This window comes from Nelumbo nucifera, chromosome 7 (genome assembly GCF_055504915.1).
Source record: "Nelumbo nucifera cultivar China Antique chromosome 7, China Antique-T2T, whole genome shotgun sequence".
NCBI lineage: Eukaryota > Viridiplantae > Streptophyta > Magnoliopsida > Proteales > Nelumbonaceae > Nelumbo > Nelumbo nucifera.
In genome coordinates, this window is record NC_142655.1 from 58,019,250 (window position 1) to 58,091,338 (window position 72,089).

At 37.2% G+C, this 72,089-nt stretch overlaps 4 protein-coding genes across 5 annotated transcripts in view; 3 read left to right on the forward strand and 1 right to left on the reverse strand.

Annotated features, from left to right (window-relative positions):
- Nucleotides 1-10,059: 10,059 nt before the first annotated feature.
- On the forward strand, nucleotides 10,060-36,804 carry POLH (Y-family DNA polymerase H). 2 transcript variants are annotated; one of them, XM_010262414.3, is made up of 14 exons: nucleotides 10,060-10,268; nucleotides 21,765-21,885; nucleotides 21,974-22,085; nucleotides 22,190-22,357; nucleotides 22,518-22,679; nucleotides 22,784-22,887; nucleotides 23,029-23,148; nucleotides 23,380-23,503; nucleotides 27,585-27,698; nucleotides 27,845-28,060; nucleotides 34,774-34,885; nucleotides 34,986-35,113; nucleotides 35,968-36,076; nucleotides 36,184-36,804. In XM_010262414.3, the coding sequence occupies exons 1-14, from the start codon at nucleotides 10,193-10,195 to the stop codon at nucleotides 36,462-36,464; spliced, it is 1,947 nt and encodes a 648-aa protein (XP_010260716.1). In that variant the 5' UTR covers nucleotides 10,060-10,192; the 3' UTR covers nucleotides 36,465-36,804. The 2 variants fall into 2 exon arrangements, with proteins under 2 accessions (XP_010260716.1, XP_019053685.1); XM_019198140.2 differs by lacking the exon at nucleotides 10,060-10,268 and having other exon boundaries at nucleotides 21,957-22,085.
- A 2,768-nt stretch (nucleotides 36,805-39,572) lies between these two features.
- LOC104599743 (uncharacterized) lies at nucleotides 39,573-42,061 on the forward strand. Its single transcript, XM_010262416.3, has 3 exons — nucleotides 39,573-39,848; nucleotides 39,929-40,828; nucleotides 41,638-42,061. The coding sequence occupies exons 1-3, from the start codon at nucleotides 39,767-39,769 to the stop codon at nucleotides 41,667-41,669; spliced, it is 1,014 nt and encodes a 337-aa protein (XP_010260718.1). The 5' UTR covers nucleotides 39,573-39,766; the 3' UTR covers nucleotides 41,670-42,061.
- Nucleotides 42,062-55,713: 13,652 nt separating this feature from the next.
- On the forward strand, nucleotides 55,714-56,836 carry LOC104599744 (Bifunctional inhibitor/lipid-transfer protein/seed storage 2S albumin superfamily protein). The gene has a single exon (XM_010262417.3). It carries the CDS (start codon nucleotides 55,814-55,816, stop codon nucleotides 56,597-56,599), a length of 786 nt encoding a protein of 261 aa, XP_010260719.1. The 5' UTR covers nucleotides 55,714-55,813; the 3' UTR covers nucleotides 56,600-56,836.
- A 13,766-nt stretch (nucleotides 56,837-70,602) lies between these two features.
- Nucleotides 70,603-72,089, reverse strand: part of LOC104599745 (Tetratricopeptide repeat (TPR)-like superfamily protein) — a 2,765-nt gene continuing 1,278 nt past the window's right edge. Inside the window, exons 1-2 of the mRNA XM_010262418.3 lie at nucleotides 71,068-72,089; nucleotides 70,603-70,966 (exon numbers count right to left, since the gene is read on the reverse strand). The exon at nucleotides 71,068-72,089 is cut by the window's right edge and continues 1,278 nt beyond it. Coding sequence (XP_010260720.1) covers nucleotides 71,754-72,089 — 336 coding nt within the window. The 3' untranslated portion in view covers nucleotides 70,603-70,966; nucleotides 71,068-71,753. The remainder of the gene's footprint in view (nucleotides 70,967-71,067) is intronic.

The following is a 72,089-nucleotide window of genomic DNA, read 5'->3' on the forward strand; positions in this document are numbered from 1 at the left end:
GCTACAACCATCATCACTACGACCACCACTAGTGTCATTTCAACCACCACCTATGTCTCCACCTCCACTACCACTCCCTCATTATCATCTATATCTTCCTAGTTTCACTACTACTACTACTACTACTACAACTACTACTACTACCTCTTCGACATCCAATACAACACTAGTCCGTCAAATAGAGCATGGCTCTTGTCGTACCGTTCGTGCTCGTCGGAACCCTACACAGTCTTCTCTCGGTGGAAAGAGTGAGATTATCACTCCTCCTTATCCATGGGCAACCTCCCATCGAGCTACTGTTTACAGTCTTGATAAACTGCTTTCCATGGGCATCTACACCATATCTGGAGAAGTAAAATGCAAGAGATGCGATCGCCAGTACGAGATGGAATTCGACCTTGGAAGCAAATTCATGGAAGTTGCAGCTTTCATTGCTGCAAAGAAGAGTACTATGCATGATCGAGCCCCAACAGATTGGATGAATCCCATACTCCCCACATGCCAGTATTGCGAACAAGTCAACAGTGCTAAGCCCATTATAGATGTCAAGAAAAAGAAAATCAATTGGCTTTTCCTTCTCCTCGGACAGATGCTTGGCTGTTGCAGCCTTGAACAACTCAAGTACTTCTGCAAGCACACTAAGAACCATCGCACGGGAGCGAAAGATCGGGTCCTTTATCTAACTTATCTTGGCCTCTGTAAACAACTCGATGATGCGGGTCCCTTTGATCGTTGAAATCTGTGTTTAGGGAGCTAATAATTTATTTATGTTTGGATTTAATTATTGTCATTTTTAGTAATACAAGTGTTAATTAATAGATAGTACATAGTAGTAGGTGCCTTTCTACCGTGCGTGTTATGTTTGTTTTTGATATTAACTAGTTTGGTTATAAATTTGCATGTGGTGTGGCTCCTTTTAAAAACTAATTAAGGTGATGTTTGGTATCCATGCTGATTCTTCTTAATTATTCATTTTCCAAAAATTGGTGATTTTTGAAATTAATGTTTATTTTTTCAAAAAATCGATCGGTAAATTAATTGTGTTATTTGGTATAGTTTCTAGCTTCCAATATAAGCCAATTTTTGAAAATTCATCTTTTAGTCTGTTTGGTATGGATTTTTTTTTTTTGCATTAAAGTTATTATTCAATGCCATGTTGGATGTTATGTCATCCTCAAAAATTCAGAATCAGCTAGAAATCAGGAAATCATCAAAAAAAAAAAAGTGATCCCCGGAAAAGGGCTGATTTAAAGAATCCATTTTTGGCCAATTTCTTGAGAAAATCACCAAAATTGGCCAACCAAATAGAAATTTCAAGAAATCAGCATTGATGCCAAACATCATCTGAAATATGCCCTGGAAAAATCCTTAAACCTCCCTTGAGGTTTTAAACAAATACTAAAACATTTTCTCAGATTTATCCTAATTCTATAATATCTCCCATTGAATGATTCTGCAATTAATTTTGACAAAAAAAGGAGAAACATCAAAAATTTTGTTATGAAATTCTGGATGTTTGAACCTAATACTAAAAATGTCTTGAGTAACCTAGTTCTTGATGTATGGGAAAAGGATGTTAGGGCTTATAGGGTTTAAAACTTATTTTTTATGGGGCTACACAACCCAAGTGTAGGGGTGACAATTTTCCCCATCCCCATTGAGTACCCGGCCTCCCCAACCAAGTGGGAATGGGGATGGTGACTGCCTTAGTAGGGACAGGATGGGATGGGATTAATAGGAATACCCAATCAAGGATGGGGACAGGGGTAGGGAGTGGAGTTCATGCCCCACCCCGACCCTGATTAATTATATTTACTAAATATATGTGTATAAATATTATATTAAATATATAATATTATTTATGTTATTTATAAAATTATTTATATTATATATATATATATCAAAATATATTTAAAATATTATTATCATTTCATTTTTTTTCCTTTACTTAATAAATACCCTTCTGAGCACAAACTTTAATTTAAAAAATCAGGGATTCAAGTTCCTAATGGAGAACCTGTCTCTGTCAAGGACCAAGGATGTAGGCTAAATTTTTCCTAATGGGATTGGGGTCGAAGATATGGATTAATTTAAAACTTTGGGTTAGGGATGGAGAGTAGATCCTTGCCAATTGCCATTCCTACCTGGGGAGTCATCCCCCAAACCAATAAATATAGTTCCAATAATTATGGCAACTATAAATGTCCAATAACTGTGCAAATTATTAAAATTTCCAATTATTTATTTGAATAATTGGAAGTTTTATAATTTAACTTTAACTAAATTAAATTACCAAAATCAATACTTTTTAGTAATTAAATTACCAAATTACTAACTATTGCTCAAAAATTATAGTAAATATCAAAATTACTGAAAATTGTAAAAATAAATTTATATTTATTGAAATTAATTTTTCACTAAAAAATTATTGAAATTTTTTAACTATTATCTGATAATATCATTAAATATTAATAAATTGACCAAAATTACTGAAAATATCAACAACTAATTATTGCTAAAGAATTACTAATAATATCAAAATTAATGAAAATGTAATATATATATATATATATATTGAAATAAACTTTCCAATGAAAAATTACTGATAATTTTTAATTATTAAATTTGTATTTATTATTATTTTAATTAATTAATCACTTTTCAGTTATTATTGATTTCAATAATTAATTTTCAAAAATTCCTGAAATTAAACTACCAAAATCAGTAATTTTTAGTAATTAAATTTTCCAATTTACCAAAATTATGGAAAATTATAGTTTAGATGTTGAGATTTACTATATAATATTCAATAATATCAATAATTATTAAAAGTATCAAAATATTTCACAAATTAATTTAACCATATGTTTGGTTTTTAAATGGTTTACTGGGCATGTAAGATAGAAATAATAACAACAACAACAACAACAACAACAACAACAATAGTAATGGTAATGATAAAATGCAGGATTTTAACATTTTCATTAAAAATAATTGCTAAGAATAGCATAGAATCGATCATATAACAAAAGGGAAAATAAGAAAAAAATAGTTTTGAACTCACCATTGAAGAATCGCTGCTAGCTAATTGTGTTTGCTTTTTTTCCCAAACTAGGATGTGGGAGAAACTGGTGGAAAATGGGTTCGAACCTACCACATTAGAGTCACAGCCTAAAAACAATGAGAAATGAAATAATTGGGGGGAGGGGAAGATTTGACTTACAAGAACTGTGAAATCCTCCTTGGTTGCTTGCTACCTCCACTTGGCTTCATCACTATTGCCTTTGATTTCTATCATCTTCTTTATAGAGAGTTATAACATGGATGTTTCAATTTTTGGGGACAGTATTGTCCCACCAAAAAATAAGCACTTAAAATTAACTGACTCAGGGTTGTTTAATTTTTAAGCACTTATTTTCAAAATATGTATTTATTATGGGCTTTTTTTTTGCCAAACACGAGTAAGTATTTATTTTCCACTTACTGTGTGGTTCCATCACTTATCTTAAGTACTTATTTGAATAAGCGTTTATTTTAAGTGATACCAAACAGGGGACATAATCGATTTGAGTTTCAACTTCTCTCTCCATCTACATCTCTTAGTTCCTTTGGTAACAAAGCACCTTTAAGGATTGCAAAACAATATAAAAAACCATGATTATTTGATCACATGTTAGAATGGATGAGTTTCAAATGTTTAGATGATTCAAACTATAGGGTAATGAAACCATCAATGCTTTCTTCTCTCCTATTTCCTCATTTCCATCCCGTTTCATCCCTTGTCCATTTCTATCTAAACTCTAAACCATCAAAAAAGAAAAATGAAGAAAACCATGCTACCTTTCTTTCATTCTACAAGAAAATAGATACTCTATTTGACATGGAAAAAAAGGAAAAAAAATGAAGAAGGACAAAATTTAAACACTTGCAGATAGAGCTATAGAAAAAAAAAAGGAAGAAGAAGATTGAAGCCAAATAGTGAAACAGAGGTGTTACAAATAATGAAATTACAAAAACTTTGAACCATAAACTTTGATTGACAACCCAATGGATACCCTTAACCCAATCCACCCTTATCCTTTCCCTTGACCCAAATGGGTTATTCAACTCATATTCAAATGGGTGGATTGGGTGGGCCAAAATTTCCAACCCTAATTCACATAAGTGTACAAACCTGACTATTTGAGCGATAAGCCCATAGTCCATTAGTCTTAGTAAAAAGGAAAGTTAAAAGTTGGCCTTGTTCAGTGGTACTTTATACTTTATACTTTTAAGAGTACCAAAGTACAAAGTACATGGTAAAAAATGTTGATAGTTTTATTTTAAAAACTTTTTGGATGAAATTTCAAAAACATGTTTTTGAAAATAAAATAAATGTTGGTATTTGAATATAACAAAATGTTTTATACATGTAAATACCACGTGAAATCATATATGGATGACACATGGCAAATAAATGCATGTAAATAACATGTGAATGCCATGTAACATCATATATGAGTGTCACATGGCATCCACATGTCATTGACCCCCATATTCATATGCCATGTGGCAGCAAACATGGATGCATATACTTGTCATTAATTATGTTTAGATGCCATATGACATCTAAATGTTGGGTCAATAACATGTGGATGCCACGTGGCATCTGTATGATGTCACATGGCACACACATGTCACTAAATATACTAATGTGTTTATGCTTCCACGTGGCATTCATGTATGCTTCAATCAAGGTTCAAAGTATCGAAAACGTAAGATATATCAATAAAACAATTTTAAGAGACGTATCGAAATACTCTTTAAATAAGCATGGATACAAACAAAAAATTAAGATACATTAGGAAATTCAAATAAATCATAAAAAATATAGTAATAACAATAAATATAAGTTTTATATAACTATAATGGAGTTATTTAAACATAAAAAATCATATTTTAATGGTTTATATACATTGTGACATATTGAAACACATTTAATAACCATTGAAAAATGATTGAAGAATTAAAATTTTAATGTATTAATTTTCATAAAATCAACATAGTTTGTATTATTTTTTGTTAATATATAAAATTTAATAATCAATTTAAGAATTTATTACCAACATTCTTTAAGAAGATAATATTTATTCAAGAATAAAAGTGCATAAATTTATGACAAGCAACTATAATATAGTACAATGGTAGACTTATGATTATTACAAACAAATGACTAAGGCGAATAAAGAGGGGGAATAATTATAGGGGTTATAGATAGTAATTATAAGAGCCCTTAGAGAGAAGGGAGTAATTATAGGGGTTATAAATAGCAATTAGAGGAATTATTAGGGAGGGGGGAATAATAATTTGGAATTTATTGACTGATACATATATAGTATTGACCTGTATCGAGTTTGTATCAGTCAATACAAGTCCGAAATGACCTGATACGGACATGTATCAAATCGATACAAATAGAAATGAACAAAACTATTGATTTCATTGTGTTCCATGTATAAACTCCTACAGAAACAATACATATCAGTCGATACGGGCTGACGTTATGAGGTGTATAAGTATTACATTTGTGGTTGATGCACATGTTTTAGAAAGTATAAAGTATGTCAGAGGGTTATAAAATATGAAATATCAAAAGGTGACTTCATACTTTTCGTGTTTTTTATATTTTTACTATGTGTTTTTTTAAAGTAGAAGATACGCCAAACAAATGCAATCTTGTACTTATTGTACTTTCATACTTTTAAAAGTATAAAAAATTATTTTGAAAATATAACCAAACAAGTAGAGCTACGTGCATTGTATCAAGCTCTAATCTAATAGTTTGGGCTCAAATTTGACTAGGCTTGATTTGAGTTTGATTCTAACTGAGCTTGAGTTGAGTTTGAACATTGGGGTAAGTTCGATTAGTTATTCGAGCTCGAGCTCAACCAATAAAAAGTTTGGCTCAAAAGCTCGCGAGCTTGGCTCGATTAACACATACATACATACATACATATTATAATATGTTTATATTCTATATATAAAAATATATTTTTATATTTTATCATTTATATTATAAAAATATATTTTTATGTTTTATATAATATAATATAATAATATACTATATATTATTAAAAATACCATATATATAATATACAAATATATTTATTTTCGAGCTTTCGAGCCGAACTCAAGCTCATTGAATATTTAATCGAATCGAGTTCAAGCTGAAAAATATAACTTGTGTCAAACTCGAGCATGAACTCGAACCTAGTAGTATTCTAGTCGACTTGAGCCAAGACATGCCAAAGTTCGGCTCGACTCGACTTGATTGAACCCTTGCAAATAAGGCCTGGATAAGGTAGTGGAAATAAATACTTCTCAAAATGAGACATTTGATGTCATTTTACAATAAGTAATTGAATTTATTCAAAGCATCTCTCAAAGGAAGGTCGTAGATTATAGCTTAGACCAATAATGTTTGTTTTGGAGGTAGGGGTACTATGGGCATATTTTTTAAATTGAAATTGGTCTCTTCGGTTTCTATATTGTCCCAAATCAAAACCAAACTAAATCAATCGGTTGATTGACCAGTTTGGTACTTATGGCTCTGTTTGGAAATTATGCAAATGGAGAGTAAATCTTAGTTCAGGGAAAATATGTATTTTGGTTCAGTTTTGTTGGTGTTTGGCAAAAATGCAGCTATGCATTGACAAATGAAACAAAACACATTTTCTAATGCATGTTTACATCTGAAATGAGATGTAAATGTACATCAATAAAAAAGGGAAAATTCCCGATAGGTACCTTGTACTTTAGGTCGAGTGCCAATTTAGTACTTGAACTTTAAAAGTTGACAATCTAGTACCCAAACTTTCATTTTGCGACGATTTAGTACCCGATGTTAATTCACCATCAGTCAGAAGACAAAAAAGACCTAATTACCCATCAACTATTTCGAGCAGTGCATGAATTCCCAATTGAAATTACGAAAATGACCCATCAACTATTCACTTGACAAGGTTTCGGTTATTTTGCGCACAGTTCGATTATTTTGAGGAAAGTGATGGATTCCTGATCATCACCAAATGCGTCCGGTAATGATAAGTTTTCCTTGCCCCATTGAAAGTTATAAAGACAATCATCAATTCCAAGTAAGAAGAGGAGATCGTTCTATTTTGTTCCTGAAGTTGGTAAAAGAAGAAGAAGAAAAAGGTCCATGTGTAGGCATGCTCAGACCCTCTTTCCTCATTTACAATTGATGATGATCTTGATCAGCAACCAAGGTGATTGAGTCACCACATGCACCCGAGATGCTTTAGTCGATGTCCTTTCCCAAATAGCCTTTCAACTGCACGTAGTCCACTCTTCAAACTAGTTCTACTAGCCTTGTACATAGACATTCAGAGGTTCTATGACAAAGGTAGGAGTTTCTTAATTCTCCACTGTCGCAGTTAGATATTCTCGAAACTCTTGGACCGATTGGCTTCTACGTGTTTCCAAAGACTGATCATGATCAGAGACCATATCAACGACTTTCTTTTTCTGATCATATTGCTTACCTAGATCATTATTCTTGTGATGGATGATTCCATAGAGCACCCAATGTTCGAATTGTGACAATTGGGCATTATTGACGAGGCTGTATTCATGCATGATCCAGCTCGTCTTGGTTGCATCTTTGCTAATTTTTTTCTCACCATTGAACTGATAGAACACAAGCGTCTTCATTTGCCCCACCAACATTCCATTCTCAAATTTCCTCATCCGCTGTGGTTGCCTTCCAAAACCCTCCTCATTCTCGTGGGTTCTTAACCACCCAATTTGGCCATGATTCATTCTCCGACTTCTTTGACCTATACATGAAGTAATAGTGTTCTTTGATCTCCCCGCCACCACCATCTATGCATAGAAGAAACTGGGGTTCAATATCGTATACATCTTGAGTCGATGCTCAAAAACTTTGATACTGCAACTAATGATGGTGATTCTACATCCATATACTTATATAGAGTGGAATTAGAAAATTTACATGTTATCCACTTCTTTTTTACAAACGTTGAAATGCGCCTTCCGAATTTGAAGAGTTTTGCATCCAAGTTGGACATGAAGACCAACTCCCAAGCATACACACTAGTTAAGCAATTTAATCGTAAGGAGTTGGGACACTTGCTTCGAGTTTGGATAGATGCCGAGCAATCTTCTCAAGCCGCACATTCGGACTGCACTATGGAAAATGTTCCAAAAACACAATGAGATATGAATGTGAGGAGCGCTCTGTGAGGATATCCCAATTCCTAAAATCACTCCTTTCTTACTCGAAGATGATAAGATACAACATTTGCCATTATGTCATTAATTCTAGTTCCAGTTAATAATTGGGTCAGGACTAAGTTTTGTTATTTCCAACCAATTCCAACTCAAGGCTGCATTTGTTTGCAATGCAAACGCAAATATGTACACTACATATTTACCCATTTTTCAGTTCATGAATACAAACATGATTCACATTTTAAACCGTTTTTGCATTCATCCTATTTGTTTGAAATCGGTGCAAAGGTGTGGGCCCATCATTAAATGCTCCAACCATCTTATACTCCAATGCCTCAACTTTGGTCAAAAAGTTAATTATCAAATGAACACAAAATTGTATCCAAAAAATATGTATAATGCTATCTTTTTAGAGTACAAAAGTGTCAGAAAATGCATTTTTGCTTTGATAATCATTACTTTTTTACATTTCAAACAAACGCTCGCAAATGCGAACCAGGGTGCATAAATACGCCAATACCGGTTCAGCGTTTGTATCGCAAACAAACAGACCAAGAGCCAAGCTCGTAAACGAATAACTAATTTGAGCTCCCCTCAAAGTTGGAATTCAATTATGAATTGGTTCCAGCAACAGTATTCGCTTGACAAGATTTCGGTTATTTTGTGCACATTTTTCGGTAAAGCATTTTGCGCACAGTTCTGATCTGAAAATGGTTCATATCAGAACCACCTTTCGGTTCAAATTCCACCAAAACATTTTTAGATCAAAACTGTGTGTGGTTCTGAAGCTAAACCTTGGTCCCACCATCTCTGATGCCTCTGGCAAGATGGCTATAGATGAACTCTGTGTGCGGTTCTAGAGTGGAGCCCGTATGAAAACTCCATCAGAACCGTGTGCGGTTCTGGAGTGGAGTCCGTATGAAAACTCCATCAGAACTGTGCGCGGTTATAGAAAACTCCATCAGAATTGTGCACAGTTATAGAGATGTTGGGGGAGTTGGGGCAAACAAATGTTAGGGGTGAAGCTTACCTCCTTTCTTTGCCATTCCTCTCTTCTGCCATTTCTTCAACCGTGTTTGAAGAGAAAGGGATGCAATGGGTGTGCTTGGAATAAAGAGGAAGGTCGGAGTTGAGTGACGTCTGCTCTTCTCTCTTGTTCGTTCAACCTAGATTGAAGTCTAAAGGGGGAGTTGAGTGAAGTCCCCTCTCCTCTCTCATTCGTTCAACCCAGATTGAACACAAAAGGGGATTAGGGAAATAGGAAGGGAAAAGGGTAAAATGGTTCGTATTTCTTTTTATAAAGTTTAGTTTTGGTATTTTGAAAATATTAACCCGCACCTGATATCACATGATTCTTCTAACGGACAGTGAGTTACGCAAGGTACTAAATCGTGCAAAATGAAAGTTTGGGTATTAGATTGTCGCGTTTTAAAGTTCAGGTACTAAATTGGAACGTGGTCTAAAGTACATGGTACCTATGGAGAATTTTCCCATTAAAAAGAAGTAAATTTGCATTCAATGTGAGCTTTGTTATAAAAGGCATATATTTGATTGGAATTCGTATTTGTATCCATTAGTTAAAAGTCTGTTTGGTAAGAAGATAAATTTGCTAAGGCAAAACTAACCCAACTTTGCATTTGTATGAACCCTTTTACACTTGCATATTTGCATTCACACTCTATTTGCATGTTGAAAATTATATAGAATATATCGGTCGGTTCGGTAACCGGATTTTTCAATTCGATTTAATCGATCCGGTTCGCTTTTCCGGTTTATCGATTTTTGATGAACACCCTGTCTAGACTCTGGAGTCTGGAGGGAAAAACGAAAAAGAGGGAGGAAAGCTGTAGGTGCCGGTTGGCGGAAAAAAAGGGAAGGCTAATAAGTGCCAAAGCGTAGTAGCGAAAAGAGAAAAAAAGTGCCAAAGGGGAGATCAGAGACGATGCCCGTTGCTCGACCTGAACCATCCGCTGCTCGCATAATCGCCCATGTTGACATGGACTGTTTCTACGTTCAAGGTCTTTTGTCTTCCAATATCCACATCATCATCGATAGTTATCTCTATGTGATTTTTGTTTATCTTTTATCTTTCTACAAATCTTTTATTTTTATTTTTTTGATTCTAATGGCGAAGGAAGAAGATACCCATTTGAATTACTATTTTGGTAGCTTCAAACTGTTTTTGATTTTGTACTCTCCTTTTCTTTCTCTTGGTGTGTTTTTGGAGAATTGACAGTTCTAGCTAATAACTGTAAGGGTCATGTGTTGTCGTCCTTATTCTCACCTTAGTTGAAGGCATGGTCCTAAGTGCCCATTTGAATTCCTGTCTTACACTGTAAGATATATAGTGGTTGGGTTTCTTTTCTGTTAGTGTCAGTTTATTTGCTGGATTTTTTGGACAGTGGTCGACATAATAGAAGAATACAAAAAACGAATTTCACTTCTAAGCAGAATTAAGACTGATTTCTACTAGATTGTAATGCATAGTGCTGAATTTCAGTAAGGAATTTAGAAAAGAGTTCTGTTAGTGTTGAACTGTTCTTTTTTTTGTCCCCTTGATTAATGCAAGTTTAGGAAATGAAGCACGTAGACTGATTAGAATCACCATTTTTCCGTGTTAACCTTATTTCTATTGCCTTGAATCAATACACCTGTGAGCACTGGTTGCTGTCAGGGCAGTTTTTCTGTGTATAGTTCTAGCTAGAGATGCATTACAGTGCAATGCCCTACATTCTACTACTCAATTGAACTTCTCTGAAGGCCTATCATCTTTCTCCCTGCCAAGGTGAATGAAGGAATAAATGTTTCAATATGATTCTTAGTTTCCAACCAAAGAGCAACTCGAGTTAACCAAAAAAAAGTAGTTCAATCATGTAGAGTTTGACCAATCTACTGTTTGTTTTTTTTTTTCTTCTTCATGGGGCTAAACAACCGAAGGGGTAGCCCATATACCCCCAACCCTGGTGGCAACAGGATTTGATCCCAAGTCTCTGCTACAACTTACCGACCAAAATTCTTGTTTTGGTTCAATGTGTTATTGTTTTCCAACCAATTTTTTCTTTTCTTTTTTTTCTTTTTTGATAAGTGATATTGATTGTGTTGGTTCAGGAGGGTGAGAGGCCCTCAACTATATATAAGAAGAGTGTAAGCCTTTGTAAAACAAAACTCAACAAAAAATTCAGAAGATGATGGACCACCAGTGATTGGAAAAGGAGATAGTAGGCACTCTCACAAAAGACTTCCAACCAAAACTTTTGAGATTCTGGTTATTTTATTCAGCACTAAGATCTGAATTCAATGCATATCAGATACTTCAAAAAAATTGAGTTGAACTTCTAAATTTCATTGTCATTTGCACCTTTGCTTGTTTGGTATAAATTAACATGTATCATTTTGATTTTATCTAATGTGGTGTTTCTTTTTTATTTTTTCTGAAATTTCTGCCCTTTTCTACAAGTAAATGAAGTTGTTAACAAGTATTTTCTTTTTATCCATGTTTTTTCATCCCACTGAATCAGACACTCAGACTCCTTGACATACATGAGATTCCAACTCCAATATTTGTCTCTGCGCAATACCAGCCTAATGTTGAAACTTGAAAAAAGGTTGGGATCACTAATATGCAATGAAGAATTAGTAACTATGTTTAATGGCATTCTCCTATTCTTTGACCCAATTTCTCTCCACTGTTCACTAATGTCAAGGCTATGGTTACCAGAGAAGAAATAGGTGTATAAAGAACAATGACACCTTTTGATGTCAATAAAATTAAGATAGACTTTCTTAATCCCCCTGCAAGAAAATCTTGGGATAACTAGAAAAAGTCAGTTTGGCATGGAAGATTCCCCAGTGTTTTAGAAGGCATGCCAGGTTAATGCAAGGCTCATTTTGTGGGTTGTGCCTCACCTAACTCAAGTGCACCCATGACCCAACCTACAATGTTATTATTTTTGAATGAGTTAAGTCAGTTAACATTGAATTTAATGTTTTAGAGTTTAAGCAGTTTAAACCTGTTTAGGACAGACTTACATGGTTACAATTTTAACTTTTAATAATATAAGGATCTAACCAATTAAGTTTATAGGCTTTAGGGAGTATTTTTCCTTCAAAATTTAGATTACCTTATTCTTATGTGATAAGCCTTTTTTTTTTGATAAGTAAATGGCAAAAAATTTATTAAATGAAAAGAAATTACAGATATGGTTACAATGATAAGTCTTTTTAATTTGTTTTTTCCTTTCAGAAGTGGCACCTCTCATGTCTTACACCTTACACTTAAGGCTCAGTTTGAAAAGAGTACAAATACAGATGTGTACAGTACAAATACATATAAAATAATACAAAATACAAGGTTTTGCACTCTATGTATTTGTATTTGTACTCCTTCCAAACTGAGCCTAAAGGAATCCCTTGCTCTGCGGTTGTCTTCTCGATTTTTAAACACTTAAATCCACTCAACTGTGTTGTCTTTTAGTTTGCCTTTTTCCTTACTCTTAAGATTGTGCTTTGGAGGATGGGAACTAGAGGCACTAGATGATGGTTGTGAAATTGTTTGACCTTGTAATCTTTGGCATTAACAAGTTAACTTTGGTTTTCATGCAGTTGTTTGAGGTTCAATTATTTGAAAATAATTTATAAGCCTGGGATAAAATGGTTGTAAAAAGCTGTTAATGGCAGTACAAAATTACAAATATTGAAATTTGGAGGCAAATGTAATTCAACAGACTTGGAAACAGCTTCTCTGTGTATCTGCAGGGGGTAAGGCTGCATACATGTCCCTCCCCAGACTCCGCATTGGTGGGAGCCTTGTTCACTGGGCTTCCATAAATGTAGTTCAATGGACATTTTTGGTTGGTCCCAATACAGAATATACTTGTAAAGCATCTCGTTATACGGGACTTTTATACTTTTGATATTAATACATTATACTTGCTCTTTTCAAAAAATAAAAAAAATGTAGTTCAATGGAAATGCAGCTACTGACCTAAGTCTGCAGTTTCAGCAGGATGTTGATAGCTGTTCAGTACTGCATTGATTGGCATCTATTTGGTTAACATGTCTTTTGCATCACCTTTAAGACCAACATTCAGATTCTATGACTTGCCTCTCTACTTCCTACACCATCTTTGAGAGTTTCAAAAATAGGGGTGATTAATTCAGAGTTTAATGGACAACAGCAGTAATGGGTGATAAACTCAGTGTTCTCATCTTATCTAATTCAGTGTTCTCATCTTAGTGTTCTCATCTTATCTAATTCAGTGTACTCATCTTATCTAGCTAGATACAGTTCTATCTTATCTAGTAGGGAGTCTTATCTGTTCAGTGTTCTTATTCTAAATTCAGTAGTATAGATCAGTAGGGAGTCCTCCTAAAAGTGGGATTCTTATCTTCTTGTAATCTCTTATTTAAAGGAGCTAATGATATTCAATAGAGACATCAAAATTATCAGTCAAGACAGAGTAGAGGAGAGTTGGTGATCTCTTGAACAAATCATCATTAAGGCGCCAAGATAGGTTCCTCAAGAAAAGGGAGGAACAAGGGAAAACAGGAGGTTTTCCTCGTGGACCGACCCGTGACGAGATCCTACTCACGGGTCTGTAAAAATTTGGTATCAGAGCAAGGCGTCATGGGTGACATTGAGCAGTTGACGACTAGGGTTCATGAACTAGAGAACAAGCTCGTGGAAAACAGCACGGAGGTGCGCGAGATCAAGGAAGACGTTCGAGAATTAAGGCGCATGATGGAGCTCTATTTTTCTAGCAAGGAGAGGAATCCAGAAGGGGCTGTAACCACAAACGGCCGCCGTCCAGACACAGCAGAATCGTCCGGCGAGCGGCAGGTCGTCGCCCAGGGAGCCGCAATCGTTCTCAAATACAGCAGGTTGGAGTTCCCTTCCTATAACGGCACGGGAGATCCATTGGGATGTCTGTACAGATGTGAGCAGTTCTTCCGCAACCAACGGACAGAGGACAGAGATAAGGTAAGCTTAGCTGCATTCCACATGACGGAGGAGGCGCAGCTCTGGTTTTATAGAGTAGAGCAGGAGGAACCCGGGCTCAGTTGGACCCAATTCAAATCCTACTGCCTTCTCAGATTTGGGCCCCCATTAACAAGCAACCCATTAGGCAAACTAATCAACATCAAACAGACGGGAACGGTGGCTGAATATCAGCGTCAGTTTCAGACCCTCCTTGCAAGAGCATCATCGGTACGACCAGACCAGCAGGTCGACATGTTCACCGTGGGGTTAGCAGAAACTTTGAGGGTGGATGTGGAGATGCAAAATCCCCCCAATCTGGTTACTGCTATGAATTTGGCTCACGCTTTTGAACGCAAGCTGCAACTCAACCGCGGAAGTATCAGTATGGGGAGGCCTCAAACAACATGGGCACCCCCGAAACCACTCGGCATGGCCCCATCTTCTGCAGCCAGCCGGGAACAGAAACCACAGCCGAGCCACGATTCCAGATCGGCATCCAGTTTGGGAAGCAGCGTGGTGGCACTCCCTATTAAGCACTTGTCCAGGGCTGAGATGGCGGAACGCAGGGCGAGGGGACAATGTTTTAATTGTGATGAACTTTACTCAGTAGGGCACAAGTGCAAGAGACTTTTCTGCCTCCTGGTGGAACAAGAGGAAGATGAGGATGAACCCTCTTCATTGGAACCCGATCCAGGAGGGCAAAATCATTCCATCTATCCTAGATTCCTTTAACTGTGTTTCAAGACACCAATCCTGAATTCGAGCTTGAGGACAAGCTCTTAGTCCAGGAGGGGAGTAATGTTGTGGATGCTTTTACAGCTGCTAACAACAGTAGTAATGGGCGATTAATTCAGAGTTTAATGGACAACAACAGTAATGGGCGATTAACTCAGTGTTCTCATCTTATCTAATTCAGTGTTCTCATCTTAGTGTTCTCATCTTATCTAATTCAGTGTACTCATCTTATCTAGCTAGATACAGTTCTATCTTATCTAGTAGGGAGTCTTATCTTATCTAGTAGGGAGTCTTATCTGTTTAGTGTTCTTATCTAAATTCAGTAGTATAGATCAGTAGGGAGTCCTCCTAAAAGTGGGATTCTTATCTTCTTGTAATCTCCTATTTAAAGGAGCTAATGATATTCAATAGAGGCATCGAAATTCTCAGTCAAGACAGAGTAGAGGAGAGTTGGTGATCTCTTGAACAAATCACCATTAAGGCGCCAAGATAGGTTCCTCAAGAAAAGGGAGGAACAAGGGAAAACAGGAGGTTTTCCTCGTGGACTGATTCGTGACGAGATCCTATTCGCGGGACTGTAACAACTTGGGTGGGCTTAGGTTGGGCTTTTGACAAAATTTAAATGGGCCTGAGCCCAAAGCAGTGTAAAATGCTAATTTGGGTCAACCCCTATTCAAAAACATCAATCACTCGTTAACCACCTCTCTGCTTCATCACTATTCAAATGTCATGGACTTGAGTGGTTACCTCAATGTTCAAATTCCTAGCCTCTTGCTAGTCAACCACTCTAAGGATTCTTCAACCAACCTATTCTTGCTGGTGTTCTGTGTTGACCAGGAAATGATTCTTAAACCTCAAAAATGACCCCATACAAATTTCAAGAAAAGTTCCTTTTTATTGAAATAGTTTCTGTTTTTGATTCACTTAAAAATCTTCTAATGATGGGGCAGTTGATTGGGGAGCTTAGAAAGCTTGAGCAAGGTTGAAGATTGTTAGTGGTGTTAGTGAAGGGGTATTTCAGTCTTTGTACTTGTTGAGAATGCTGATGTGTACTGTTATATTAGTTCGAGTGCCTCTTACTTAAAGAAGGGCACTCAAGTCTTTTCCAATAAGTTAATAATATAATAACAGGTCTGGCCGAATCAAGGGATTAATTTTTTTCCCTAATTCGAACCAGCCTTTCTCTCTTCTCTCTTTTCTTCTTTCCTCTCCTACTTCTTGCTGTTTACTTTACTCTACAGTCAACGAACAAGACAGAATTCTATGGCAGGTCAAACTTCAACATGGTATCAGAGCTAGGTTCACCAAATCAGACTTGCTAGAATTCTGCCTTCTGCGCATTTGAATTAGGGTTTCACTTGGGGTTCTCAGTTGTGAGTTGGAGACTGGGAAAAGGGCTGAAAAGGAGTGATCGCCCTCTTCCCTAGGAAGTCTCTATGCCTCCGATTGTGTCGTTGGTGATTGGTTACTGTGGTTTCTAAGCCCTAGTTAGGGCTGGTACGTGTGGTGCAGTGGCGTCTCAGCCCTTCGTATGGTTGGCCTTCAGGCGATGAGGTAAAGTTTTTTTTGTTATGGAATACATGAGAGGTGTAGTACAGTTCGCATGATGGGTTTTCAGATTGCAGTATGCTAGGGTTTATTCTGGTTTGTGTGTGATTCGAATGGCAATAGTGTCTACTGAATGGTGAAGCTTCCTATAGTTGTGGATTAATGTTGGTGGTGTTACAAGTGTGGTTTTCAGCTTTTGATATCGCTGAAATCAGTGTGTAGACCTTGGTGAGTAGGGGTTGTGGTGTTGTAGTTTTCAGCATTTAATACTGCTGAAATCAGTGTACAGATTTCGGTGAGTAGGGTTTGTGGTGTTGCAGTTCTCAGCTGTTGAAATCAGTGTGCAGATTTCGGTGAAGTGTCTGTGTGTAGTGTGCAGTGTGTAGTGCTCCTAATTCAGTGCTCAGAATTAAGGGAGTTCGGCAATGGTAGATAACAGTGATAATAAACCTAGTGTCATGATATCTACTGACTACCTGAATGTCCAAATGACCTCCATTAAACTGAATGGAGAGAATTATGTCCCTTGGGCCAAGTCTGTAGAGGTTTTTCTGAAGGCGAAGAAGAAAGTGAAGCATATAAGAGAGGAGAAACCCCTCGCTAATTCTCAGGAGTATGAAGACTGGGAACAGGAAGATGCACAGATCATTACATGGTTGTGGAACAGTATGGAACCCAAAATCAGTGTGAACTTCATGTTTCTTGACACAGCCAAAGAGGTGTGGGATCATGCTAAGAAACTGTATTCAGGTCAGGATAATACCACTAGGGTATATCAACTGTATCAGGAATACTTCAATCTGCAACAGGGAAATCAGAGCCTTGAGGAGTACTATGCCAATGTGAGGAATATCCGTAATGAGTTAAATGTCTATCATCCTCTCACTTCAGATGTCAAAGTTCAACAGCAACAGCGAGAGCAGCTTGATGTGACACGGTTTCTGGTGGGGCTGAAGTCTGAGTATGAACCTGTACGAGCCCAGATACTAGGGGGATCTGCTCTTCCATCTTTAGAGGAGGTGTTTGCTCGTCTTCGGAGGGCTTCCATTGGATCTATGGACTCTAATGTCTCCGATAAATCAGCATTTGCAGTGTCAAGAGGCCGAGGTGGCAGAAGTGGGACTCGAGGAACCCAGCCTGGCAGGAGTGGTAGTGGTGGATCTACACATATCCGTGGTGGTGGTCGTACTGGAGGCAGAGATTCAGGGGGAGCTCGTGGTAGAGGACGTGGCTCGGGTCCACGGAAGTGTACTCACTGTGGTTTGGATGGACATACCATTAACTACTGCTATGACTTACATGGTCCTCCCTCGACGTGGGCCAACCACGCCATGACTAGTGACACCAGTTTCAGCTCTACACAGGAGAAACGGTCAGCTGACCCGATGCCTTCTACTCCCTCAGATGGTCCAGGCAAGGAGATGGTGAGTGTTCCTCGTGATGAGTATGAGAGGTTTGTTCAATCCAAGTCGCAGCAGAACACAGCTTCCTTTGCACACTCAGGTATGGCTTGTTTGGCATCCACACCCAACCCCTGGATTATTGACTTTGGAGCCTCCGATCACATGACGGGAACTCCAGGTGTGTTTTCATCTCTCACTCATTGCTCAACATCACAATCTGTTACCCTTGCTAATGGCTCCACGTCATCTATTTGTGGTGTTGGTAATGTTGACCTAGACCCTGTATCCCTATCCTCTGTTTTATATGTACCTAAGCTTCCATTTAATCTTATGTCTGTTAGTAAGCTGACCAAGTCCCTTAAGTGCTCCATCACTTTTTACCCTTCTATGTGTGTTTTTTAGGATCTCAAGACGGGGATGAAGATTGGTGGAGGGCATGAAGCCGGTGGACTGTATTATCTTGATGGTGGTGGACGAATGTCAACAGCTCTTCAGTCATCCATTTCTCCTCTTCAGTGGCACTGTAGATTTGGTCATCCTTCGCTGAAAGTGTTGTAGTCCTTAGTCCCTTCATTGAGTCAACTTTCTGTTTTAGATTGTGAGTCTTGTCAATTTGGGAAACACCATCGTGTTCCCTTTCGTTCTAGGGTCGATAACCGTGTGTCGAGTCTTTTTTCTTTAATTCATTCAGATGTTTGGGGTCCTTATAAAGTGATGTCATATAATGGATACCGATATTTTGTTATTTTTGTTGATGACTGTTCAAGAATGACGTGGCTCTATTTAATGAAAGAAAGAAGTGAATTATTTTCCATCTTCCAGAAATTTTATGCTGAGATCCGCAATCAATTTGGTGTTCACATCAAAATTTTCCGTTCTGATAATGGTTGTGAATGTCTTCATCTTTTCGAGAATACTTGGATCAACATGGCATTATACACCAAACTTCATGTACCTATACTCCGCAACAAAATGGGGTTCCTGAGAGAAAGAACCGCCATCTTGTAGAAACGGCACGCTCCCTCATGCACCACATGAATGTTCCCAAAACTTTTTGGAGCGATGCAATGCTCACCTCTTGTTTCTTAATTAATCGGATGCCCACGTCTATCCTTGATGGTCGTTCTCCTTTTAGTGTCTTATTCCCCAACATGTCTCCGTTTCCGCTTTCTCCTCGGGTATTTGGGTGTGTCTGCTTCGTTCATAATCTGAGTCCCGGGACTGACAAGTTAGATGCACGTTCCGTGAAGTGTATCTTCCTTGGTTATTCCCGAACTCAGAAAGGGTACAAATGTTATCATCCTAGTTTTCGTCGTTCCTTGGTATGTGGTGATGTTACATTCTTCGAGTCTACTCCGTTCTTCGTGGGGTCCGGTGCTACTGCTTCCCCCACATCACCACCTCCTCTTCCTCTTCCTCTTCCTGTAGCTGATCCACCTCCTCTAGTTCCAGTCATACCTACGTCCTTGCCTCCGGTGCCACCATTGGTTGACCGTCCACCCATCCGTCACGTGTATACACATCGCCCACGTGTACCGGCTGCAGCTCCTCCAGCTTCATCACCGTCGACAGATCCAGCTCCAGCTCCGACACCAGCCTCCGACCTAGATCTTCCTGTTGCCTTATGGAAAGGTAAGCGTACTTGCACCCTTCACCCTATTTTCAATTTTGTTTCACTTACCCACCTCTCCGCTTCCCATCGCCAGTTCATATCTTTGTTATTCTCCGTGGTTGTTCCTAAGGATGTCCAGGAAGCCCTTACCTCTCCAGAGTGGTGCCGTGCTATGGAAGAAGAGCTCTCTGCTTTGCATCATAATCACACTTGGGATCTCACCCGCTCTTCCTCCTGGGAAGCAGGCTGTCGGTTGTAAGTGGGTGTATAGTGTTAAGTACTTGCCAGATGGTCGTGTTGAGCGCCTGAAGGCGCGGCTGGTTGCCAAAGGGTACTCCCAAACCTATGGCATTGACTACATGGAGATGTTCTCCCCGGTTGCTAAGATAGGGTCAGTTCGTGTCGTCATCTCTCTTGCAGCTATGTCTGGTTGGCCTCTCCATCAGCTCGATATCAAAAATGCCTTTTTGCATGGGGATTTGCTCGAGGAGGTCTACATGGAGCAACCACCCGGGTTTGTTGCTCAGGGGGAGGATGGTAAGGTATGCAGACTTAAGAAGGCTATTTATGGACTTAAACAGTCCCCTCGAGCATGGTTTGGTAGGTTCAGTGAGGTGGTCAAGAAGTTTGGTATGAAACAGTGCCAAGTTGATCACTCTGTCTTCAGTCTTGACTCTTCGGCAGGTAAAATAATATTGGTGGTGTATGTGGATGATATCGTTGTGACTGGGAATGATAAAATGGGCATTGACAGATTGAAGGCATTCCTACAGGAACACTTTCAGACAAAGGACCTTGGCAAGTTGAAATACTTTTTGGGCATAGAGGTAGCAAGATCTAAGCATGGCATTAATTTGTGCCAGAGGAAATATGTGCTTGATTTACTGGAAGAAACAGGGCTGAGACACCTATGGAAACAAATACGAGGCTAAGCAGTGATATAGGTGAAGTGTTTGAAGAGCCTGGCAGATACCGACGACTTGTAGGCAAACTAAACTATCTAACCATTACTCGGCCAGATATTTCATTTGCGGTTAGTGTGGTGAGTCAGTTCATGCAGAAACCTTTGGTCCCACATTGGAATGCAGTGCTAAGGATTGTGAGGTATGTAAAAGGAGCTCCTGGTCGTGGTTTGCTGTATAGAAGTGGTGGAAAACTGGTAGTAGAAGGATACACCGATGCTGATTGGGCAGGTTCTATGTCTGATAGACGATCTACCACAGGCTATTGCACCTTTCTAGGGGGTAACCTGGTAACATGGAAAAGTAAGAAGCAAACAGTTGTGGCAAGAAGCAGTGCAGAAGCAGAATATAGGGCCATGGCACATACTGCTTGTGAACTAGTGTGGCTGAGGAACCTTCTACAGGAGATAGGATATGACATCAGTACTCCAATGAAGCTCTATTGTGACAATCAGGCAGCGGTTCATATCTCTTCCAATCCAGTGTTTCATGAAAGAACCAAGCACATCGAAGTTGACTGTCATTTTGTGAGAGAGAAGGTGCTGAATGGGGTGATAGAAACTGCATATGTTAGTACGGGAAACCAGTGGGCAGACTTGTTTACAAAAGGCTTGAGTCGGGGGAGAGTGGACTACATATGTAACAAGCTGGGATTATATGATATATACTCACCAGCTTGAGGGGGAGTGTTAGTGGTGTTAGTGAAGGGGTATTTCAGTCTTTGTACTTGTTGAGAATGCTGATGTGTACTGTTATATTAGTTCGAGTGCCTCTTACTTAAAGAAGGGCACTCAAGTCTTTTCCACTAAGTTAATAATATAATAACAGGTCTGGCCGAATCAAGGGATTAACTTTTTTCCCTAATTCGAACCAGCCTTTCTCTCTTCTCTCTCTTCTCTCTTTTCTTCTTTCCTCTCCTACTTCTTGCTGTCTACTTTACTCTACAGTCAACGAACAAGACAGAATTCTATGGCAGGTCAAATTTCAACAAAGATCACAGTTTGGAGGTCTCTAATTCTGACACTGAAAATACTAAAAATTTTGAAATTTCTGTGATTCGACGTTCTTGGTTTTAGTGATTTAGAAACCTAATATTTCTTTAATTGGTCTGTATTGATATTTGGAAGTTCAAACTGCATGTGTGTAAAATATAATGAAAATTTAGTCAACGGTGATGTTTTTAAGAATTTCTGTTGCCACCCTCATCTGTCTTCAACTTTTTAATTTTCTAAGCATTGCCCTAAGCTTGCATATGCATGTTTTGTGTTATGCAGTGGAACAAAGGAAACAGCCAGAGTTACGTGGTGTACCAACTGCTGTGGTACAATACAACTCTTGGAAAGGTGGTGCTTTGATTGCTGTTGGTTATGAAGCTCGTAAATATGGTGTGAAGCGGTGAGTTGAATGTTGCCAGATTTTCTCACTCTCTTTTCTTTGGTAACCAAATCCGCTAAGGCTGTTAAAAGGTATGTGAGATTTTCAGTTCAATGCGTGGAGATGAGGCCAAGAAAGTTTGTCCACAAATCCATCTGGTTCAGGTTCCAGTTGCACGTAATAAAGCTGACTTGAATTTGTACCGTAATGCAGGTTCAGAGGTTTGTCATTTGTGAACTAATATTACTTTTTCTAGATTTAATCATTTGTACTAGTCATTCACATTGAAAACCTCTATTATAGTAGGTCATAATCAATCTTGCAGGTGGTTTCTATTCTTGCAAGAAAGGGTCGATGTGAACGTGCATCAATTGATGAAGTGTATCTTGACATTACTGATGCAGCTGAAACAATGCTGTCAGAAAATCCTCCAGAGATCTTGGAATCAATTGATGATGAGGTCCTAAAATCACATATTTTGGGGATTAATGAGGTAAGACAAAATAGACATATTTCTGTAAACAAAATGCAGGAGGTTTCTCTTAAAATTTTGGCTTGTAACTGTGATTGTTTCCATTCTAAACGTTTTCACAGTATGTTGGCTAGTTTTCTCTGGTAACTTGATATGATAATGCTGTTTGTGCTGTATCCAGGATCGAAGTAAGGGGGAAAATGTGAGAGAATGGCTTTGTAGGAGCGATGCTGATCGTCGTGATAAGTTATTAGCTTGTGGAGCCATTATTGTGGCAGATCTTCGGATGCAAGTCTTGAAGGAGACTGAGTTTACATGTTCTGCAGGCATTGCTCACAATAAGGTATAGCAGTTCCATTCTTTCCAAATAGCTTCCTCCCACAGGAAGATTCTCTGCTTGATGTTTGGCTTTCAGATTCATCGACTAGCAGATATTATTGTTGGCAGATGCTGGCAAAACTGGCAAGTGCCATGAACAAACCTGCGCAACAAACAGTTGTTCCATTCTCATCTGTCAAAGGGTTGCTAGCTACTTTGCCCATAAAGAAAATGTAGGTTCTGAGTTAGAGAAACACTTTTATAGGATTTACAACAAGCTTCTTTTTCTTCTTTTGGCATATGAAGTTGCTTTTTGTTTGACCTTTTGGATTGATGGCATTGTTCTTATGCTTTCAAACAAAACGAGTTTTCAGGAAACAACTTGGAGGTAAACTGGGGGCCTCTTTACAAAGTGACCTTGGTGCGAACACTGTTGGAGATTTATTGCAGTTTACAGAGGAAATGCTACAGGAACGATATGGCATAAATACAGGGTGGCATTTTTTAACCTGTTTCTCTTGTATATAATGTACTCATAACAATATCCGTGAACTAAATGAGATGCTCTCGGATCTTGGCTTTAAGTGGATCAGGAGGCACTGTTTACCACTTTGAATGCAGTATAATTTATTAACTTTGCCTATTTCATTCAGCATAATCATTGACATAAGCTTGCCATTTCCTGCAACAAAATGTCAACCTGATACTTTCTACTTTCATTCCAGTACGTGGTTATGGAATATAGCAAGAGGCATCAGTGGGGATGAAGTTCAGGGACGTCTTCTTCCCAAGAGCCATGGTTGTGGAAAGACATTTCCTAGCCAACAAGCTTTGAGGAAAATTACTTCTGTAAGATCATTTTTCTTCTCACAGATGGGAAATTCTTATTCCTATAGTAGCTATTTCTAATATACTAGTACATAACATGTCATTTATTAGCTTAGTCTTGAGAAAATTTCTGCAGCCTTCCCTGATATTGTTGTAGTTCTTTTTCTTGATAGGATAAGTATAATGTGCATGTCACCTTGTATTGCGGGCTAGCAGATGCTACCTAGCCCTGGTTTTTGTTGCCTAGGTTACAAATTTTCCCTGTCAAATTCCCCAAAATGGTTGTTCCCTATTTGATCCTTGCCTTGCTAGTGTTTTGACCATAATTGGTCAATTCATTTTTCCATTTAAATGTTGCCACGGGCCTACAGTTTGTTGCTCGAACTAGCTTACTACCACTTTGGATTCCCATTCTACTACCATTAGGAGTGTCAACAGGTTACGTATGGTTCGGGGCAGCCTGTACCAGTCCCATCCCGATTATTAATCGGGACAAAACCATGGACCTAGAACCATCCTGATTAATAATCAGCTTTGACCCGATTAGACCCAATTATACTGACAGCTATAATTATTTAAATAAATAACAACCTAAAACCTGGTTTTTGATAATTTAATCTTAATAAAAATGACAGTAAAATAATAAATTATTTATATATTAATAAATCAAGTGTTTTAATCAAAATTATCTTATATATATTATCTATCAAATTATAGTTTTACACATAAAATATAATAAAAATTATAAAAGACCTACAAACCTTTATATATTATTAACAAAATAAGCAGTTCGGGTTTCAGTTCGGAACAAGCAAGAACCAGAACCAATCCAATTATTAATCAGGTAAAAATCACAAAACCAGCAATATAATTGGTTCAGTCAGTTTGGGTCTGTCAGGTAGAACTGACCCATTGAAGCCCTAACTACTATGTTGTTGTAATGCAAGGTTTTTCCAAGCTTGACCTTTTTTTGAAAATAAAGAAAAAAGAAGAATATATATATAGGCTTTGCTGCCCAAGCAGATCCTCACCCCAATAATAAGAACCCCAAGATGACATTCACAAAACATACAAAAAAGAAGGCCAAGCAAGTCCCTTACCACACTTGGAAGAACCCTACTGGACACCAAACCCCATACCCCAAATGTACCACAACTCTAAGCAAAATGTCACAAGAAGCATTTTTTGATCAGTAATGTCACAAGAAGCATAACCATCCCAACCCAAACACTACAAAAAAAAAGACCAGCAGAAAGAAGCACCTTATACTGCTTTTCCACCTCGCCTGCCTCTGCCTTTGCTCCTAACACTCTTAGATCCTCTTCCCCCTCCTTCACCAACCTCACATAGGAAGTACATGAGCTGCTTCACCTTCTTGTACACAGGGATGTCACTTTTGTCAAAAGCACCTAGGTCGTCCACCTCACAAGCATCCTCAAACTAATCCTCAGCCAGCTCATACCAAGAATCTTTAGACTTCCTTAGGTTGAAAGACTGTCTCTCCAAAGTCTCTAGTAGTCTAGCTTTCTATTCTCCCCCCAAAAAGAACAACCCCAATGTTTTACGGCCCTGGAGGCGCTTCCAAAACGCCCTGAGGCGTATGCCAGAGGCGCTGACACCTCTGAGGCGTATGCCTCAGGTGCAAGAGGCGTACGCCTCTTGTGCTTTTTTCATGAGGCGTGCTAGAGGCGTACTCCTCATGTGCCTCATGCACATCTGATATAAAAAGACAGAAAAAAAAGAAAAAAGAAAAAAAAAGGAAAGGAAAGGAAAGGAAAAGAAAGGGAAGGGAAAGAAAAAGAAAGAGAAGAAAAAAAGAGAAGGAAAGAAAAGGAAAGGAAAGGGAAGGGAAGAAAAGGTAAGGGGAAAGAAAGTGGTTTTCCCCCTGCCCCCTTTTAATTAATGTCATGCACCTTTATTCTTCTTAATATAAAAGATTTTTTTTTAAAAATAAAGAAAAATGAGATCCCCCCTTCTAACCCCCCTCCTCACAAGGAGGCTTGTTCGGGAGGCTTACGCCTCTTGTGTTCTGAACTACGCGTCTCGCCTCTAGGTAGTGGAACGCCTTGCGTCACGCCTCCGCATTTTAAAACATTGGTTTTACCCACCTGAACCCTAGACTGTCCTCTAACCAATGCAAGAATTATCACAAACCTCCCTCCGACCCTTGCCCAAAGAGATCTCAGGCACAACCAACAACCCTCTTGAGCTAGGTTGCATGGCATTCTCTGCCAACTCATTAGGACCAAGAAGAACCAAGCTTGGGAGGCCCATGATCCCACCTGTGACATCTCCTCCATCCTTCTTGTTGGACTATCCTTCTGCTTAGCTGACCCCCTTGGGAGGGGCAGACATCTCCCTCTTCCCTACCTTTTATCAAAGAATTTCTCAGGCCAGGATAACTTTTAGGTTCCTCAGACAAACTTCTTGGAATTCTGTTATTGATCAAAAAAAAAAAATCTTGGAATTTTAGCCTATATGGGCCTAGGGCTGCCTTAAGGTGACACCTGGTTGGACCCACCACCTGGAACAAGCCCAAAAGAACCACACAATAAGGTTGCAAACGGATCAAATCAAATTCAGATAGGGGTATATCCAGATTCAGTTTGATAAGGAATCCTGAATATTTGAATTCAATTTGATATCCAATGGATCTATAAAAACTATATTTGAATTTGATTTGATAATTTGATATCCAAATTAAATATGATGTGGTTTGAATATTTAGATTCAATAAAATGAACTCCACTGTTTGTCATAACACCAATCTAACAATCCAATTCTTACATTTGATTTCATTTCAAAAGTAAAATATGGAAGAAATTCTAGGAGAATCTAAAGAAGGAGCATTGATAGTGAGGAATTCTTGAAGATATTAATTTTATTCTAAGAAAAACAGTTTTGTCCCATCTTTTCTAACAGTTTTTTCTTGTATCCCAATCCAACACTGGTTTTTCAAATGCATTTGCCACCTAACATGCAAAAACACAAACAATGAGCATTTACACAGAACACTTGATAGGCATGGACAAGAATCTAACCAAATGAGCTGCTAATTTCCATGTCAAGGAAACCTTTATGAAATTAAAAGTACCAACCTTCTTTTTTTTTTTTTTAAAAATCTCTTGTAGGGATTCTTCCTTTCCATTGCATATTAGATACCTCGTAACCTTTTGACATTAATAATTGAAGGATTTGAAACTAAAACCCCCAAAGTGATCTTCTGTGTGAGTTGAAGAATCAAAAACATAGTTTTCAAGGTGCCAAGGCGAGGGCAGGCGACAGGGGGGGCACCTAGGTGTCGCCTAGGCGATGGATTTTTTTTAAGTAAAAACATGTATCCTAGGGTAGTTCCCTAGGTTCTATAATCATATTTCCTTAATAAATATCCATAATTTTCATAAGAAAAGTATAAACTTCATGTTAAAGTATAAAATCAACATATTCCAACATATTCGTGAGAAGAAAAAGAAGGAAAAGAAAATTCGAAAAATATAGGGGCTGAACCCCTATTTCTGTTATAGGAAAAGAAGAAAAGAAAAGGTGGAAGAAGAAGAAAAAATTAGTATATAAAAACACAAAATTAATAAAGAAAAATAAGAAAATGTATTGATTGGACAACATTTTATGTTCTTTCTTACTTATTGGTTCAGGTTTTGAAGTCTTTGAAGATTCAATACAGCATTTAGCAATGTTTGTGTTGATTAAACCTTAACAAATAAGAAAGTAACAAAAATAAATTAGTATATAAACACAAAATGAATATTTTAGTTTAAAAATGTCTATTTTATAATTATAACCTCAAAAAATTAAGAATATAAAAGTTTGTTATAACACGCTATAAAAAACTGCTTGGTGATTAGGCGAGGCGAGACTCCAAGGGTGCCTTGTCGCCTAGGTGTCGCCTTGACAACTATGATAAACTGTATAAAAAAGTTCGCCTAGGTCTCAGGCATTGAACCCTTTGACAAAAGAATAAAAAAGCTGCCATTGGGGATTATGTGCTGGAAGGCCAGCTAGTTATAGCGAGTAAAATAAAAGTACATTTTCTTTAGTGATGAAATACTCTATGGTATTTATCCTATTCATGATTTTCATGCAGGTTGAACGTTGGCTAAATGATCTTTGTGAAGAACTGAGTGAACGCATTCAGTCTGACTTGGACCAAAACAGGAGGATCGCACAAACCCTTACATTGCATGCTAGGGTGTACAAGGTACTTTGTTATCTTATTGCTGGGGGTATAAAGTCCCCTGTTTTCTATATCTCTTGTTCAGGCAGCAATTATAATTCTCTAATTTGGATAATCATAGTGGTCCGCATTGCAATTTGTAGAAATGCTAAGAATATGTTGACCTGCAGACCAATGACTCAGATTTGCACAAGAAGTTCCCTTCCAAGTCATGCCCATTAAGATATGGCACTGTTAAGATCCAAGAAGACGCCTTAAAACTATTTGAATCTGGATTGCGTGAATTCTTTGGTTCACAGAGAGTTGAGATCCAAGGGAATCAAAAGAATGGATGGGGAGTAACTGCTCTTTCTGTATCAGCAAGTAAAATATTGGATATACCACCTGTAAGTTCCAACTTTAGTTTATCATTTCCTATGTTATGTAGCAGTTCTCTTGACACTAAGAAAAATATGTGTTTGTTATATCATGTTTTGATATATGTAGTTTAATTGAATCTCCAAACAATAATTCCTGAGTAGAAACCTTATAACACCATTTACATCTCTGAAAACTCACCCAATTCCTGCTGGTCCTGGGTTGCCTAGGGAACTTCCATCAAAATTTAGCTTTAGTCCATGACGCTGGTGGTTGCCACACCATATGGCCTTCTCCATATGGTATTTGCAACTTCTCCCCATGTTCTCAACACATTATCCACTGAGAAGTCTGAAGATGTCCAGAGTTTTTACTCAATGCACCACCTTAATTTTTATAATCTTTACTATCACCACTATTGAGCTGTTTTTCTCCTTAAAGTTTCTTTCATTCCTATCCTTCCAAATCACCCATAGTAATGCTACTCTTGATGCCCTTCACATTATTCTGCCACTTTTTTTTTTTTTTTTTTGGGTTGCCTCATGAAGTTTGGATTGGACAAGCTTGCCAACCTTTGAGGTACTTCCCACCTGCAGCTGAAGAGAGAGCACACCTTCATCCAAACATAGCTCACAAAGGGAGAGGAGACCAATAAATGGGAAATTGTCTCTCCACTTGCTTTGCAAGCATGCACATATGAGGAGAATCTTGTAACATTGAAATCACTTGGTAGGCACCAAGCTCTTTCATTCACTCTTCTAACACCATACTATTCTAACCACAGACTCTCCCTATCACTGTAGGAAGTGGGACTATACACATTGGTTAATCACCATTCAAAACCATCCCCTTTCTGGCTTTCTTTTGAACATTACCAAAACTGTAAAATTCCCTACTTTCTTCAACACACTCCACCTGACTCTCCTCCCAAGCTATTAGCACACCCCTAGAGGCCCTAACCAAATGTAAATAAGCCCATCACCTATTCCTTGATCCCCATATGCTTCTCATCCCCACTTCATTGACTACAATATTTGTTTCTTGTAACAGAACCATTGATGGATTAATTCTCCTCAGAAAATCCTTCACAACTCTTTTTTTCCTTATACTACCTAAACCTCTCACATTCCATCTTCATGGAGACTCACAAGACCTCTATTTCACTTCATTTTGGTGCTCCTTTTTGCATCTTCTGCGAGGATGTGGGAATTTCTATCTCTGATCTTCTTTTCCTAGGTTTAGACACCCTTTCCCCTTTCTTTTGTTCAGCAATTTTAATATCCATAGTTTCTGCTAGTTTTTCCATTTCTTCCTCCTTTTTCTCGCTATCATGACCAACCTCTTCTTTCTTTTCTAGTAACTTTATTTTCTACATTTTTAGTTCTACCCATCTCAATATCACTCTCTTATCCATTCTTCCAGATAATCCATCATCAACCTCCATATCCCTTCCACTTTCTCCCCCAATTGGTCATTGCTCAACGGTATATGCCCCTGGAATTTCCCATCATTTTCAGCCTCAGACCTTGCTTGATTGGTTTGTGCTCAAAATTGTGGACTACTACAAACCTCATCCAAGGAAATGTCCTTAACTTATCTGTGAAGAAAATGGAAGAAAGGAAAAGAGAATATAAAAGAAAGTGAATATCCTTAATTTGGATGACAAGGGAAACCAAAAGAGAAGGGAAAGTTTAGACAAAATAGAAAAGTAAATTCTCTTCTCCAAAAAGATAGATAAAGCAAAGGAAAATGGTGAAAAATACAAGGTTGCAAAGCTGGCCCTACATGCTCTTAAAAGAATATTTATTTTTGATTGGTAGGTGTCCACATTTTATTAATAAGTAATGAAAGAATGTAGAATCTACAAAGATTTGTGACATGTACCCCAATATTCTTTGTTGCCTATGCTACCCCATTCATCATTATCCATATTCTGTTTTGTACAATCCTTAGGGATCAGAATCCCTAGAAGTGAACCTCTGATACAGTTGTTTCCTTTGATGATAAAAAAAAAAAACCCTCTGATACAGTTCTGTTTGCTAATGCATCTGTCATACTATTAACCGATCGTTGTGTCCATATAATTTGAGTTATCATTTTTCGTTGCTAATTGTTTTATTCCCCTTTCAACATGTCTGTGTTGCCATAATCTTGAATTTTCTTGTGCAATCCATCCCACTACTACCGAAGAATCTCCTCCACTATGAGTTTTCTGTAGCTTAATAATTATCTGGGAAGAAAGGAATGCACACCTTTTCAGTAACAACTAACAAGGAGAGGCCTGTTAAGGAGATCATAGAGATATTATCTCCATCAAAGTTGCTCATTGGGTATTTTTTTCACCTTATATCACAGATGACATCCTCAGAAACTGGAAACAGTTGGCTGATTCTTCTTCAGCTACAATAGTCCCCATTGCTAGATGGACCCCTCCTAGACCAGGCTATATAAAACTTAATTCTGATGGATGTAGGTTGGGAAATTCAGATATGGAAGGCATTGGAGGAGTTTTCAGAAATGAAGAAGGAAATATCATTGCAATGTACTTGGGTCCTATAGATGGAGATTCAAAATTAAGGCAGAACTGTGGGCGATCTTCCATGGCATAAGTATAACAAAAAGATTTGAACATCAATGACCTAGTGATTGAAGGAGATTCAAGAGAAGATTTGAACATCAATGACCTAGTGATTGAAGGAGATTCAAGACTAGTAACTGGGTGGTTAAATGGAACCTACACAATTTCATAGAAATACAGATATACTATTTGGGAAATCAAGAGATGATGGTGGATATGAGAGCTGTAGTGAAATGGATAACACTTTCCTAATGGACTGGCAGATGGTTTGGCAAAACAAGGGGCATTGAGGGGCAGCATGTTTTGGGGCCAAGTTGTGTAAATATTCTGTATTAGTAATTTCTCTTTTCTGGAGCTGAGGTTAACCACTCTGTGGGGTGTAAGACCTGTATGCTTTTTCCTAATTATTAATAAAGCTTCTTGACAGAAAAAAGAAAAGAAAAAATCCCTAACATCAGTCCCTAATGTAATGCTAGTAGTTCAGCCGTTGGTGCAATCCATAATTGCACCACATTGTTTTGAAAACTGGACCAGACTGGCTGGTCGAACCATTTGGCCTGGGAAACAGTCATATCCGGGTCCAGTTTTCAAGTGGACTGCTTTTTTGGAAAAAAAAAACGTTGACTTAGTGAGAAAACCACTAACCTGGGCGGTCGAACCACTAAACTGTTCAACACAGGCAGTGGTTCACGGTTTACTAAAATGTTATTTAATTTTTAAGGAAGTGTTAACAGAAAGGAGATCAAGAGATGGGGGAGGGATTGAAATGAGATATCAGATCTGAGATCACAGAGAGAGAGAGAGGGATCAGATCTGCTGTCGCCGCCGTCGTCATCGCTGGTGAAGCACCACCACATCCTTCCTTCCTTCCTTTCTTTCTTTCTTCTTTCTTTTCTTTCCTTTCCCAGCCGACAGCCACCTCCTTCTCTCTTTTCTCTTTTCTCATAAAAAGAGCAATGAGACACACACAACACACACGTATCTATATCTATTCTATCTATCTACCTATACAATATATATGTATATATATATGATGCATCCTTTTTACCCTAATAGGTCAAAAGACCCAGACGGTCGAACCGCTGACCCAGAACCTGGTGGTCAAAGCTGTTCCGTTTCTGGGTTGGTTTTTAAAACCTTGTCGCACCATTGCTTTCCTTGAATATATGACCAATACCTGATGTTCCGTGATTTTTCAAGTTTCACCAATCAAAACTTCGACATGATCTTTCCTCATCCTTTTGGTGACTTGAAAAAGGCATCCTCAAATAGACTTCCCATATCTCTTAGGGGATTCCATTCACTACCAAATAGGGAAAAATATACTTCCAAATACTTGAAGCAGAAGGTCAGGAGGTTAAAACGTGGAAAATAGTTATCACTGCTTGCTCAACATAAAAAAAAATCTGGGGGAATAAACTCCAACCAGATTTTTTTTTTCTTTCAGGAACCTCACATGGTCTTTAAACCAGTCAATTGGGCTGATTTAGAGTTTCGATGAGATTCAAAGCATCGCCCTCCTGGTCATATGCTGACATAATCGAGGAGGACGAATCATATTACCAGCAATGATATAATAGCAATCTTTGATGGTTACATCTTTATTTGAAGCCAAGCTGAAAGGCCAAGACAAAGAGGTCTATTTCAGGGTTTAAAATGTCAGTGTCAGTAGACATTATTGGTCATCCAAATATAGGTAACATGTTGGAAATGTGCATGGAAATATTGTAAAATTTATAGACTTGGTGGAAACATTGTAAAATATGCGAAAGTATAGATTGATATGTTTTGAATTGATAAAAGAAGATTAGACACATTCTTTTAAATTATTATATTGTTCTAAATCTGTAAACCATCAAACAAAGCTAAGAAACTAAGGGTCCGTTTGGTTCACATTCGAAATCGGAATCGAATTCCTCCGGAATTGGAATCAACAGGAATGAAATTTCATTCCCAAGGGAGGGGCAGGGAACGGCCATTCCCTCAAATGGGGGAATACCATTCCATCAGGAATGGGAATGGGGTTCTGATTCTGCCCAACCAAACAGTTGGAATCAGAATAGTCCATTCTGATTCCGATTCCAGACCCCTATTCCTGTGAACCAAATGGGGCCTAAGGTTAATAGACTAAACAATATGCTGTGAAACTATCCTGTAAACTTTGAGAGCCAAAACTGCACAATAGAGTGAGCTCAAACAAAATTTGAACTCGTAGAAAGTGTAAGTGATTCTCATAGATCAACCAAATCCACAAATAAAAACTAAGATTTAACTTCATATCTAAAATGAATTTTGAGCTGGCTCAAAGTGGTACTGGTAATCATGTCCATTAGGCAGGCAATAATTCTGCTACTTCATATAACAATATTACTTCTGTTATAATACCATCTTGTGTACTCTGCACAGTGCCAGTAGATTTTACTACAGTAATATTTAGTCTCAATACCCCTGGAAATACTAGGAAATATGTGGACATTTTAAACCATGGTCTATTTCCACACAACACAACTTTTCAAAATAGCACCCTATCCGGCACTTTTGGTAAAGTAATTTTATTCATAAAGCTTATGAAAGTACAACAAGCCTGCCAGAGAGAACTCCAAGGATAGGAGCCAACTCCTGACTAAAATATATCGAATATTCCATGCATTCACAGCATTCAACAACTAACCCATAGGCTGGGAGGAGAAAATCTTTGAAGCTGAGGCCCAGGACCCAATTTTCCCAACCAACAGCCACCAATGAGATTGTCATTCTCCCTGCTTACATTGTTGGATTTTATTACCATCTGCAAAAACAAAATAGTTTCTGGATAAATTTTATTAAGTCCACGTAATGATGCAGGAGAGATGAATTGATTAAAGTTTCAGAGTTGAATACAAAACAAGATATTTTCTGATAAAAAAAATACAAGATAAAATATTTAATAATGTTATGGTTAACCAATAGTAATATTATCTAGTTGATTTGGATAGTAATTCTTTAGGTTATTCTGATAGATGGGAAAATTTGATTGGTCCTGCAACTGAGCTATGTAGGTTATAAGCTGGAATTAGTTGTGTGATTACAACCATGACTTGAAGTCCAACAAAGGACATTTACCTATATGGAATGTAATAGTGGAGCAAGATTATCTATTTGAACCCACATATACGAGAGAAGGCTTGCAAAATGATGATGATAACATATCCTTTAATGGGATATGTTGTATTTTAAGAAGGCTAGCTGAGGCTTCCTCTCATAGTGGGCTTCTCTGTAATGTTCATATCCTATTTCTTTGATTAATAAATTCAGTTTTTGATAAAAAAATGATGATGATAACATGTTTCTAGAGGAAGCAAAAAAGGCTTCAGAGTATAGGAGCTATTTTTGATAAATGGATGGTTGGAGTAATTAAAAATTTTCCATTATGAGGCCTTTATTTGAAGACCACTTTTGTTTTTGAAAATATTTAGAACTCGTAGACGGGAAACCTAAAAATCTAAAAAAGAAAAACAGGAATCTGCAGCCTGGCCATTGACATCAAAGCCCTCACATTGACTATCCTGGAGTGGCTACATGAAGTCTTTTTCCAGACTGGAACCAAGGTTGATATATGGATTAGAAAATATTAAGATGGTTCTAACAAATATCTAGAATTCTTGGCTAATTGGCTTTGCCTCTTTTCATGCTTATGTACATTTCTACTTTTAATTTTTTCCTTTTGACTTTTTAGATGAAATTCCCTTTTGAATTTCTAGAAAGCTTTTTTTTTTTTTTCATTAGCTAATTACATTCTGGACCATTTGCATGAATCTGTTCCTACTTGCAAAATGACCAGCATGAAGTTTTCTTTTTCCAAATTGGCACTGTGGTTGATATATGACTTTGCAAACATAAAGAAAGGCTCTGACAGATGCCATGGTCTTTCTATTTCATATTTTCTTTTCCATTGTCCATTCTCAATGTTTATGTACATTTATACATTTATCTTTCCCTTTTACTTTTCAGATGAAATAGTTCCTCTCTGGACATTACATATGTAGCCAAGTTATTTTTAACATCACCTTAACATATACTGAATTTTAAGTCCTTTAATTGCTTGAACCTAAATGTATTGAAGTTTTAGATCATATTTTTACTGCTGATGCATCTTATCATGTGGTTGAAAAATGCTTGTGGTAGGGAACATGCTCAATATTGAGATTCTTTCAAGGTTGTGAGTCTTCTAGTTCTTCACCAAAGGAAGCAGGAAATGAGAACATCCAAGAAAATGTACCACCATTTTCACCCTCAGGTATTTTTCAGGTCATACTGAATTTCGATGCCTCTAGTCCCAATCTGGTTCTTGTTTCCAATTTTGCTTCCTGAGTTGGGTGATGTATGTTCTCATTCAGGAAGTGAAAGCTCTTTGGGACAGAATCAAGCTAAACCACAGAAAGGGTCTAGAAGGGAAGAGAGTGGAATTAATTGTGCCAAGCTTGTTCTCAACTGCGAACAGACGAGGGAAAGTCAGGACTATAAGGTTACTTTAAACCAGCCTATTTTTTATTTCAAATTTACTGTTATGATGTGAAAGTATATCCTTCTATATCTCTCCCCTATGTTTCTCCATGTCTCTATTTTTGTCATTGTTGTCTATTAACTATTTAGCTATTATATGAAACTTCATCCATTTAAATTGTCTATTCATCTATAACATGGACATTTTATCTATTAAGATTTGCATACATCTCGCATATGAAGCTTAACTTGTTTAGATGTGTAGTTGTGTACACATTAAATACTGCAGCTTAGGAGGAAAACACCATATGCAATTATAGGAAGGATTTTATTTAAAAATATTGGACAAGAGTGCTTGAGAAGTTGCAATTTATGCCCACCAATTCAATATGTATTTGAAGTTGGTATTGTCATACCAATATCACTTGTGAAGTAAGCAAGAGTGCCCTTAGTCCTTACAATCTGTTTATTTCCTTTCTTTTTATTCCATACTTTGTTGCCCTTTTCCTTCCATTCCATGTGTACTCGTGTGCTATTTTACATGTATCTTTTTATTGATTTTTGATATAGCTTTTTTGTGACAAAATATAGGATTGAAACCTACATAAACCTAGTATCTACTGACCTAACAAACGATTTCCAATCCTGTAATTGAATTCAGCTGCTTTTTCAAAATAGACATCGGTAGTTTACTAGAAATCACTCAGAAAATTAAAAGCAAAAGGTGAAGAAGAAAGCAGAAAATTAGTGAACAGTTTGTTCTTGGTTTCTTTTTTCTTTTTTTTTTTTTTTTACTAGAATGCAACATAGTGAAATATATGATGGTACATTCATAAAGCATTTTCTTAGCCTGTGGTAACCAAATGCTTGTGGCAGGGAAAGGGTTCTATCTTGAGATTCTTCAAAGTCTCCAATTCTTCTTGCTCTTCATCAAAGCAGGTGGATGATGGGACAACCCAAGCACCTTTATGGATGACTCCATCAGGTAAGTCGCTGTCATAGGATCAGGTCCATAATCTATGGTATTTCTTTTTCCTTTTCAATTTGTTCTATTTCTTTCCTGAATTGGATTAACGGTGAATTTTCGTCCAGGGACTAAAAATTGCTTGGGATCTAATCAAGCTCAGGAACTTAAAGTATCTTCACAGGATGATACTGGGAACAACAGTGGAAGACCTAGTTTGGTTAAGGACCTACAGAGAAGGCCAACATGGAATTACAACATTGATGAGATTGATCCCTCAGTGATTGATGAGCTGCCACCTGAAATCCAGCAAGAAATCCGGGGCTGGCTTCACCCTCCTAAGCGTGCTAGTACGGCTAAGCATGGTTCCAGTATTGCTCATTACTTTTTACCCACAAAGAAGGCATAGGAAACCCAAGTAATTTTAATGTTTACACTATGTAATCACAACCTGATAAATTGGAACAAAAGAAAACTCCCCCAGGCCTGAGAAACATCGTTCATGCTTCTTGAGGACAGAGGAGTAGCATGCTTTTCACCAGAAGTTAGTAGTAGTACTAACACCTACTTCAAAACGGTAAACAGTGCTTGTAATCTGTACTTATATACATTGCAATACAGAGGTGCCTTACTTTGGATTGTGAGCACTAAAAAGAAGACTATACCTGTCTTCTGTCTTTGTAATGTAGAAGGGGATTTGTAATTTATCAAGACAATTTGTGAAGAAGATAGGGTAATCCATTCTTGATTCTTCGGGTTTAGTTTGTCTACATATTTATTTCAGATTGTTTTGCTCTAAGACTAAATGGCATTTCTTTTGCCTGCAACTCTACCACCTCTCTCCTCTCATGTATGTATCTATACTACTTATAAAAGAGCAAATGCCCCTTCTTTCTGGAATTTTTACTGGACGTTTTCTACCCCTTCTGTTCAAGCATACAACAGGCATAAAGAGGGCATATATCTTCTTTACTCACTTCAGAAACTATTATAACTATTCAAAAACTGCCCACTTATAATCATATAAGAAAAGGTTTATTAAAGAGTCTTTACAATGAAAGTATCATGGGGATCAGAAAGAGAAATAACACGTATAGCCCCCACACTTTATCATCAATAGATAGATAAGGCTTAACACAACAAATGCATGAAAGTATGAAACAAAATAAATCTACCTTCATTGAAGGCACTGTCACGTGCAAATGCACGTACATGCTTACTAGTATATATATTACAAGTTTGTCGATTCCACCACGTGGATAGTTTATCCTTTCGAGAATTGAAATTTGACAGTGAGAAGAGTTAGGCTTCAGTCAGTGCAATGACTGTTTGAACAGCCTTTACAGCTTGTATTGGGAATAATATCTCTATATTTAAGTGTTTTATTTCATGGGGAGATATTCTCAATGCAAGTTTGCAAGAGGCTGTTCAAGCAGTGTAAACATGGACTTGCATTGACTGAAACCCTATCCATTTCTATTTTTCCTTCGAATCTGATTCTATTCTCACTCTATTTCTCTCTTTTTTTTCCATTTTCTTTTATCCTCTCTCAATATATGTTTTCTATACCATTCTCTTCTTTCTTTGCAAGGTTCTTGGTTAAAAGTATTGTTTACTAGATCTGTTGTTGGTTGTCCTTGCATCGATTATTTGTTTTCTTCGCGGTTAGGTCTGGTGATGGTTTCCTATCATTGCTCTTTGCCAGAATTTGATGTTTTTGAGTTTCTTTGCAAGGTTTTGGTTAGGGTTTTGTCTATGGTTGGGGTTTTCCCATGGTTTTGACATGGTTCTCCCCTTCACAACAATTGGAGTTTTTTGTTTAGCAGCATTTTGCTTCAGCTCTTCAATTTTCTCCTCCTCTCATCAACACTGGATCCCATTAGGATCAAGGTTCAAAATTTCGGGACCCCACTCTTTTTTAATGAAAAATACATATATTTAACTCCCCAAAACCAAATTTTGAAAAAAAAAACTAAAAAAACCATGTTTCCGCATGTATCTAAGTACCAATACACCTCTGCTGATACACAAAGGCGTATCGATACTTTCAACCATGATTAGGACTGCTACTTCTATGATAGAACACTTCCGGTCCAAGATTGCCACCATAAATTGCTGAAACCTCCCTTGAAGTTGTTTGACTCCCTTGAAATTGCTTCTGACTGTTGCCAAAACATTTGCAATCAATCAATCACCTCTTCTGAACTTTTTTTACACAGTTGCAAGTAGATCCCCTGGTTAGGATCTTCTATAAAGAGGCACAAAAATGTCCAAAATACCCATACAATTATTATTGAGCCTCATTTCTACAGAGAGAACAATACAAAGTTTATGAACAATAAAAATAGAGAATTTAAAATTGTAGCTTTACATTTGAGCGATTGATATGAAGGGCAAATTTGAAAAACAAATCAAGTTTAAAAAATAGATTGGGACCCGCCATGCATGAGATATACGGTTAGGGTAACTTATGTTGTTGGTAGGTAATCCAGACTCATTTTATTGAACTTTGCAAGCATTAGGTTTTTAATGTTAAATTTAATTAGTAAACATTTAATTAGTGGAATTTAACGATAAAAGAAAAATACCTTAAATATAAGATTTAATGAACCAAATTCAAATTCAAAAGCAAAAATATTTTAATAAAAAAATTAAAAATACAAGATCCATTTCCTCTATATAGATACATGCCCGTGCCTAGCACGGGCTGAACTCAGTCCTTTGCATACTTTGTCATGATTCACAATTATTCAGTATTGTCTCTCTGGCTGGCTGGTTCTCACACTTTACCATAAATTCCTGGAACTGAAGTCCGTTATGCAAAAATGTGCATTACAGTGTCAGTGTTTGTTCAGTGTTCAATCCTTGCATGCTTTTTCAATATTTCAGCCACGGCTAAAGTGCATACGTGTAAAGTGTAATACCCACTTGGGAGATCGATATATTATTTTCAGAAGTAGGCACCCAGCAGGCAAATATTTTCAGAAGTGTGTACGTGTAAAGTGTAATACCCACTTGGGAGCTCGATATATTATTTTCAGAAGTAGGCACCCAGCAGGCAAATATTTGCCAAACAAAGTATTAAAATGGTGAAAACTGAAAAGAATGACTCGTTTCTGTTCGGACAAATTTGCCACATCAAATGCTGACATGGAAAGCTTTTGGATGCCCACCTAAGCAACCTACCAGAGAGAGAGAGAGATTGAGTAGAAAACAAGCAAAATAAAAGGGCAGAAAAACCACACTTTTTTTTTTCTCTCGTGTCAAGCAAGCATATATGCCAAGTAGAAGTATGGAGAGAAAGAAGATAGACTAAAGCCCCAAAACAGCTCTCCCTAACACACTCCCCTTCGTATCTTTGATCCACTAACACGTTTCTTCATTGACACATCTGTTGCAAGGTGTCCATGAATTAAAAAAGCTTGCCTAAAGAATCAAGTCTTGTGCTAAAATATACTCGGAGCACCCCACTTTATGGCCGGCCTCTTGTTCCCCACTTCTCTTTTCTATTTTTTTTAAACATGCTTCAGCCATTGCCATGCTGCTTATATGCACCCCAAGTGTTTACATTGTGGTTTCAGAGGACTCTTCTCAGTGTTCGAACTTCAAACTTCAGGGGGGGCTTGCTGCTTACAGCTTACTGGGTGATTGGAACAGAAGAATTTCTCCTTGTTCAAAGCTTTCATCACAATTGGCTCCCTTCCTTTCTCTATGAGTCCAAGAAGACATTGTTTGATACTCTGCACTCTTCTTCTCTGCTTTTCCATCACAGCCACCCTCTTCACTCTCTGTGGTAACTCTCTCTCTCTCTCTGTCTGTGAAAACTTCAAACAGTTAATCATTACTACTTGTTATGCTTCCTGGTTTGAGCAGATGCTAGAAGATCAAGGCAACTGTTGAAGCTTGAAGGGTCTGCTCCTGCACGCCCAAGAAATCCAATCCTGGAAGCAATAAAGAAGCTGAAGCTGTCAAAGCATTTGGACTACTTGAATGAAGCCTCAGATCCCTCCAGTTCTCAAACCTATGATGTGGGTTCTCCATTCAACCTGCCACCATTTGATTCTTTGGCTCCAATGCCATTGCCAGAGAATGCCCCTCCCTTCTGTGTTTATCCCCCATTTACCCCCCTACCTCCTTCCACAATCATACCCACCCCAACCATCTATTCACAACCACCCCCTCCACCACCTTCTTACATGATCCCCATTTTCCCCATCCAAAGCCCACCTCCAGGCCCACCTGCCACCGTCCCCATCCCCATCCCACCAGAATCTCAAAGTCCACCAGTCTATGTTCCTAGTCCCCCAGAATATGGGACCACTCCCCCTAGCCCCATCTACATCCCAAGCCCACCTTCAGAGTCTTCCCCTAGCCCACCCGAGACAGTGCCCAATCCACCAGAATTTGGGCCAAGCCCACCTGAATACGTGCCAAGCCCATCTATCTTTGTTCCTAGTCCCACGGTTTTTCTCCCACCAGTTGTCTTCCCTCCACCATCCGTGCCACCACCACCCTCCAGTGGCGGAGCCACTTTCCCAAGGTGGTGCGTCGCCAAGCCCTCCGTCCCTGATCCGATCATTCAAGAAGCCATGAATTATGCTTGTGGATCTGGAGCTGATTGTGAGTCAATTCAGCCCAATGGATCATGCTTCCACCCAGATACATTGTTCGCCCACGCTTCCTATGCTTTTAATAGTTACTGGCAAAAGACTAAACTCGCCGGAGGCACCTGTGACTTCGGAGGGACGGCCATGCTTATCACAGTTGATCCCAGTAAGTTTTGATTTCTGACTTCTGAGCACTGCGGACTCTTCCTTCATACTTTCTCTAATCTCTAGTGTGGGGACACAGGAGGACACTTCAGAATTTAGATGGGTCTGGGCCCCATAAGTTGCCAACTATTCAATGTTTCAAAGATGGGACCCAACACTAAATAGGTCCCACCTAAGATATTGGCTTTGCCAAAATCTGGGTTCAGTTTAACAATCTAATCTATCCATAATTAGAATCGGAGGGTTGTAGTCTGTTTGGCCCAGCTGGTCTATTAGGTGGGTGTAGGAGTAGGACCCAGAAGATCTATTAGGTGGCAAGTTAGGGAGACCCAGACCTATCTAAGTGCTCTGTGCCTAGCAGCGTGTACATTAATATTTTCTAGGAAAACATCTAAATTCAATATTTTTCTAAAAAAAAAGGAAAGAAAAGCAAAGGTACACTAATAATTGGAGAGAAATGTTGAAAACGCAAATAATTTTGATTTCCAAAAAACGAGAAAAATTTAGAATTTTTAATATTATATATTTAGAGCTAAAAACTCATTTACATGTTAAATATTCATAGATATATTTAAAAAAATGCATAACCAATCAACTAGTATTCATAGAAATTGCCTTATGGAGGTGTGATATAAGATGGTTATAGTCAACACACAGAAATAATAGTAGACCCAAGATGATGGATGGTCTCATGGTCCACAATTTTGCACTTACGTTTTCTCTCTCTCTCTCTCTCTCTCTCTCTAATAAATTGGTGATGTTTTAATTTACTAACCTCTCTCTGCTCTGCCTCTGGTATTTGCTTAACAGGCTTTGATGGGTGCCATTTCCTCAACGACTGAATATTGATTACCCAGCAACCGTCCATCCAAAGCAGCTATAAATGAAAGGGGATAGCCGGAGGGCATGGTCCATTGCTCCGGGGGTTACATGAATAAGACCATGTAGTAGAGAGAGGGCTCTCTTTTCCTGTTTTCTTCTTGTTGATCAGTGACCTTAATATGAATTTTGCAGGCTGAGGCACTAAATTTATTATTATTTCATTAGGTTGGTTCGATACAGTTTCTGGTTATTAGGATTTTAGCTTTACATACTTGTAATCTTCTTCTTCTTCTCTTCTTCCTTGTGTTTCTTCTGTTTCTGCTTCTATGCATGGGACTTTACCTCTCTCTGTTTTCATGAAATGTAAAAAATGCATTGGAATAATTTCTGAATACATTTACTATTATATAAAGTGTTATGAGTGTACATGAAAAATTTTATTACTATATAAAGCAGATGCCCTAGTTAAGGAAGAGAGAGAGTTTCACTTCTTTTTCTTTCAAACCAAACATAGCATTATTTTTAATGTATAATATAATTAGAGGAGACTAGTTTGATTTTGATGCATGGTTACATTGGATTTTGTAATAAAAAAAGGAAAAATGAATTAATTGTCTGACTTTAAATAAACACATATCTGATTCAGAAAAACTACAAAAATTTTAATGGGTTACAAAGCTGTGAAGTTGGCTCAAGAGTACAAATGCAAATATATAGAATGTAAAACTTTGTATTTTGTATTGTTTTATATGTATTTACACTTTTTTCAAACTGAGATTCAAAATATTAATACATTCGGAGTTCGATTATGATATGGAAAAGATATGATATCTGAAAAACTTCTTACTATTCAACTAGAATCATAAACGTGGTGGCCAATTAAGTGTTATTTATCAAAATTCATGAGGATATTTGCATATCATGTGATTAAAAGGGACAATAAATTTAGAAAAAAAAAATTAACATTAAAAAATTGAGCCAAGATAAACAAAATACCCTAAAATCTGATATATACACCCAATGTCCAAACCACCGTATAAAAATTCTAATCCATTTTATTTATCTTAAAGATCAAAATTTTGTAACGTATCGATACATTGGTGACCCCTTATCACAATACATTTTACATTTTTTGACCTGTTTCAATGAATAAATAGATGAAATGCTCAATGATACAGATCGATACAGCCCCATCTGATATATGGGCCTGTATCAATATTTATTTTTCTTGTTAGTCATGTCGGTGCACTGAGGCAGTGATTAGTATAGGAATTAATTAATAACATCAAACACTTTGGAATGAGATCTCTCTGATGGTCGAATTAGAGATCTGGAGTCTGAATAGGCCCCACATCAAGATGTGTGCGCACATGGCTAGTATTTTCCTTTCATTTGTTCCATGATTTGATGCGTTCTTTACGTTAGAGACCGACATCGGCCCCACATAAAGCTTTACACGTGAAGTTAGATGGAAGCTACTGTGAACTGATCTGACCCGGCTTACAAAAGAATGTTGACGGCTTCAGACAACAGGTTAGTGTGGGCCAACAACCCACTAAAATAATGGGCCATTTGATAACGGATGATGTGGGCCATGTGGTTGAGCTGAAAACAATAAGTGATTCACTTCAGCCATTTCACCCCTTATCAATCAGCTTTTTTTTTTTGTTTATTCGACCCCAAATCAATCAGCCCTACCCTAAAACCCAGGTACACAGGACCGGCTAGCCCACTCCAGATTGTTCCAGCTGGCCCCTACCATCTACAAATATTTATCTAAATTGAACCGGCTAGACATGGTCCCATTTTTTTATGTGAAATATTCAACCTTTTTTGGACCAATTCGACTTCAACAATGTTGTTATCCATTGGATTTGTGCAGAAATACTTTGCTACTTGATCTAGTTTTTAATTGTTCTGCCAGTTCTTCTCATGCAGCAAGAGTGGAGAGTCCTTCCACCCTAAGGGTCCGTTTGGTTTGCAGGAATTGGGGTTTAGAATCAGAGTCGGAATGGGTTATTCTGATTTCAACTGTTTGGTTGGGCGAAATCGGAATCCCATTCCCATTCTTATTGGAATGACATTCCCTCATTTGAGGAAATAGCCATTCCCTGCCCTTCCCGAGCCCTTTCCTCGGGAAGAAATCTCATTCCTGCTGATTTTAATTCCCATTCCCATTCCTGTCTAAATCAAACGGACTATGGGAATAGATCATTCCAGTTCTAATTTCGGAAGATTTTGATTCCGATTCCGATTCCGATTTCGAGCACGAACCAAATGGACCCTAAGTTGAGAGGAGAAACACGACCTATAAAAGAAATACAAATGAGAGAGAGAAATTAAGGTTGTGTTTGGTTGCAATGCAAATAAATTTGTATTGATGCAAAGCTATAGTAGTGCAAATGATTTAGGTGCAAATTCTGATTTATTTTTGTTTCAATTTTACCTTATTTTCTTTGATTATAGTACAAATAAAATAAAATAAGATATGAAGCAGAATAAAATAAAACCCAAAACAAAATTAAACCAAAATTTACATTATTTCCATTTGCACTCCCATGCATTTGTACTAGTACAAATAAATTTGTATTGCAAACACAAGCTACAGTTACATATGATTGAACTCCATCATGGCTTTGTCAAGGCTAAGGGGAAAAAGAGTGAGGATAAGAGAACACAAGCTTAACTTGAAGAGAAAAAGAAAAGAAAACCTGACTTAATTTAGCATAGAACGAAGCAGAAGGAGAAGTTGATTTTTTTTTTTGCTCCCTCTTGATAAATATCACAATTTTCATGTATGTTCATATCCTCATTTTATGTACCCTATTCCTAGTGGGTCCATGAATGCAAATTGGTCCAACCCATTAAGGAAGAATGCCGTTGGACCCAGGTCATCCATCCAAGAAAAACAAAAGATTGAGAATCTCTATTGGCTTCAATCTCTACCCTCTATAAAATGACGAGTAATAATTGAGGCTCCATTTGGAAGGAGTACAAATGCAAATATATAGAGTACAAAATCTTATATTATATATATTTTTTGTATGTATTTGTACTATATATATTTGTATTCGTACTCCTTCCAAATTAAGGTTAATAGGAAAAACAAAATACTGAGAACACAATGTAAATAAATTTGCATTGATGCAAATAAATTTGTATTGCTGCAAATTCTGATTTATTTTTGTTTCAAATTTTACCTTATTTTCTTTGATTTTAGTACAAATAAAGTAAAATAAGACGTGAAGCAGAATGAAATAAAACCCAAAACAAAATTAAACCAAAATTTGCATTATTTTCATTTGCACTCCCATACATTTGTACTAGTGCAAATAAATTTATACTGCAAACACAAGCTATAGTTACATATGATTGAACTCCACCATGGCTTTGTCAAGGCTAAGGGGGAAAAGAGAGAGGATAAGAGAACACAAGCTTAACTTGAAGAGAAAGAAAAGAAAAGAAAAGAAAAGAAAACCTCAAGGTTTTTAAAACCGACCCGGACAACGAACTGGTCAGGGGTCTAGTTTCAGGTCGAACGATTGACCCGTTCTGACAAAAAATAAAAAAGTTTAAAACCGTTGAACGGTTCAAATGGTTCAACCGCCTGAGTCAGCAATTTGTTGACCAAATCAACATTTTTTTTGCAAAAATCCGATCAACCATCCGTCTGGTCTGATCCAGTTTTGAAAACCATGAAAAACCTGACTTAATTTAGCATAGAATGAAGCATAAGGAGAAGTTGATTTTTTTTTTTTGCTCCCTCTTGATAAATATCACAATTTTCATATGTTCTTATCCTCATTTTGTGTACCCTATTCCTAGTGGGTCCATGAATGCAAATTGGTCCAACCCATTCAGGTTGAATGCCGTTGGACCCAGGTCATCCATCCAAGAAATACAAAAGATTGAGAAATTCTATTGGCTTCAATCTCAACCCTCTATAAAATGACGAGTAATAATTAAAAGGAAAAAAAAATACCGAGAGAACAAAAATTTGTGTATTTAAGTTAGTTGTATACTGTAAAGACAAACCCATTATATTCACTATGAAAGAGAATAGAGAAATACAAATTCATATATGGTTTTCATTTTCATCTCAAATCAAAGCCTAAACCTGCTCTTCTTTTCCTATCACAAGCATTGAAGAACACTATCAAAACTCAGTACTTTGACAAAAACCAGCCCATCTTTTCTCCACCCTAAAAGCACTGTAAGCATCTCTATTGCCATATATTCTCTCTCTCTCTCTAGAGATCAATTAATTAAATGCAAAACAAGAACAATATAAAGATGGTTCAAATAAAAAAAAGTTTCAAGAAAAATTCAAAAAATAAATTAGGCTAAAACATAATACATATATTACATTTTAGTAAAAATATTAATTACAATCATAATATAAAACTCAAAAGATACCCAAGACCAACCATTTCCGATACTCTGTATCTATCGTCCATGATGAAAAAAAAAAACTATCTTGTTTGTAGAATTAAAGTAGGGTGGTTGAATTAAAGAGATAGATCCCAATCCCATGTATCATATAATTGACATATACTAATTAAGGAGACTAAGAAAAACTCTATTATATATTCCAACATTGCTATGTGGCTATGAGTGTGGCTGAGATACTAGAAAGTTGAGATGGATGAGAAACAAGGTTAAAAAGGAAAAAAAACCTTGTATTTAGTATTATTTTATATGTATTTATAGTATTTGTACTCCTTCTAAACTAAGCCTAAAGTAGCATATTTCAAAGGATATATATGAGTATCTCTAATTAGTGACAAGAGGAAGGATGTTTGACTAAGTATAGTTTAGTCATGTGTAAGGACAACAAAAGATTACAACATCAAGGACTAAATTAGTGCAGTAGAAAGCTCTAAAGAGAAAGAGGAAGACAAAAGAAAACATGATTTAAAGCCGTAAGAAATGATATAAATACACATAATTTGATAAAACCCATGGTTCTTGATAGAGAATAATGATATGATGAGATAGTGTTAGGTGCTGTTTGGCAAGTCTTTTTAAAAAGATCTTCGGACGGTCTAGATGGCCAAAAGATGTAATAAGCTCTTGGGTTTTTTGGTTAAAGATCTAAATCGTTTGAAAAATATCCAAGTCTACCACAGTCTATAAAGCTATTAAATGAAAGACTTTAGGTGCAGAAAGATGAGAAGCTTCATTTAAAGTTTGTAAATTTGGAGCTTTTATGAACTTTTTAAGGCATAGGTATTTTTGGCTTCCTGTCTTTTGTTGCCAAATGGAGAAGGACCAAATTTTGAAAAGCCCAAAAGACCACACGAAAAGTCTGGCCAAACACTCTCTTAATTTGTATAGCTAACTCCAAATAGTTGAAGTTTGAGTTGAATTGAGAATATATAGGTTTTCAACGCATACCTAACTTTTCTTTTGAAAAGTATCATGCAAAATAAGGCACATCCTATACTCTTCACCCTAACTTGTTTTATAGTCACCATAAAGATTATGTGATGAGTCTAGACCTGTTTTATAATAACATTGTAAATGATTTATTGGCTTGAGGGACACCACTACCCATCACATGGATGATTGTCCCAAGTCAACTTTACTATGGTTAGTTCTAAAGAAGAACTTGATCTTTTCTCCTACAAACCTATTTTGTTGTCTTCTCTAATTAAGAAAGAAACTTGTTTGCAAATGCAACAACATTTCTAGTCATTAAGATCTTAGAAATTGTTGTACTGATCTCAACCAAACAAAACAATGCAAACCTCCACACTCTTTGTTATTCTATCAGGATCATACAATCACATGTGGTTTTTGTCTCCAACCTATACCTAAGGCAATGTTTGTTTTGAAGGAAAAGGTAGGGAAAGGAAGGAAAGGACAGGAAAACCTATACAAGGTTTGTAAAGGTTTCCCTACCTTTTCCTTCAAACCAAAAACAGCTTAAAGGAAAGTAGCTAGATTACTTGCCATGTCTTAATGAGGTTTGTGGTGAAGACATCTCCAAGATCATATTTATTCTTAATTCTTCTCTAGCACCATTTTATTCCTTCAACTGATCACCTTCCAAATCTTGTTGATTTAAAATATTTGTCCATTTGTATTTATTAATTACAAAGTTAAACTCGTTTCTTTAACCTTCCATCTTTCATTGAGAATTACATCCTTTATATTCTGAGTCATTTTACCACCCAAACATGTAATATTTTTCTCAACTGATTCTACATTGACTACTTAAGATAAACAATTCTACCAGCTGCAACCCTAATAAACTATCTAGCATCAAATAAAAATCTAAAGAATTTTATATGAACAACCAAACCTCCAATATCAATTGTCGGAATATATAAATGAAGATAAAATTAACATGATTAATTCAACATTTTGCCTATGTTTATGGAGAGATGAACTTGTTTTTCACTAAAAAATAAAAAACAATTTAAGATTACTTGTAGTTTGAACTTGGCAAAAAGTAATATGATATCATTACCATCATCCATGCCTTATCCAAACTATATGGGGTGATCTATATAAATCATGTTTCGCCAATCTATTCTATTTAAAGCCACACCCACTGTTAAATTATTAGTGCTTAAATATCATATATCATATATAATTAATACCTGCCTACGTAGCAATGGAGAACAGCTAAATATATATTCATTCCTGATACAAATAAGCTTTAATTGAACCTAATTATTATAATGGAAAACAACCAAATTTCAGTCCTGAGATAAACAGTAACCTTAGAGCACTAAAACTTTGACCGAATATGTATCTACTCAATTCAAGACAGAGTTAGGAAATATTGAATGAGTTGTATATCATGCATTAATATTATATGAAGCCAGCCAGATATGGTTTGTTTCATTCAATAATTGATTACGATGAGTCCAGATCTGCACCTCAAAGAACATGTTTCGCACCAATCACACATCATATCTTGGTTGTACATCAGGAACATCTTCTGTACTTGTATTGATTATTTATGGGGAGATATTCCCAATATAGGGTGGATTGAGGCTGTGAAATTGGTATAAAGCACCTTCAGTGAGGAACAGATCCCAATACAGTTGGACTGTGATATATGCAGTATGCACCACCAGAGACCAGGCAACGTCAATGGTGAATGGGCAAAGGAAGCTGCAGACCTGCAGATGCTACTATTCAACCATCTTTATCTGATCTCTATATCACATATATCTATCCCGTTGCCAACCAGCCAACTGTGGACTGACTGCTGGTCAGAAGAGGACCTCAGATGCTCCATTCTTCTTTGAGAGAATGAAGGTTTAACTCAGGGTCAGAATTTTTAAGCTCAAAGTACAGTTGGGGTGGGTGCTAGTTCAGAATTGATGCCAATTCATGGGCTGGTGTTGATGTATAAAATGAAGGTTTTTGACATTTTAAATGTTTATAAGTCTGCAGTGAAATTCAGAAATCTACATTGAACCTATTCGTATTTTTCCAATCTTTTGATTTGGTGAGATGCTAGCTAATCAAGATCAAAGGTTGAAGTAGTATTACATATCAAACCACCCTTCACCCTTTTAAGTAAATGAGGAGAGAGAAAGAGAGACGTGCAATTTTTTGTCTTTCCATATATTAGATTAAAAATTTCAATGTAATTCTATTTAATTTTTTTTTTCACAAATTAATGAATTCATTCACAACCCTCCAACCATGTTTTTCAAATTCAGAGGATAGAGTTGGACTGCATATAAACCATGCACGGGTTGTAATTGGCTTTACAGCAAGATGTCAGGCAAGTTGCCTTAATATAGACAAGAAAGATACTTTCTCCAATCCCCTCATTTTAACACTTATCAGACCTCTCTCTCTCTCCATAAAATATTAGGATAAAGTTACTCATAAAAACAATAGGATTATTTAACTAAACTAAATTATATGAACATACCTCTAAAGTTCCGTCCAATCAAAACTAAAACCATGAATATCTAGCCATGTACAATTTTTATACTTCAGTGGGTCAGTCCGCTCTATGCTCCTGATTTATTACATCAAATGTAGTGACTTAAGGGGGTGTTTGTTAATGTGAATGATTTTGTTTTATAAAAGAAAAAAGAACTACTACATCATAAAAAATGAATTGTTTTTTTTTGTCATGGGCAACTTTTTTCAGTTTTAGAAAATAAAAACGTTCACATTAACGAACACCCTCTAGAATTTTTATATAAATTTTAACAAGTCATAATGAAGAAGGAAATGTGATTGTAATACCAAAGAAGAAGAAAAAGAAGAAGAAGAATAGTAGATGCAAAGTATAGGAGAAAACTGAAATCTGCTAATTAACATTGTGTAATTTGCACAGCTCAAAGTTACTTGATGAGTGATTTGCCTAGTTGGTTCCCAATGCTATTGGGGAAAATTTCTAATTAAAATCATGAAGGGTTTTTTTTTTAGAAATTAAACTTCATTTAATGATAAATCGGGAATAAGAAAACTAACTGGGGAAACGTAATGACAATACAATGTTAGAGATAGAAATGAAATTTGATTTTCCCTTCTTTCTTCAAATCATAAGAGTTAAGCATCTGCCTATCAAAAGAGTAAAAATAAAAGAAGAGCTGAAACATCTAACACATGTAAAATCATGTTTTTTCTCTCATTTTGAAAAACTTTCCAATTGAAATTTGAGTTCAAATAAGGTGCATTCATTAATAAATCCAGATGTCAATAATCAATCACATTAAAATTTACTTATTCTTCATTGGTTTACATTTTACAAAATGTACTTTTACTTTTAGCAAATGTACTTACCATCGCATTCAATCAATTATGGCCCCGGTTATTTATAAGCTTGGCAGACTGCGATTCAGTCTTTTTACGTTTAGTTTGCAGTAGACTTAACCACCAAAAATCGATGCACCAAAAAGATGTGAGAAATTCAAAATAGGTGATTTTCGGAAAACTTCAAATAAAACTTTTAACTGTCAAAATTACCAGAAGATCTTCCAAAAAAAACTTGCCAAATGGCCAATCCGACCCTATGTATTTTACATTTAGCAAATGCACTTACCATCACATTTCACAAAGTGCACCATAAATTTGGCCTTGAAACTCTCTTTTGGGTTTGTTTTTCCCTCAACATGTTGCTATCTACATAATATTCTATGAACAGAATAAGCAACATGGTACCATGTGGAGATATGATGTAGCCAACTCAAAGCATGCATCATTCAAACAGTGGATATACATATATACTTGGGCCATTTCTTTAGATGCCCTTTTATCAACACCAGCTTTACACTCCATCTTTTATTGGACTTCTGCCCATGCATGATGTTAACCATTTAGGGCGTCATTTTTCAATTTAAAATATGCCAAGTAAAAAAAGGTGTCTAGTTTTCCACCTCAGAGGGATTTATTGGGCTAGAACCTAGAACTTTCCCCCCATGACAACACGTGAAACTTTTTTGTAGGTAAGTTTTTTTTTTTTTTTTTTAAATAAAAAATTTACACGTGAAACCCTTATGTAATGTCAACTGTGTTGTCAGAAACAAAATTCCAATTCGTATAATATATATATTTTTTTATTTCATAACTATTTCTTCTTTTAAGAATGTCCATGAATAAATGTTATTTTTAAACTTGTTACACTTATAATAAATTGTTGTTTTCTATCATGTTTTGGTTCTAAGTCTGTAATTTTACCAATTTAAACATTTCATGGGGTTTCATCTAAAAATTTCATATTTTTCTCAAATAATGAAGGTTAATGAATATGAAATTTCCTGTGAATCCTCTGCCTGCATATCTGAGATGGAATTTCCACTGAAACGAAAAATCAACAATTTTATTTATATATCATTTTTTTTTGGTAAAATTTATGTTTAGACGGAATTGGAAGCTTAATTCTATACTTAAAGCTTGCAATTTGAACAACGTCCAATGCATAATGCAACTTCCTAGCACTTGTAACACCAAACAAAAAAAATGTTGTAAATGGGTTTTCTTCCTACACAACAAGGAACCAAAATGTGACATTTTCTGCCCAAAAGATGTGAAACAAGATCTTTGAGGTTAATATGGGGATAGATAAATTCTAAAAGAATCATCATCATCATAAACAAGATCTTTGAGTGTTATCCCTACCACATGAGATTGGTTACATGAATCCTGTTTCGCTATTTTGGAATTTTGTTAGGTTTGGTTCTATATCCATTAGAATATGAGTGCTTAAATTGTTTCTTATTACCTCAACCCATGTCCTACCACAAAGGGTTGGTTACATGAATCCTGTTTTGTCATTTTGGAATCTTGTTTTGGCTTAGTTCCATATCCATTGTTAGAGTACGAGTGCTTAAATTGTTTCTTACTGTTCCAACCCATGTCCCTTTTATATAATTAAATGTCATTGGAGCTGGATGTGAAATGGACGATTCATAGTATAGGTAGCAATGGTAGGTCTCTCGAATCAAATCCATTCATCATCATCATCCAATTCAGGCCCAATTCTAATGATCTGAGCTGGCTTAGGCTGATGGATTGGGTCAAGAATTACAACCCCCTAACCCTGATACTTCAGTAGGATTACAGATCTATCCAGCCAAAAGAGATTAATATCACACAATAACAACAGCAATGATGTATAGCAGGCTTACCTTTAACGCTATGTTTGGTTTGAAGGAAAAGGTAGGGAAAGAAAGGGAAATGTAGGAAAACCTATACAAGGTTTATAAAGGTTTTCCTACATTTCCCTTCCTTTCCCTATTTTTTCCTTTAAACCAAACACAGCCTAAGGGCTTAAAGTGGGAATTTATGAATTTATCACCAAAATCCAAATTCAAAGAATAAAAAGAAAGAGGATGATGGGGATATCTCCGTTTTTTCTTATAGATGGACACAAGTTTTAGAAGACAAACACCCCACGGCCCCTATATTACCTTTTATTGTTCGGGTGGTGGTTGAGTTGGCCAGGGATGGTAGAGATGTCATGTAGCTATCTCCGTGGTCGACCCCTCTCACGCCATGTCAGAGCCACGCTTAATAGAAGAGCATGATTAAGAAGGAGTATCATGCACGAACAAGGAAGCGAACTCTACCGAAGAAGAAGAAACCACCTGAAAACCCCGGCGGGCGCCCTCATCTCAATAACCCCAGAAGCCTTATCCATCTGGGACGCGGACACCCAATTATAAATAGGTATTCCCCACTCGAGGTAAGGGACCTTTGGAAGAACACGCTTGAAATATCTTTCTGCACTATTTCTTCAGTCCGAGCCAGCATTATTTCAACCTGCTCAACCCAGACACTTCTTTCTCTACCCAACTGACTTAAACAACGGATTACCTATCCAGAGAACAACTCCTCGGGCCTTTGACCTTTTCTCTTGGTTATAGATCTCGGTGTGTGGCTTCTTTCTTCCACCTTGACCTCGTCCAATTGACAAGATTATCTGATTGTGTTCTCAGTTCAAAACGCTTCGGCCTCATCTAATTGGTAACATTATCTGATTGTATCCTCAGTTTGAAACACCTCGGATCATCCCCATTTTTTCTTATAGATGGAGAAGACAAACACCCCAGGGCCCTATATTACCTTCTATCATTATAAGACAAGGGAGTTTTCTTTTGTCTTTTCACATGGTATGGTTTATTTGAAGATAGACAGAAGGGGCTCTCGGTGGTTAATGTGAAAACGCTCCCATCTAATCATCATACCTAACTTTGAAGATAGACAGCAGGAGTCCTCCCTTTCTCACTTTGTGTTACCAATTCTAACTAGTTCTCCCTGACTTCGGTATCTCTTTGATTGATACTTGGAGAAGGACCTTGTCATGAATTGATCGGGACTTACCTTTCTATCATAAATTGTTTAAGGAATAATTTTCTGTGAAGAATTGAACGCGGAATCACATAGTAAGCATGAGATTAGATTTGGATTTGATGATGAAAAGGATGACGCGTCGGAGTATATTAACCCTGAAATTCTTGGACCGCACCTGTCGGCAGAATCACAAACGTCAATTAACTATAATATATGATTTTAATACATGTGGGTATGGCTGTTAGCTAGTAATTATAAATCAAATCTGGTCCATAGCTAATACAAACAAAACAAAGGTTGAAACTTTCTCTCTGATCATGACTCAAATTATTATTTGGATGATGTTAACTCGTTAATTAACTTGATTATGGATTAAAATTTCACAACACATATTGAGGCATGATACCCGATATGTATCCTATCTGTGACCCTCTGATACATTCGTATAGTAAGTGTATTGGGGTCCGACCTTTTAATGGATAGACAAGCCTTAAATCAATCCCTTGAATTTGTTTGAAAAAAACTATAAAAAGGGTGGCCAACAATACATGTTTTATGCACCATTTAACCTATGGAAACATGTATTTCTGAGCAAGGTTTAAAGTATCGATATAAGTGATAACACAATTTTTGCATATTATACGATTCAATGGGATGATATGGATAGACAGTAATTGTTTTAGGCTAGGTTTGGTTTGAAGGAAAAGATAGGAAAAGGAAGGGAAAGACAGGGAAATCTATACAAGGTTTGTAAAGGTTTCCCTACCTTTCCCTGCATTTTCCTTCAAACCAAACATAACTTTAATTTCAAGCTTTGAATTTCTGGAAAGGATGTTAACCATTGAACATTGTCACTTGTCCTAGATATCCATGTATTTAGTGAACTAGTGACCCTTAAAACTGATATGTATCGATTGATACGCACCGATATGTTGTGATATTTTGAATCCAAACTATGAATTAAAAAAAGGGAGATATATGGGATAGATTGACCAAGTGAAAGAGGAGCCATCAATCCTAGTTGGATCACCGCCTATTCTTGGCTTGGGGGAGCGGGAACTTGAAATTGACTTGTTTGCAAGTTGTGTCAAGTATACCAAGTTTGGCTGTTACAGATTCATGCTTAACATGGTAATAGAAATGGATGGTTCAGTGAAGCACATACATCAAGAGAACAACTGATGACTTACGGTAGCCATTGATTTCCACTGTAAGTCTAGCATGAGTTCTAAGTAGACCAAGGCTGCATTCTCCAGCTTGGAAAGGTTAATTAATGGAATTACAATCCTCCTCCAACCAAATTCCATGTGATTGAGTTCACTACTTGCCATTTAACACCCACAAACACACACTTAGAAAATTAAAGGATTATTGTATGGGAGGAGATTAATTCTCTAGCTAATACCTGGTTTTTTGGGGTGCAATTTCATTTGCACTGGTGCAAAAAATATGGAGTGCAAATAAAGTAAAATAAAATCTAAAGTAAACTAGAATTTACATTTTTTTTCACTTGCACTCTTTCGCATTTGTACTAGTGCAAATGAAATGAAATTGCAGTGCAAACTAATTAACAAAGCCCAAGTCTTTTGAGTTCCACAACTTACATATATAGTACTTCCAAGATAAAAATTTTGCTTAAACCACGACTGAAATTGAAATTAGGTTGATTAATATGCACTTAATTATTTTATTTACTAAATAAACAAAACCGTAAGTCATTCAGTTCAGCCACTTCAGGTGTTATTAAACAACGATAGACATGTCTGTCCCTCCATGACAGAGACAAAACATTAATTGCACATATTGTGACGTGCAACTTAAACTGCATGCAGTGCAACATTTGCAGCTCAAGGTGAATTTCATGATACGATTATTACATAAAATGCCTTTTTTATGTACTAGAAATTTATTATTTTTACATGGCCGACAACCCAAAATTCAATACAATTAGGCCAAGTGAAAAATCTTGACTCGAGGTTCGTCGTTTAGTTATCTTTATTTATTGATTGAGAAAATTTGATAAAGCGAGACCACTGCATGTGCTTAGGGACTGAGTCTCAATCACGGGCTGGGCATCCACTAGAGAGAAATCACGTCTGTTGAAGGTAAGGTATTTTTCTTCTCTTGTCCACGCTTCATGGTAAGAAAATATCATCCAATTGGGACCCACTGGATGTTAGGGCCTCCATAGTGTGCTTTGTAGTGTTTCTCGAGTCAATGAATAGTGACAAATTTTGAGCTGTGGCTCTCTCTCTCTCTCTCTCTATTATAAAAGGACCCATTATGTGATATGGGTTTCACTCAGTAGTAAGAATTGTAAAGAGGGGATCAAAATCAGAAGCTCTGTTTCTCTTTCCCCCTTTCCTCTTGTTTTGAGTTTCAGGTGATCATGGCGAAGTTTCTAATGGCTAAGCTGTTGATGATCTTGGTTTTGAATTTAGGGGCAATACTCCCATCTCTTGCTTGTCCTTACTGTCCATATCCAACTCCTCCTACTAAACCTCCCAAGCTGCCACCCAAATTACCTCCTAAACATCCCGGCCATAAGCCCCCACCAATGATCAAACCTCCCTACGTTCCCAAGCCTCCTGTTGTAAAGCCACCACCTCTGCCTAAACCTCCTCCAGTTGTCTATCCACCTCCCCCTCCACCAACTGTTACTCCCAAGCCACCACCACCTCCGGTGGAAACACCTTGCCCACCGCCGCCTCCCAAGGTGGTGCCTCCACCACCCTATGTGCCTAAGCCACCAGTTGTAACCCCACCTCCAGTTGTTCCCAAGCCCCCTGTTGTTTATCCACCACCACCCTTTGTGCCCAAGCCTCATCCTCCTCCGGTTGTCTACCCACCTCCAACAGAAACCCCTTGCCCTCCCCCACCACCAAAGGTGGTGCCATATCCACCACCGGCACAACAAACTTGCCCAATTGACACTCTAAAGCTGGGCGCCTGCGTGGACGTTCTGGGTGGTCTGATACATATTGGCATTGGCAGTAGTGCTAAGGATACATGCTGTCCAGTGCTCCAGGGACTACTTGACTTAGACGCGGCTCTGTGTCTCTGCACAACCATCAAAGTCAAGCTCCTAAACATCAACATCATCCTACCCATTGCTCTTGAGGTCCTTGTTGACTGCGGGAAGACTCCACCTCCAGGGTTCCAGTGTCCTGCCTAAGGTCGATTTGCTACACTTGATCTTTTCTGGCTACATTAAGACTCGGTTTACTTGTTTAATTTACACCCATCAAAGCAAATGCTAGACTTGTTTGATGGACACAATAATGCGTGAGAGCTAGATAGAGGAAGGGAAAAAACAATAGACCTCCTTGTCCTTGAGAGAACTCATCTTCTTTTTTCTTTTTATTGTTGTGTTGTTGTTGTACCAGTAGTATATCAAATCGATTAAAATCGACCTCTCTCTCTCTCTCTCTCTCCTGAGTCCTGTGTTCTGTGTTCTTGTCCTTGAATGAGAGAGACATTACAATGGCGAAACAGCACTACATCTACGTAGAGCAAATCACGTCCATAACCATCGTATCTTCCCTCTACTAGAATCAGCGTAGGGTTGATATTTTGGGAGACACATGTGCAATTAAGACGAGTTTCACGAATCACGATTCAATCTAATGTCCCAAATCCAGATTATCCGATAGGGATCGATCTAATTAATACCAACAAAACGCTCACAACAATGTCCCAACAAGCCACACGTTAAGAACAACATCTCCCTGGGGAGATGTTCCCAATGACTGATTGGGATGCGGTTGACACTGTTTGTTGATAACTGATCCGAAGTCCAGATAATCAGCACCCAAAAAAATCCATGAGAGCATGCTAAACATATCATACATTTCTCCACCGTCAGATGCATGAATTACAAGCACTCATCGTTGCAATATAATGTTAAGAGGCCCACTAGATCTACATGGAGACCCATTGAATATGGGGAATATGACCACTCAGTCATGGGCCTCACCTAACATTTGCATTGCTTCAAATAACCAGTAATGTTAAGCCGTTCTGGGGACCATCATTTCTGGATTATCCTAAGAGCCCATAGGTTGAAAATGGGCCAAACCATATTGAAAGGCTGCTTATCAAGAGGCAAAGCACAAATAATCAAATTAACTTCAAGTTCAGAACTGTTTTTCTTTCTGTGATTTCAGAACACAAGAATGAAAAATGTTAAAGCATGTTCATGGATTCCGGTTTCAAAAACATGTTCCATAAATCATACAATTTACACACTACAAATTTTGTTTTTGACTTAAAAACCGTCATTTTCATTGTTCTAAAAACATGATTTTTTTTAGACAAAACTAACTTGTTTTTGCCTTTAAAAACAAAAAACAGTGCTCTACTTTTTTGATGTATCGATTTCAAAAACAGCATCGAATGATGGAATGATGAATTTTCTGATTTAGAAGGCTGTTATATTAACCCTTAAATCAATCAATTTGCCGATATGATTGCTTCAAATAAAACAAAGACTGCGGAGAATTTAAAGTTATTCTCTAAATGCTAGGCCAGAAAAGACATGCCCACAATTGGTTCATTCACCTTTCCAATTATGCATGCAAGTAAAGGTTTTTTTTTTTTTTTTACGTAAATTCTGCTCATAATTAGATCGGATTCGTCTAAATCCAAGTTGGATTCGATTAATTATTAACAGTATCTGATTCTGATATGAAATCCGAACGGATATACGTACAAGGCATCCGAGTTCGAACCTAATCGAAATTTTCGGATTTCATTCAACTCCCATTGATTTCTGCAATCAGCTGAAAGAGAAACCGTAAAACCAGAGCTTAGCTGGTTGATTCTTTTCTGTGTTTTATTTCATTGAGAAAACTCAAATATATATACATGGTTACAATCATCAATCTCCTAAGTTTATGGGGACTCAAATATATCTTTCCTATCAGAACTATACATGATATACATGCCAAGGAAAGGAGGAAAGGAGATAAAAAGATATACAAAGGAGATATACAAAGGAATGGATTCCTAATTTCAGCATAATCCTCACAACCCCCCTCAAGTTGGAGCATGCAGATTGTGAATGCCCAACTTGCAGAGAAAGTACTCAAATTCTCTGCGACCCAGTGCCTTTGTAAAAATGTCAGTCAGTTGAACGGTAGTCGACACATAAGCAGGACAAATGCAACCAAATTGAAGCTCATCACGTACAAAATGGCAATCAACTTCAATATGTTTCGTATGCTCATGAAACGTTGGGTTTGCTGCAATATGCAAGGCTTCTTGACTATCACAATATAATCGCATTGGGTTTGAATGCGTAACTCCAAGAACCAACAACAATCATTTCAGCCATTTTAATTCACACGTGGCAGTGGCTATAGAACGATACTCTGCTTCCGCTGAAGAGCAAGCCACAGTGTGTTGTTTCTTAGTTTTCCAGGAAATAGACGAATTCCCAAGCAAAATAAACCATCCAGACAGAGAACGTCGGACAAAGGACAGCTCGCCCAGTCTGAATCACACCATGCATATAACTGTAAGTCACAGTTTGAACGCAAAATAATTCCTTGACCAGGGTTTCCTTTCAAGTAGCGCACCACCCGCAATGCGGCCTCCCAATGTCTTTCTAGTGGTTGCTGCATAAATTGTGACAGAACATGCACACAATAAGACAACTCTGGACGAGTTGTTGAGAGATAAATAAGCCTGTCCACCAAGCGCCTGTATCGCTCAGGATCAAATAAGAGAGGCCCATCTGTCAAGGCAAGATTGTGATTCTGCTCTAGAAGAAAATGAACAGGTTTTGCACCAAGTAATCCAACTTCAGAGATAATATCCAAAGCATACTTACGTTGAGACAGAAAAATTCCTGTTGAGTTTCGGGCAACTTCAATGCCCAAAAAATATTTCAATGGTCCTAAGTATTTCATATGAAAGCAATCACTCAAATATTTCTTGAAGACTTGAATTGCCATACTATCATTACCTGACACGATAATGTCGTCCACATATACGAGAACAAGCACAAGCACCCTATCTCGACGAAAGGTGAAGAGGGAGTAATCTGAACATGATTGCTGAAATCTATATGTCTTCAAGGCTACGACTAATTTAGCGAACCAACATCTCGGTGCTTGTTTCAAGCCATACCGAGATTTTCGCAACCGACACACCATACCTGGTTTATTTGACTGAAAACCAGGAGGCATTCGCATGTAGATTTCCTCATGAAGGTCACCATGCAAGAATGCGTTATGCACGTCCATTTGATGAAGCTCCCAATTTTTAGCTACTACGACTGCAAGAAAGGTGCGGACAGTAACCATTTTTGCAACTGGGGCAAAAGTTTCATTATAATCAATTCCCTCAACTTGCTTGTTCCCAAAAATCGTGAGACGGGCTTTGTATCTTTCCACTGTCCCATCAGCATTATACTTGATTCGATATACCCATTTGCATCCTATGGCTTGTTTTTCGGATGGCAAAGGCTCCATAGTCCATGTCTGATTATTTTCAAGTGCTTGTATTTCTTTCTGCATTGCATCTCTCTATTTTTCATCTTTTATAGCCTCAGTAAAAGAAGTAGGTTCAACTCCTGCAGTAATAGCTGCCAAGAAAGCACGATGTCGACAAAAAAAATTGTTACAGTTCACATAGTTATCTATGGGATAAGGACTATCTGCAGAATGTGATTGGCCGAGTGAGCTTGCAAAGAGACGTGGAGAGGGACTCAATTGCTATGTGGTGTGAAGCACATAATCTCTCAACCTTGTGGACTGTTGTTTCTGTCGATGCCCACACCCTAAATGAATTTTAGATTGCTGTTGTTGCTCAATATCGCCACCCCCCCTTACGTCGGGACTGTCTTCACTTGCATTTTCTGTGGTGGCATCACGAGGATGCATGGATTCACCAGCATTTGCATTCGGGTCTACGCGGGTTCCTTCTTCTACACAGATTCCTTCTTCAGTGAATTCAGCTCGCTGGTCAATCTCCATCTCGCCATTTGTTTGTCCAGGTAAATAAGTGGATGGCACCAACACCTCATCTGTCCCACCTATTCCACAATTAAATTGGCCTTGTGCTTTGTTTGGCTGTGCATCCTCCTTGCGTGCATACGAGAATTCATGCTCTAAAAAAGTAACATCTCTTGATGCAAAGAACATGCTAGACTCTAAATCATACAAGCTCCATCATTTCTTTCCAAAATGATACCCAACAAAAACACACCGTCTGCTTAGACTAACAAATTTATCCCCTCCATGTCCATGATTGTTTGCATATGCTAAGCAACAAAAAACTCGCACATTATCATAAGAAGGAGGTCGCCCAAATAAAACTTCATAGGGAGTCTTTCCCTTCAACAGAATGGACGGTGTCCGATTAATCAAATAACATGCGATCAAGACACCTTCCCCCCAAAAATCAATAGGCAAGCTAGCTCGAAAGCGCAAGGCTCAAGCAACATTAAGTATGTGGCGGTGCTTGCGTTCAACCCTCCCGTTTTGTTAAGGGGTCCCGACACAAGTGGTTTGATGAATAATACCATGTTTAGCAAAATAACTAGCCAAATAGACAAACTCAGTCCCATTATCAGTACGAATCACCTTTACAGGTTTGTTAAATTGCCTTTGAATCATAGCAAAAAAATTTTGAAGGACTCGTCCCACTTCCGTCTTATCAACCAGAAGATAGATCCAAATGCCTCTAGAAAATTCATCTACTATGGTCAAGAAATAATGAGCACCACAAAAAGCTACAGTTTTATAAGGACCCCACAAATCACAATGAATTAACTCAAAAATATCGGATGCTTTATTATCACTAGAAACAAACTCTTCTCAACATTGTTTAGCTCAGAAGCATACATCACAACCCTTAATACTATCATTATAATTATTCTTAGTACTAATAAAAGGCAGCAACTTAACAATTCTATAAGAAGGATGCCCTAACCTTTGATGCCAAATATCACACGTCTTGCTCTCTGTAGTCTTCATTGCTCTTGCTGATGCAGTGCTATCAGCATCCTCGTAGTGTGGTCCTGTATCACACAGAATTTATTAGTGAACTGGACAATACAATTTGATTCCTTAATCAATTGTGATACATAAATTAAATTGCAATTCAAACTAGGCACATATAAAACATTAGTCAGTTTCAGATGATCGTCCAGTGCAATTGTGCCTTCTTTCTCTGCTATTGTCGCTTTCCCATCTAGTAATTCAACGGAGCAAGGAATGACATTTTTTATGCCTCTCATCGACTCGAGGCTTCCTGTCATATGATGAGAGGCCCCTGTGTCTATTATCCACTCTGACAATTTTTGCTTACCACTTAGTCGTTGACTCCCCTCTTTTTGTGTGTTCAAAAGGTTGAGTAACATGTTCCACTACTCACTACTCAATCCATTTAACCCAGTCTTGGCTGCATCAATTGATTCTCCTTGAGACGCATTGCCTTGCGCGGAGACTTTGGCTGTATTGGCCTTGACTTGGCCGCCACGACCTTTTCCTCCTGCCCCTGCTCCTTGTTTCTGTCCACCACGCCCACAACCTGCTCCACGTTCCTTGTCAATTGACCACCGCCCTGTTCTTTTTTCTTTGTTTTCAGCCATACCGACCACCGTGTCTGAAAACCCTCAATCGGCGGCAAAATCACCACAAAAATAGAGAACTGGATCTCCCTAAAACCTGTTGCAGAACTTCAACTGGCCGGAAACCCGTTAAAGATCCAAACGTTCGTGAGTCTTATCTGGAACTCCCTGAAGAGGCAAAACTCTATGTTGGCAATTTACCTTATGACATCGCAGAGAAAATCCATGGCCACTGCGCTCGTCAAATCGCAACCTCTTCACAGTTTCTCCCTTTCGTTCTTGAAGTGGGGGAAGAACCAAGTTAACAATCACCGCTGTCGGAAACCAGCCGATACCACCCGAGAATCCCGTCGCACGATCACCGTTCCTTGGCTTCCGAGTCCGAACCCGACAGTGCCTCCCTCCGCAAGAAGGAATGTGATTCAGAGGTTCGGAAGTTACCGATCGGATCTCGAAGTGTTAAGAATCGTTTCCCGTTCGCCTCTTGTTCCACCACTCCGTTGATGGAAAAGTCGCCGAAGAGCTCCACCGCCTCTGCAAGAAGGAATGCCGGAACTGAAGACGGTAGGAGTAAACTCTTAATTCGTCTTCGGCCTGGAAGAAAGGAAGAATCCGCGTCAAAGAACAAAATTGACGTTGCTGCTGCTGAAGAAGGAAAAGAAGCAGAGGAACCGGTTTCAAAGCCGTGGAATCTGAGACCGATCTTCCGACAGCCTCAATGCGCGATTCCTCTCGAGACTGTCCTGATCCAGTCGGAGGGTTCTTGGGTCTAGCAGGTTTCTAGGGTTGCATGGATCGAAGGAGATAGGCTGCCAAGAGGAGACGACGGCGTGGCTCTAATACCATGTAAAACCAGAGCTTGGATGGTTGGTTCTTTTTTGTGTCTTATTCATTGAGAAAACTCAAATATATATACATGGTTACAACCATCAATCTCCTAAGTTTATGGGGACTCAAGCATATCTTTCCTATCAGAACTGTACATGATATACATGCCAAGGAAAGGAGGAAATGAGATAAGAAGATATACACGGAACGGATTTCTAATTTCAGCATAATCCTAACAGAAACTAATGGTAGAGCTTGGTCTCCTATCAAACATTCAGAAACAGGTAAAAGCTACTTCAACCAAAATACAAGAAATTCCCAAAATTAACTTAAAGTCTTCAATCAAGAACTTTCTGTTTTGTTGTTAAGTGTCTTGTTTACACTTGAAATCCAATGATCTGTTACTCTTTCCAATATAAATGTTTACCCATTATAAAGCTGTTTTTCAAAATCACAGCTTCAATCTGGTGGTCTGCAGTTTGTTTGGGAGAACTGGAGTGGAGAAGCCTACTCTTCAATCCGCCGTTGCATCAGACAATGCGAAATGAGAAGAGGGACGGGAGCTACTGCTGATGCAGAGTTGCAGAGAGGGGAATAGGAGAAGAAAAACGAAAAATGAAAAGGGTCACACCTTTCGTCTCCTTTGTGGCTTTGTATTAGGCTATTGCAAAGAGTTGCAAACTTGTTGCAAAGAGTGAGAGGGAAGAAAATGGCGAGTTTGAGAGTTGAGACAAAGAGAAGAATGAAAAAAAAAAACGGAGAAGGATAGATTTGCCCAATGCAAATTTCTGATTTACACTGCGGAGCTATAAACATTCAAAAGGACCATAACCCACACTCTATGCAATAACGCCCGCCCATGAATCGGCCTCAATTCCGATCTGGCACCTACCCCGACATACTTTAAGCCTACAAATTCTGACCCTGAGTTGATCGGTCATTCTCTCAAAAAAAAACCCCTATGTGGGGAAAAGAAAATGTTGGTCCAAGTATTGTAATAGGTTAGGACTCGCCACTGGGGTTTGAGGATCAAATTTCCTCATTTACCCCTAAAAGATAACATATGCCCAATCTGAATTCGAGATTATCAGATCGAATATCCGATCTGGCCACAGGTTTTCAGGTATCATTGAATTGCCTACTCATATTCAATGATCTGCTGCAAACCTCTTGAATTTCTTAATTGTCTTAGTAATGAATTCATCCTCATGCTATATTTGGTTTGATAAAAATCTTATTTTTATAAAACCAAACACAACCTGGAGCAAACAATGCAATCGGTTCACAAGTTAGTTGGTTTTTTATCTCAAAGTTTTTTTTTTTTCTTTTTGTACTTTCAATCCTCCGATATCTATATCTAGGAATGCAAATGGACTGGATCAGGCCGATCGGATTTGAATATACCCTGATTCGAATCCGATCTGACACTATTCATGTCGGATCTGATTGGATTTGATAGGACTCGATCTGAATTCAAATCCTATTACATCTTTGGATCTGATTTGATCCCACTTGTTTTCTTTAAAAATTAATAAATTATTTAAAGAAAAAATAAAATATACCAATTTAAATAAAGAAAAAACAAAAAATACAAATATTTTTTAATTATTTTCATCATATATACATGTTTTCATAAAAAAATAAATAATATAACAAATTTATAAAAATACAATATAAATAATATATCTATAAATAAATAAATAACATATATATTATATATATTTATATTTATAAATATATAACACATTGGATTGGAACAGATCTTCTTGGATTGGAAAATGGGGCGATCCAAATCCGATCCAATCTAAAGATCCGACCAGGGGTGCTCCGAATTCGACCAAATAGAATTGGATCAATCCATTTGCACCCCTATCTATATCATATATCCACCAATAAACAAAAGATTAGTTTATAGTTACTCCCCTAAATATGTGGCTTAGTTGGGATAGGGATAGAGTTAAAATCTTGGTACTGGATAGGAAGGTGTCACCATGGGGCAGATAGAATGAGGCTTAGTTGGGAATAGAATGAACCGGGATCCCCTTCACAAATGATGATTTTCCTATTGGGTAAAATACAAAAATCTCCCCTGAAGTTTTTGATAATCATAAAAACCTCCCTTACAGTTTCATTTTAACAAATACTTCCTCTGAACTTTTGAGAAACTCAACAAAAACCTTCTGTCACTGTCCCAGACGGAAAACATTAGATTGATGCACCAATTTTTTTCAAATACCCATTTTACCCTTTTATAAATTATTTTACATACAAAATTACTGAAATAACCCCATTTTAATTCAAAAAAAAAAACCTCTTTGACAATCATTTCAATAATTTTACATACAAAATTACTGAAATATATTTTTTTATTGAATTAAAATGGGATTATTTCAGTAATTTTGTATGTAAAATAATTTATAAAAGGGTAGAATGGATATTTAGAAAAAACCAGTGCATTAATCTAAGGTTTTCGATCTGGGACAATGACGAAAGAGAGGTTTTTGTTAAATTTCTCAAAAATTAAAAGGAGGTATTTATTAAAATAAATAGGGATTTTGTATTTTACCCTTTCCTATTTATAGAAGCAAGGAAATAGATTACATTGCATAAAGGAAGAATTCTGAAATATTCTCTAAGGCCATGTTTGGGAACAAATCTTGTCTACTTCTCCCTTGGGACATGTGTCCCTCGAAACAAAGAAGGTCATTAGTGCAGGATATCAGACTTTCTTAGAGAGTGGTGCATGTGTCAGAATGGCACTCAGGTACAACCAAATGTGATTTCCCTAAGGCACTAATCATGCTTTGACACCCTAAAGAGAAACACTTCTGCACTTTGTCTCCCTGATCCAATTTCGCGAGGTTTGATCGATACAATTTGATCTGCCTCGTGAGGTGAACAAAGCTTGATTTACATAAAAATAACTTTGTTAATATAATTTATAAAACACGGTGACCTTTTTTCTGAAAAATATCAAATAAGGGCACCAGAACTGTTCACCTCCTTTCTCTAATGGAAGTAGCGAATAGCAGGACAAACCTCCCCCACCGTCAATTTCAGATCTTGCCACCAAGTTAAATGAATGTAAAGGTTCATTTCGCTAGTAGATAATTTATGCAAATCGATCAAAATTTTGCTCCAAGACATACACCTTATGTTGTCATCAAAAGCATAAACTATACAAGAATAGTTGTTTAAACACTACTCTTTACATTGCTTCTCATAATCATCGACAGACCAAGAATCCATTTGCTTTCTCTTTTTCACTGTTGTTGCTATTTCTCTCGCATTGTAATTGAGTCTTCCTCTTACACCCACCGGACCAATTTCCCAAACTCCACTCTTCTACAGACTTGGGTGTGAATCCATTCAAACAACTACTAAATTGGTGAATCCATTCACTTTTGCACTTACCATAAACATCACATTTTCTGCACTTCTGTACTTGCAGTAAACAACACATTCTGTATTTGTATTTGGGGCAAACCAACGAATAGACCAATTGTCTTTTGTTTTATACCAATATTCTACCATTGAGAATTTGCATCTAAATTGAATCCATCGAAGTTTACAGAGTGCATATCCGGCACCCCTATAAAGACAAACCACTCTCTCTCTCTCTCTCAATTCTTGTCGCCACACCACCCTCCTCTCTTTCTTTGCCGCACAATCTACGAGTTTAAAGAGGACTGTATTAGAATGCCCTTATTTGATATTTTTTCATAAAAGTTATCCATCTAACCTTGCGAGGTTCTGCAATCTTCAACCTCACGGGGTCACGTTGCTCCGTTTCTTGATGTGTCGCAAGACATCAATTCTGCCATTTATCATAAGTCTTACTATACACATTGACGAGGTTTTATCTCACCTTTAAATATATATCCACTGTCTCACACTCATAATTATTTATTCAACAATAAAACCCTCCATCTATAGCATGTTATCATCATCATCATCATCACTTAAGCCTTCTCCCAACCAAGGTTCAAAATATCACAACTAATCGGGTCATATCGGTCGATGCATATCATTTAGACAAGAACCTAATACACAAAACATGTATAAATCCTTTGTTCCTTTTCTTTTCGTGCGTATCGGCCAACATAGGCCCGAAATAGTTTGATACATTGATCATTTCGGTTCATCATTAATTTCATTAATTAATATTCAATACCGAATCTCTCATTAATGTCGTTTCTTTTTCATTAACTAGTCAATTACTCTAAAGCAAATTTAAATTTAAATTTGAATTTTAATGCCTAATTCAAATTCTCTCATTAACTCCTTTAATTAATGATCCCTTCTCATTAATTTTGTTTTGTTAGTGTAAAAACTTCAAATTTTAGCTAACATTGGTCACTTGATTTTAACAACCACAAGTTCACCAACAAGCCACACATATTTGTTTGTTATGACCATATGTATATATTTTGAATTTTAAGTAAATTTTCACTTTTCTTAATATGTGACAAGTGCTTATTAATAAATGCTAGAATTAATTATTAAAATTTATATACTAATAAATATTAAGATTAATTATATTGGTTTTTTAAAAATTAACATTCACATTTTAGTTTTTTTTTTAATTTTAGTTATTCCATCATTTTTCAATGGTTACTAATTGTGTCCCGATATGTCACACTTTATATAAACCATTAAATTATGGTTTTTACATTTAAATAACTTATTTACAATCATATAAAATTTGTTAATATTGTTAGTAATATATTCTTTAAGATTTATTTGAATTTTCTACTATATTTATGTGTATCTTGATTTTTCATCCGTATCCATATGTATTCAAAGCATATTCCGATACATCTCTTAAAATTGTCTTTCTAATACACCTTACATTTCTCATACTTTGAACCTTACTCCCAACAAAATGTACATGAATCCTTTTTCACCATTTCATTCTGTTCAGTGTCATATCCATTGTCAAATGTCAAATTATGGGGATTAAAATCATTTCTTACTACTACTTCCACCCAAGTCCTTTTCCATATGCCTCTAACTATTCTAGCCCCTTCAACTTATGACACATCACTTCTTCTGACGGGTGTTGTAGATGGCCCATCTATAACACATAGCCTTCATAAAAGAAAATTAGTAGATCAATTCTCAAATGGCATGTGAAAATCAAGTTCTAGGCTTCTAGATTTCCTATTGAAAAAGAAAAATAGCATATATGTGAAAGAGATAAGAGTACAAATTAGGGCATCCAAGTTACGACAGCCACCCCCACCACATTTCAGTAATTGAACCAATGTGGAAACTTCCTCGGAAGGCAATGGGGACATCCCATAAGACCAATGGTACCCCCAATTTATAATGAATAAACATTAATTTACTTATTTGACTAATTATTAAGGCTTTGTTTGGTTTAATAGAAAGAAAAAAAAAAACAGAAAGTTGGTTGGGGGAAATTTTGCAAGGAATTTTGTGAAACTTCTTCATAACTTAACTCAATTTTCTGTTTATCTCGTATTTTCCATCAAACCAAATATATATACAAGGGTTTGCAACATTTGGAAAATATGGACTGTGACCAAATCACCCCCTACAATTAGGGATGCTACCTTTGCATCAAAAAATATATATATATATACAAAGAAACAAAGAAAAGAAAAAACTTTCACCTTATAATAAATTTAAAGTTCTATTTGATTTCATAGAAAATAATAAAAAAGTTAAAAGGTGAGAGAAATTCTTAAAGAATTTGGTGAAATATTTTAAGAATTTTTTCTCAACTTTCCATTTCCCTCTTAGTTTCTATCAAATCAAACATATAACATAAAGGGCAACCATTAAAAACTGGTGCGTGCTCATGGGGCAGTATCTGCCACAAACAATACATGTACAACTAACACAATCAAGAGTGAAGACACCAGTTAGTAGTAGCCAATCAAGAGTGAAGACACCAGTTGGTAGTAGATGCCATGCCACCGTCAACCCCGCCTCTGAATTAGATGAGGGTTTGTAGTTGAAAGGAAGAATAAGAGACGAGATCAGGTAACAAGTCATTGTCATGAGGAAGATTTAAAGAGGGGAAAGGACAGAGTTGCTTCATTGTCACCGTGACTTCTAAGGCAATGAGTTTTGTAGCATATGAATTGCTTCAAAGTGTGGATGTACTTCATTTCTGCTTTATCTTGCTCAACAGATTCCACCAACATTGGCGTGGTATGGTTGTTTGCTTTGCTAAATCGAATTTTTCTTTTCCTTTTTCCTGGACTTAAATAGTCAAGGTGGTGAGGTGGGCACTGTGAAATTCTATTAATAATGGCCACAAAAATTCAATTACTACTTCAAAATTTTTCTGAAGACCATTTTACCTAAAATGGATGTAGTATTTTCAACACAATTTTTCAAAATACCCATTCAAGGTACTATCTACCATCTTTAACCCTGCAGGGTTGCAAGCAAGTAACTACTCGGTTTCTTGGATAGAAGCCGAGGAGGTATGATTGCTAGAGGTGCAAGAAAGGTACCGTTTTGAAGAATTTATGATGTGTCAGGGCTGGACTTTCAGGCTGCGCCTATTCAAATTTTGACAAATTCTCGACCCAAGCCCACCCAAGTTAGAACCCTAATGATCACTTGTCCAAAGTAGGATCCAAACCAAATAAACCATTAACAGTAAAAGGGGACCAAATTAGATAGAAGTAGATTGGGACTTCATATTTCTACAAAGAAGAGAATAGCTTAAAATTATGGGACTTGGGGACTTTTGAACTTCACAACCCGCCCTATGTGTGTCTACAGGTGAAGGGGCAGTTTTCTTTTTAGATTACACAAAGCAATCTTACATTTAAAATGTAGACTGAGTGTTTACAAGTTTCTAAAAAAGCCTTAAGAATGTTGCTTGACTTCTAACCTATGTTGCTTCTTACATCATATGTTTATTTCTGGTTTTTGAAACCAATGTCATTTCTCAAGACCTATGTCTTGCCAAATTTAATTAAGTTTTTAACATACACATATGTTTTACAATATAGTTTATTAAAATATACCGCTTTACATGTTTTGAAAGTGTTAATGTCATAGAGCACATCTGGAAGTATCCATGCAATATCCTCCAGTATACGCTAGGCATCTTACAAGTATCTTGGTATTTTGGCTTCTAACAGATTTCCTGATGGCCTTTTGACAGAGAATATCTGTTAGTGTCAAAGAACCAGGGAAAAGTGCAATGCGTTCCAAATAGGGGTATGTGTTATCAGCAACTCTATGGAACACATATATAATTTGAGTTCAACTTCACTCCTTCCATGAAGGATTGTCATGGGTACCCATGGATAGACACATAACCAGGCCTGAAATATTCAAGGCCCCTAAGATGTTTTGATCATGTACATAGAAGATTACCCATGGCACCATTAATAGGAGTATTTTCAAAAGTGATGTGGATTGTAGTGGTGAGCAATGACTTGAGGGCCCATAGTTTAACAATGGATATGACATTGAACAGAGAGGAAGGGCAGAAGAAGGTTCATGTAGTCAACCCCATATATTGGAGAATTTTTTACGGGTTTCACCAAGTCTAGGATGGAGCCATTCTTAAAGAAAAGGCCTGGAAGTGATAGACATTGAAAGGAGACTTACACAGGAAAATGGACAGGTCAACTGCTTTCTGCTTGTATAGATCATAGAATTCCAACCCTGATCCGACCTCATCATTTATCAGATCTAGTTTTACCAACTAAAAAAAGGAAGAGAAAAGGCAGTTGATGGACTGATTTAAAGACTGATCACTTATGACAAGGGCATGATGATCCACGAAAGGAAGTTTCTCACCTTAAATAACATTCCAAAGAAACTCAAATTGGAACCTATGCGGAAATACAATAGAAAAAAAAATCATATCAAGTTTTTCAACGAGTTTCTCATATATCATCATATCATCCATGTACTTGTATTTTGCTTCTGTTATTAAGAAAAAGTATAGATATTACAAAAAATGCCATTTAACAATTTTAATGCCAATCACCTTTGAAACCTCCCTTGTTTGTCTAACAACAATTCTTGTGAATTTCATTGTTCGTCATGCTCAGATATAGAATCCAGTTAGATTGCCCAGTCAGCTATATTCAAAACTACATGTTCATAAAGGTTCAGTTGGAACCCTGCAATACCCTGGAAAAAAGAATGGAGAGGGCTGCATGAGAGATTCATACCAACAGCAAGTAAAAACACATTGTTGAAGAGACAAATACTCTTGAACCAAAGAAATGCACCTGAGCATAAGACCCAACAATCCTCTTTCATGTAGAACTTGAAACCACAACAAGAGCAAACATGTTCCTAGATATTGAAACCCCAATGCAACCTAAAACATTCACAATGAGGCTGTCTCCCATGATAGCCTAATCCGCTTCAAGTCTATGTAAATTTAAAGGATGATACCCTCTGAAACATCAGGAAGTTCATTATTTGACAGTTCATTGCCGTATAACTCATACTAGTTGGTAGATGATTCCCAAATACAGGGCAAAAGAAGCTCCTCCATAAAAGAAATTAGTTAAAGAAAGACCTCTATAGGAGCATAGGAAAATTCAAGCTGATGAAGTATCATAAACGCTAGAACAGGGACAGCAGTTACGTCAAGCTACAGATATGAGAAATTAATGGTCTCGAACAGCAACAAATCTGTTCTAAATGGAGCCCTTTTTGTAATGGTAATAAACAGCCTTGATTCAATCATGCCCTCTGAGGAATTTGTCTGATCTCACTTTATCATAACCCCACTTCAGGATGGAGGGCAAGATGAAGATGCTGAATTCAATAGCTCTCCACCAGCTACTGTATGTTAGTTATCCATTTTTAAATATTAACACATCAAAGTCAAAGATTGAACTCTTGAATACTTCTAGAGAGATTAAAAAAGCACTCTTTAGTCTTCTCATCTCCTCCTCCCCAAAACCTACTTATCAATTAGCATCAGCTCTCTTAAAATCTCCGTAGTGCCTGCATCTCCAGAACAGGAACCATTAATTAAAGATTCCCAACCCTCCAAATGGAACCTCATCTCCCTCTTCTCCATCTCTTCCAAAACAAAACATGCATCACTCAACTTTCCACGTTCACAGAGTCCAAAAAACAAACAACAAAAAGTTTCCAAGCGTGGACAATGATTACTAGTCAGCATCGCATTTAAAACCCTCAAACCTTTCTCAAAATTCCCAACCTTGCAAAACCCATCAACCATCATCCGATATGTTGCAGCATTCGGCACACAGCCTTCAACCTGCATTTTTAC

Coding starts and splice junctions, on each gene's coding strand:
- LOC104599744 (XM_010262417.3), top strand. CDS start 55,814: ATGGCGAAGTTTCTAATGGCTAAGCTGTTGATGATCTTGGTTTTGAAT.
- LOC104599743 (XM_010262416.3), top strand. CDS start 39,767: ATGAGTCCAAGAAGACATTGTTTGATACTCTGCACTCTTCTTCTCTGC. Junction 39,849..39,928: donor CACCCTCTTCACTCTCTGTG/GTAACTCTCTCT, acceptor TGGTTTGAGCAG/ATGCTAGAAGATCAAGGCAA. Junction 40,829..41,637: donor GCTTATCACAGTTGATCCCA/GTAAGTTTTGAT, acceptor TTTGCTTAACAG/GCTTTGATGGGTGCCATTTC.
- POLH (XM_010262414.3), top strand. CDS start 10,193: ATGCCCGTTGCTCGACCTGAACCATCCGCTGCTCGCATAATCGCCCAT. Junction 23,149..23,379: donor CGATATGGCATAAATACAGG/GTGGCATTTTTT, acceptor CTTTCATTCCAG/TACGTGGTTATGGAATATAG. Junction 23,504..27,584: donor CTTTGAGGAAAATTACTTCT/GTAAGATCATTT, acceptor ATTTTCATGCAG/GTTGAACGTTGGCTAAATGA.